The 71,031-nt window shown below is 47.0% G+C and overlaps 1 protein-coding gene across 2 annotated transcripts; it reads left to right on the forward strand.

Annotated features, from left to right (window-relative positions):
• The first annotated feature begins 41,888 nt into the window (after positions 1-41,888).
• MYL3 (myosin light chain 3) lies at positions 41,889-57,474 on the forward strand. Of its 2 annotated transcripts, none has more exons than XM_038129402.1 (7): positions 41,889-42,081; positions 48,273-48,300; positions 52,186-52,335; positions 53,321-53,494; positions 54,323-54,400; positions 54,588-54,622; positions 54,917-55,375. In XM_038129402.1, exons 1-6 carry the CDS (start codon positions 41,959-41,961, stop codon positions 54,614-54,616), a joined length of 582 nt encoding a protein of 193 aa, XP_037985330.1. In that variant the 5' UTR covers positions 41,889-41,958; the 3' UTR covers positions 54,617-54,622; positions 54,917-55,375. The 2 variants fall into 2 exon arrangements, with proteins under 2 accessions (XP_037985330.1, XP_037985329.1); XM_038129401.1 differs by lacking the exon at positions 54,917-55,375 and adding an exon at positions 56,786-57,474 and having other exon boundaries at positions 41,890-42,081.
• Positions 57,475-71,031: the final 13,557 nt, after the last annotated feature.

The following is a 71,031-nucleotide window of genomic DNA, read 5'->3' on the forward strand; positions in this document are numbered from 1 at the left end:
AAAAATGGGAATAGAAAAGCATCCCAAGCATTTAAATGCATTCTGGAACACTGGGTTTGCCCTTTGATTTGCAAAAAACTGGGAATAAAGGAGCATTCCGAGCACTTGGAAGCATTCAAGCTTTTACAGGAATGAGGAAAACTAATGGAAAGGAACACGAATGGAGGAATTTCCCTTTAAATGATCCTGGGTAGGACTGAAACTCAATTTTGGAAAGGATAAGCTCCAGGAAAACCTTCTTGGCTGAAGATTTCCACACAGGAGCGACAAATCTGGGAATTCACAGTTCAGCAAGGGCTGGGAAACAGAGGGAATATCAGGGAATACCGTCCCTGGAGCAGCTCAGACCTGGATATTTCCATTTCCAAACAAAATAAAACCCATGGAAAACCCCAGGTGTGGTTCTGCTGAAACAGAGATTACCATTTCTTTTAGTCAAAAATTCAGTTTCCCAGCACTCGGAAAAAATTGTTGGGACTGAGATGAGCGCAAAGTTCGCGGATAACGGGATGCGGAACATTCCGTTCCGACAGGGAGGTCCAGCAAATCCCACCTTTATCCCCTCTGGATAGGGAGATAAATCAGGATTTTCCAGGTCAACACCAGCAACTTTTACTGCTGCAGCTTTTCCCAAGACCAGGTGCGGCTGGGCCTGGCTTAAAGGGAATTTGCAATCCTATAGGTGTGTCCTCATCCTGGGATTCTGGGAAGTGCTTTAGCATCCCTGTACTAGAATCCCTGGAAATATTTGTTGGAATGGGAGTGTTTGCATCATCAGGAAAGGGCAGGGAGGCTGTGGAGGTGCTGGGCCTCATATCCAGGTGATTCTGGGTGTGATCCATGCCCTCAGTCCTTGGGACAGAATTCCGGTCCCTGCTGTTGGACATTCGGAAACCTCAGGAAAAAGTGCTTTTCCAAAATCAGGGAATTTCGGCATAAAGCAGAACAGAAATGGATCAAATCCCTCTAAGCCACCCAAAGAATTCCCATTAAAAGCCCCTCTCTGGGAATTACCTCACCTCAGCTCAAAGTCCAGCTTAAAAAAGGAATTTATTGCCTGAGTTTAATTTTAGGCCGGGCTTTTCACAGCTGAGCTGGGCTCAGTTCTCTTGCCCAGCTCAAGTTTAACTCTCCTTGCAGCTTTCAAAATAAAAATCTTGTTGGAAAGGATAAAGGAATTGGGGGAGTTGGAAGCCACTAAAAATTCAATTTTTTAAATTTAACTATAATTTTTTTTTAAGGGATATCCAGGAAAGGGAAATCCCAGTCAGGAATTCCTATGGAAGCAGCCACAGGATCCCAATCCTGCCCATTCCTGGCAGGAACATGAAACACACCCCAAATTCCTGTGGGTGAGGGCTCAAAAAGGTTCAAGTTCTGCCCTTCCTCCAATTCCTCATCCTCACACTTCAAAATTCCCTAATTTTGGAATGAATTACTGAGGAGAGAATTTTCCAAGCAGAACATTCCCAATTTCTCAGCTGTTTTCTAGGAATGCCACCATCCCCACACGAGCGCTGCAAAGGGTTTGAAGTGGTTTCTGTATCTTTTATCCCATAAATTAGATGAAAAATTGTGGAATTAGGGAATTATTAAGGAAATTATTACGGAAAAGACCTTTAGGACTGAGTCCAGCACTTCCAGGTCCACCACATTTTGATATTTTTGGGACAATTCCCACTGCTGACATTGAAATATGGGACAGAGAGCCCTGAGTATGGGACATGGATCTGGAGCTGATCCCAGCTGATCCTCCTGGAAGTCAGATGTGAGGAATTGCAGCTGGAAAAGTTGAGAGGGACTGGAAAAATCTGGTCCTGCTGGAACAGGGAGCTTGGATCAGAGTTTGGGTTCTACTGTGCTTCCTTCCAGCCGTTCCCACAGTGGATTCTGGAATTACTGGAATTCTGGGACATTGGGATTCTGGGATTCCAAGACTCTGGAGTTCTGTGATTCTGGGATTCTGGGATATTTGGATTCCAGGACTCTGGAATTCTGGAATTATGGGATTCCAGGACTCTGGAATTCTGTGATTCTGGATGTTGGGTTTCTGGGATATTGAGATTCTGGGATTCTGGAATTCTGGGATTCTGGGATATTGGGACACTGGAATTCTGTGATTCTGGGATATTGGGACACTAGAATTCTGGGATTCTGGGATATTGGGACACTAGAATTCTGGGATTCTGGGATATTGGGACACTAGAATTCTGGGATTCTGGGATATTGGGATTCTGGGATATTGGGACACTAGAATTCTGGGATTCTGGGATATTGGGATTCTGGGATATTGGGACACTAGAATTCTGGGATTCTGGGATATTGGGACACTAGAATTCTGGGATTCTGGGATATTGGGACACTAGAATTCTGGGATTCTGGGATATTGGGATTCTGGGATATTGGGACACTGGAATTCTGGGATTCTGGGATATTGGGACACTAGAATTCTGGGATTCTGGGATTCTGGGATTCTGGGATATTGGGATTCTGGGATTCTGGGATTCTGGGATACCAGGATTCCAGGAATCTGGGATTCCAGAATCACCAGGGAGCTGCAGGCAGGTGTTGCTCTCCAGATTCTCAGGGAGTACCTGTCCCTGCTCCAGGTGTTATCCAAGTGCTCCCAGGATCTTGGGATCACTTAGCATGGGATCAGACTCCAGTCCCGGATTCCCCTCCTGTTTTCCAGCCTCAGCTCGGGCCGGGTCAATCTTTAACTCCTCTTCTTGTGCCAACAACGACCTTCAGGATAAATGAGTAACTCCTTTCCCGCTGGGAATCCTTCCATGGATTTCTCTTCCTGCTCCACGCTCGTTTTGCTGGATCTGTTGGCACAACCTTTGTTTTGCCCTCACGTCCTTGGCTCCCGCTTGTGCCCATTTTTTGGGATTAACCATTTTTTTTTTTTGGCTGGGAGCTCAATCCCAAGGTTCAATCCGTGCCCCTCGGAATGGAAAGAACAGGACGTTAATTAATGCACTTGGAGATAATTTATTCATGGCGTTAATCACCCCTGAAAAACGAGGCCATCCCTGCCCACGGAGCTTTTCCATGGAGTTATTTTTATCTCTTTCCATGGAAATTGGGAAGGCGCAGAGGGCAGGAGGTTCAGCCCTGGGAGTGTCCGAGTTGTTCATCCACATCTAAACGGAGAAAAATTCCTTAAAAGTCCCTCTGGGGCCAAGGTGCCCCTGAAGGATATTTGCAGTTGCACTCCATGATCCTAAAAGTCTTTTCCAGCCTTAATCCCCATCCCTGGAATTGTCCTAGGCCAGCTTGGATGCTTGGAAGGAGCTTGGGGCACCCTGGGGTAGTGGAAGGTGTCCCTGCCGTGGAAAAGGGTTGAACGGTAAATCTTTAAAAGTTCCTCCCAAATCCAAACCATTCCATGATTCCATGATGAAGAGAATCCCAGATGTGATTCCCAGTGGGATCCTGGAGGCCCTGGAAAGCAGGATATGCATTGCACAGGGAACCGGGAAAAATCCCATGGGATGCTTCCTTATTTATTGCTTTCATTTTCTGATGGACATCAGGATTTTCTGCTGGGTATTGGGATAAAAGGAATAAAACATCCCAATTTCCAGCTGGATATTGGGATCAAGGGAATAAAGCATTCAGATTTTCAGCTGGATATTGGGATCAAGGGAATAAAACATCCCAGTTTCCAGTTGGATATTGGGATAAAGGGAATAAACCATCCCAATTTCCAGCTGGATATTGGGATAAAGGGAATAAACCATCCAAATTTCCAGATGGATATTGGGATCAAGGGAATAAAACAGCCCAATTTCCAGCTGGATATTGGTTTAAAGGGAAAAAAACCATCCCAGTTTCCAGCTGGATATTGGGATAAAGGGAATAAAACATTTGGATTTCCAGCTGGATATTGGGATAAAGGGAATAAAACATTCAGATTTCCAGCTGGATATTGGTTTAAAGGGAAAAAAAACCATCCCAGTTTCCAGCTGGATATTGGGATAAAGGGAATAAAACGTTTGGATTTCCAGCTGGATATTGGGATAAAGGGAATATTTGGATAAATATGGATATTTGGATAAAATACTTGATCCGGTTGAAGCAGGATCCTGGAATCCCTGAACCAAGCAACTGATCCCAGGGATTGATTTATTCCTTCACTTCTTTCACGTTGTCACCTGCAAACAGGAGAAGGAGAATTCCATAGGGATATTCTTGGGAAGCTGGAAATGAAGCCCAGCCTCAGATGAGACAGAGATGCCTCAGATCCACGTTTTTATCTCCAGAAGGAATTTCACACTTCCAATATAGCAGCTGGAAAGCCAAATTCCAATGGGATGCAGAACTGGGGGTTTTCCCCCTTTTTTCCCCCTCTTTTTCCCTCCATTCCCTGATTTCTTGTGTCTCCAAGATGCCGAAATCAGGGCAGGTTTCCTGTGGAAGGGGGGGGAAAAGAAACCCATTAAAAATTCTCCATAAAATCTATCTGAGAGCTTCAGGACCAATCCAAAGGCTGATATCCCAGGAATTTCAATCCATGGTCCTGCTGAATTCCAGGGATTTTGTCCCTGTGCCCCGTTTAAGAAGGGCAGCGCAACAGGGACCCTTCACAAAGCATCGCTCTCCCGGTGGCATTCCACAGGGAGTTGGGAAAACCTCAATCCTCATTTAAAACATTCCCAAATTTTTCCTCAATGGCTTGGATCTGTTTTGATAAGGCCCCCCCCGGGAGGAGATAAGAGCTGACCCCTTATCAGTCCCGTTATCCCCTCTAGAATGAATGGAAGCGTTTCCTTCCTGGATCTCTCACGGATTTTAACTTGGAAACAGAATTTTATCCTGAACCTGGCTTTGGGTTTCTTTCCCCAAGACCATCGATTTTGGGAATCCCTGGAGCTCCTGATCATCTGGAATTTCGGGAATCTCTGGAGCTCCTGATGATCTGGAATTTCGGGAATCTCTGGAGCTCCTGATCAGCTGAAATTTTTTGCAACCTCTGGAGCTCCTGTCATCCCAATTAGCAGAAATTTTGGAAGTCCCTGGAGTTCCTGATCATCAGGAATTTTGGGAATCTCTGGAGCTCCTGATCATCTGGAATTTCAGGAATCTCTGGAGTTCCTGATCAGCTGAAATTTTGGGAATCCCTGGAGCTCCTGATCAGCTGAAATTTTTGGAAATCTCTGGAGCTCCTGTCATCCCAATTAGCTGAAACTTTGGGAATCCCTGGAGCTCCTGACACCTGGAATTTCAGGAATCTCTGGAGCTCCCGATCAGCTGAAATTTTTTGGAATCTCTGGAGTCCCAGATCACCAGATCAGCTGAAAAACCTTTTTTTTTTTTTTTTTTTCCCCCAGCCTCCACAAGTTTTTAAAGCTCTTTTTTTTCCCCAGGAGCATTTTTAGGATGAGTTTTCCTCCTGGCAGCCGGAGCTGAGTTATCACTTCCAGCCAGGAATGCTGACAGTGCTCAGCTCCATCTCTTGCCAGAATTTTGGGAGAAAATAAAACTTTTGTGTAACTCCTGGAGCGGCCGATTCCAAGTGACTCATCCTGAGGGAAGGACTGCACAAGATGATCTAAAAATAAGGACCAGGAGAAGCTCCAGAAGATCTGTCATGGCCATCCTGGAGCCTGAAGTCCTGGCTGGAGCTGGAAAACTGATCCCAGCTCATCCCAAATCATTCCTAAGGCCAGAATTCCAATGGAAAAAGTCTGGCGTGCCACTGTCCCCTCTCGGATGGTTTTGAGGGTGGTTTGAGGGTTTGGACATTTTTTGATTCATCTTCTTCTGTCTCTCCACAGCTGGATGGGAGGGAAGGGATCCCCTCTGGAATTCCCGATTCCCTTGGCTGGGAATTTTGGCGCATGCTGGATTTTATTTGATGACCTGCTGGGAATCTGGGATTCCTTTCCCTCCATTTCTGGTCCATCTCCCTTACAATTTTTGGGAGAACTCCCTGCTGGGCCAAAATCTCCCTGGTGTATTCCTTAAATCCTTCAGGCTGGGTGGACTCCATTCCATGATCCTACGGGATCAGAATTCCCTGTTCTCCTGGCTTTTCCTGGATCCAACTGCCGTGGGAAGAGTGTGGAAGAGGGGAAAGGAGGCTCTGACATTTTGGGGTCTCATCCCTGGGGTTTTGGTGGACACCATTCCATGATCCTACAGGATCAGAATTCCCTGTGTTCCTGGCTTTTCCTGGATCCTGCTGCAGTGGGAAGAACACGGAAGAGGGGACAGGAGGCTCTGCCATTTGGGAGGTCTCATCCCTGTGGTTTTGTGAGATAAGGACTCAGCAGGTGACGGAATTGATGGAACAACTCCACACCCACTCACAGGGAGGGAAAATCCTTTGTGTCCACCCAAAGATGACTTTTAAACAACACCAGGAGTATCCCAAATTCCCCACCCTCCTCTTCCATCATTTCCTTCTGACAGGGGCTCGGAATTGTGTCCCAAAATCCGCCTCCAGTTCCTACGGCCATTGTTTTAATGGATTGCTGAATTTGGGATTTATTATCCCAGTCATCGGGCCAATGTAAATGTTTCCTTTCCTAAAAGCCAGCAAGGATTTGTAATATTCCTACGGATAATCCTCCCCTCCAACCACATCAAGGAGAGGGCAGTGAATTCCAGGGAGGAACAGACAATTCCCGCCCTGGGAGAAGCTGCTGTGAGTAATTCAGTGTTGCTCCTCTCAGTCCGATTCCAGCTTTTATCCCAGCCTCGAAGTGTCCGTGACATCCCAGAACTTTAGATGATGAATGTCAATCCTTATGAACCCTTATCCTGCAATCCCTACAACTCCCAGGAATGACCTCATTTGGGAGCAAAAAGGTTTTTTGTCACCGGGAACAGGAAGTCTCCTTTCTGGGAATCACGGATCTCCGAAAGGTTAACTCTTTGCTGCTCCCTTTTAAAGCTGGTTCATATCCTGGGAAATAATTTTTTTTTTAAATGGAATTTCTTGCTCCTTGATGGTCCTTCAGCGTTTTCTGGGATGGTGATCCCACAGAGTGCCGATCCTACCCCACAGAAATCCAGCTTAATTTTGGGGATAAAAAGGTCAAACTCAACAGTGATTTCAGTGAATTTTATTCCAAGGCAGCGAACTGAAAATTCCCAAAGATCGAACAGATGATTCCTGCTTTTCTGGGCCCTGGAATTAAGTGAGTCCATCTCCACTTTATCCTTCCCTTTCTGTTTGCTTGTATTAAAAACAGCCATTTTTAGCTAAAAATATCTTTCACCTTGAAGGATTTAAGGGAAACACCTGGCATTGGGTTGTGGTGGGCTTGGAAAAACACCTGGAAAACCCCAAAATTACCTAAAATTGCCCCACAAATGCCAAATAAATCCATTTTCAGGTCCGGTTCAAACCAGTTTCACGTCTGGGTGATTTGGGTCACCGGTGGGAGCCTCCACCTTCTCCAGGTTCCTCTGGTGCTGGGAATGGATTCTCCCACCCAAGGAGGACAATTTTGTTGGAGCCTCCATAAATCTTCCTCCATGAGATCTCAGTGATCCTTATAAAGTTGGAATTCTCCTCCCAGTTTTTCTTAGGAGCAAGGGTCGAGATCCACAACCTCCTGCAGCGTGCTGGGAATTATGGATTTTGTGTCCATAATATTGAAATTCTGTTACAATCCCAAATTCAGATTAAATTCTGAGTGGCTTAGTGACCTCCAAGTAAAATGATCCATCTTTTTTAGACCTGGATTTATAATCCAGGCTGGAATCTCATCAGAGAGCTCAGTCCTGCTCCTCTTCTTTTTTCCAGACGGGCCTTTGCTCTCCATGTCAGGATTCCCATTAAATCAGCACTCCTTAAAAATCAACATTCCCTTTAAATGAGCATTCCCTTGAAATCAGCATTCCCTTGAAATCAGCATTCCCTTTAAATCTGTATTCCTGGACTCTGAGAGCAGGCGTAATTAAAATTCCTGGAATATCTTCTCCCAGCCTCTGGAATCCACCTTGTGCTGTGGGAAGAAGTTTAAGGACAGGACTGCTGGTTGAGTTTCCCGGGATTTAACCCACCTTTGGGATGAACCGCAGCCCTCATTCCCTTTTTTCCCTTACTCTGCATTTGAACAGCCCATAATTTCCGTAATTTCCATAATTTCCATAATTAGAAGCCGGAGGGATCTGTGTGGGACATTGGGATGCGGGGTTTGGAGCTGGGAATTTGAGGAATCTCCTTCCCCGATGAGGGCTTTTCTGACATGGAATTAGTTTAAATGAGCAGTTCAGTTTAAATTAGCAGGTTAGTTTAAATTAGAGAGCAGTTTAGTTTAAACTAACAGTTCAGTTTAAATTAGGCAGCAGTTTAAATTAGCAGTTCAGTTTGAATTAGCAGTTCAGTTTGAACCAGACAGCAGTTTAGTGTTAAACCAACAGTTTAGTTTAAATTAGCAGTTTATTTTAAATTAGCAGTTTAGTTTAGTCTAAATTAGCAGTTTAGTTTAAATGAGCCAAAAAAAGCCACCTCTATTTTAGGTCCCTGTAAAGCCAGAGGCACAATCCCAGCCCAGTTTGGGTGGGAATGTGCTGGAAAATCCAATCTGGGGTCGCAGACTGGAATCTGAGGCTCTCCCAAGGGACATTCAGGAGTCTGGAAGTGAAATCCAATTCCTCTTTATCTCCTTTGAGATTCTCCTGTTGGTTAAACCTCCATCCTTCCCTTCCCTTCCCTTCCCTTCCCTTCCCTTCCCTTCCCTTCCCTTCCCTTCCCTTCCCTTCCCTTCCCTTCCCTTCCCTTCCCTTCCCTTCCCTTCCCTTCCCTTCCCTTCCCTTCCCTTCCCTTCCCTTCCCTTCCCTTCCCTTCCCTTCCCTTCCCTTCCCTTCCCTTCCCTTCCCTTCCCTTCCCTTCCCTTCCCTTCCCTTCCCTTCCCTTCCCTTCCCTTCCCTTCCCTTCCCTTCCCTTCCCTTCCCTTCCCTTCCCTTCCCTTCCCTTCCCTTCCCTTCCCTTCCCTTCCCTTCCCTTCCCTTCCCTTCCCTTGGGATTTCTTCCCAGGGTCGCAGAAGGGGCCTGGGCAAACATTTGTATGGTTTAGTCAGGGATTTTTCCAAAGAAAGTTTGGGATTTCAGGATCACCCTGCTCCGAAGAAGCCAGGACAGTGATCCCAGAGAAAATAAAAAACTATTGGGAAAGGAGACTCAGGGAATCCCGGAATTGTTTGGAAAGGACCTTAAGGATCATCCCATTCCACCCCTGCCATGGGCAGGGACCTCCCACTGTCCCAGGCTGCTCCAGCCTGGCCTTGGACACTGCCAGGGATCCAGGGGCAGCCACAGCTGCTCTGGGAATTCCATCCCACCCTAACAGCCAGGAATTCCTTGTCTGGATATGACAAAATTGGGAGAATCTTCCCAGAAAAGCCCCAGCAGCTCCCCAGGCTTTGGCTCACCTTTTGTCTTACAGATATTTCCGTGGAACTCTGGAATTTCAGACCTTCTCCTTCCTGGTTTGGGAATGTGGCCCAGTGAGGCACTTTGGAGGATAGAATTGCCAAGGAATCATGGAATGGTTTGGGCTGGAAAAGATCCTAAAGCCCATCCAGTGCCACCCCTGCCATGGCAGGGATATCTCCCACTGTCCCAAAATCCTCCAGCCTGTCCTTGGAAACTGTCAGGGATCCAGGGGCATCCACAGCTGCTCTGGGAATTCCATCCCAGCCAGGAATTCCCAATTCCCAATCTCCCATCCAGCCCTGCCCTCTGGCAGTGGGAGCCATTCCCTGTGTCCTGTCCCTGCAGGCCTTGTCCCCAGTCCCTCTCCAGCTCTCCTGGAGCCCCTCCAGGCCCTGCCAGGGGCTCTGAGCTCTCCCTGGAGCTTCTCCTCTCCAGGGGAACATTCCCAGCTCTCCCAGCCTGGCTCCAGAGCAGAGGGGCTCCAGCTCTCCCAGGCAAGATCCCAGGGTGAGTTCTATGGGTGCTGTGGGTGCCATCCCTGCATTTTTGGATGGATCTGGACAGAGAAGGAAAAGGGATCCAGACCTGGCTAAAGCCAGGATTTGCATGCAGTGCCAGCCCAGGCCAGGCCCAGGTGAGCTCTGCTGTGATCCTCCCCGAGCAGGGAATGATGGGTTTGGCCATTCCAAAGCCATTTCCAAACCATTCCAAAGCCATTCCCAAGCCATTCCCAGTTTCTCTGCAATCCCACAGGGCTCCCAAGCTGCATTTTTCGCCCAGAATTTCTCTCCTGGCTCTTGTCTCCCTGGAGTCTGGGAATGTCCCGTGCCAGCCTTCCCCAGCCATTCCTTCAGGAACAACACCAGGACAGGCTCCAAACACCAAGATTTCTTTGCAGCTGCACTTCCACAAAACCATCATCAGAGAAATAACCGGAATATTTCCCCCCAAATCTGGAATTCCCTCTTTTTTTCAGCATTCCTCCTGATCCCCTTCCCATTTTAGGTGTTCCCCTCTTCCCTTGGCACCTGACCTCGCTGCGGGCGCTGCCCACGCCGCGGATTTGGAACCCTGACATCGCCCAGACAATGAATTCTTCACTAAACTTGGCCCTGGTCCCCAGCAGCTCCCCAAATCCAAGGATAAAGTTGCTGCGGAACGTGGCCAGAAGAGGAGGGAAACCAGAAAAACAAAACGGAATCCGAGCCTGAGCCATTCCAGAGAAACTGCAGCCACCCAAAAATGCAGGAGCAGCACAAAAAGGAGCCACGCTGTGCCCTCACCAACTCCCACTCCGTAATTTAAGGAAAATGCTGAAGGTTTGGGATTTTTAAAACCCTTCTCTGGTTTCCTCAGGGCGAGGATAAAAAAAGAGGAGAGAAAAAAAATTCCTTGTGTTCTTTCCCTGAGTAAACAGCAGAATTCAGGGATTAATTTGGGGCTGGGGGATCCTTTTCCTTGGTTGGTTTTTCTCCCTGATTTCTAATTTTGTTCCTGGGTTCCTTGGGAGAGCAGGAGCTCCTTGTGGCACAGGAAAGGGATATTCGAGCTGATCCAGGGGAAAATTCCTGGTGTTTTGGATGAGAAATGGATGAAATCGAAGCGCTGGGGAGGGAAGGGTTGTCCTTTAATCATTCCTTTAATTATTCCAGGGAGACGATGCCTGTGCTGAGGAATTTTCCTATTCCCTGGGATAGGAGTGAGGGAAAAGCAAAAGGAAATTTCTGTGCTGAGTTGTTAGGCATGGACAACAACCAATGAGCTTTTCCTCAGTAAAATGGGCTTGGGAATAATGTTTGGATCCCACAGAGAATCCCAGTGCAGCTGTGGAGCCTGAGGGACTCCAAAGGTCAGATGTTCCCATTTTTTCTCCATAGAACTGTTGGAATTTCCCATCATTCCCCACAGCTGAATAGGTAAACAAACCCCACAGAATCCTGGGAAATGTAGTTAACTTTGGGAATTTTCCAGGGCTGGAAGTGATTCCATCAATTTTTCTCTATAAAGATATTTTGGTGCTCGTCCTGATCATTTCTAAAAATAAATTTTAAGTCTGAGGGGCAAAAATTCCATTTTTTTTGGTTAAAGGCTGGAAAACTCCTAAAACCGGTGTGGATAAATTACTTTTCTTTTCAAAAACATTGGGAAAGCCTGAGGAGCTGCCCGTGTCATTCCTAATTATTTTAAGGATGACTTTTTCCCCTTCTTTTGTAGCCACCTATTGTGATGATTCACTAAAAATTAAATTGAAAATTGGAATTTGATTGAAATGAAAAATAAAAATTCCTTTAAATGTGTAAAGGCCATCCTAGCTGCTCAAATTGGGAATGTGAAGGGAATTTTTGTTGCCTGTAGAAGATGGAAAAAAAGTTTTGGGAACGGTGAAGAGAATCTCCATCCCAAATCCATTGTGGGCTTCTGCGGGCACTGATGATTTCCTTGGAAAACCATAGGAAGGATTTAACTGAGGAGATGCAAAATATCCAGGAAAAATTAAAACACAGGGAAGCCATGGGCTGATCCCAAGCCTTTTTTCCATGTTGGGATTTGATATCCAGCAGTTCCTTCAGGATAAAAGCTGAGCTCCATTTCCAGCCTTGCTTTGGGGTAATTTTCCCTGGATTTCAGGCACTCCAATTCTACCATGAGCACCCTGAGGGGGCACCTGGAGATGCTCCAGGATTAATCTGGGACAAATTCCCAGCTGATGGAGCTGGGAAAGGGGCTCCAGAGGGATCTTCTGGCACTGCACAATTCCATGACAGGAGGGGACAGCCGAGGGGGTCGGAATGTTCTCCCAAGGAACAAGGGATGAGATGAGAGGGAATGGCCCAGGTTGTTCCAAGGAAGGGTTAAACTGGATATTTGGGATCATTTCTCCACGGAAAAGGTGGTCAGGCCTTGGAATTTCCCAGGAGGGTTTGGAGTGCCCACCCCTGGAGGTGTCCAAGGAATTCCTGGATGTGGCACTCGGGGCTGTGGTGGGGATACAAGCACAGCTTGGACTCGATGATCCCAGAGATCCTGGGATTCTCTCTGCTATGATTCCATAACCACAGATTTCCATACAAACACAAATATTTCCTTGCCCTAATCTCTGCTGGATTTTATCCATCCTTTATCCTTAAATCCCTGCTGTGCATGGAAATCTTTATGGCCGTGTTGGCACCAGGATTTTTAGGGATGTGGATATCCCTATCTTTGTGGACCTGCAGGACTGCAATTCCCAGTCCCTTTTCCATTTTTCCATGCAGGTGAAGCTCCCAAGTGCAGCTGGATGAAGCTCTGGGGTGGCACAGGGAGGCTGGAATTAAAGCTGGATTAGGAGACCCAAACACGGCATTGGAGAGGGTGGAAGGAGCATCCCATGGAAGGTGGGAATTCTCCCCTCTCCTGAACAATTCCAGCTCCAGCTGCGCCATCCCGGGATGGAGAAAAGGCTCCCAACACTCAGCTGAACTCTCCGGCCTTTTTAAGGAGAGGCCGCTGCTTTATTTACTGCTCTTGGGAGGGCGGGAGAGCTCCGGCTCCCGGCCAAAATCCAGGCGGGAATAACGGCTCCAAAGAGCAACTTGAACTTGGAGGAGCCTCTTCACTCCCATCTTTCTCCTTTCCTGGAGCTGAGCGCAGCCGGAATCCGTCAGAATCCCTGGCACGGATCCTTATCTTTGCCATCGGCATCCCGGACTTTTCTTGCTGACAGAAGAGGAATATTTACGCCAGGAGGCTGTGGGAACACGGCATTCCCCCCTGGCACAGATAAATCAAGGCACAAACGTTATCTGGATCCACAGGGAACGGACAAATCCATAAAATTCCCTGGATGGAGAGGGTCAGACCCCAGGCTGCCAGTCTTGGCTGCCACAGGGAACAGGAGGATCGATTCCAAGAAACTCCTGATGCTCCCAGCTCCCAGCCCTGCTCCTGAGTAAATATTGGGATTATGGGCGTTAATTGCTGTCATTATTGTGGATCAGCTGGGATTTCAGCATGGCTAACGCAGATTTTCTTCTCTTCCCAACCGGAATTTTTAACCCCTAAACATCACATTAAATTACCTAACTCATAATTATTAATTAGACCATTATTAGGCTTAGAGAAATATGATTAAAATATCATTTAAAGGTGTGGAATGCGATTTTCGGGGAGAAAGATCTGAAAATCTGGCTGTTGAAAATTCCGAGCCTTTCAAGTGTTGCCAATCCCAGAAGTCAAAAAAGAAGGAATAAAGGCTGGCTTTGGGAATGTGTGTGAAGCCATTGTTCTCTGGCTGTCAATCAGCAGCCTGTGGTTCCCGACAATGGAGTTGTTTTCCAAAGTTTCCCAAAGTTTACTCTGCAGAGTCATCGCAGCCTCGTGAAATCCGACTCCCGCTGTTGCTGTGGTTGGGAAATAAACCAGGGAGAATTCTCCTTGTTTTCCTTGTGGCTGCAGCTTCAGGATTTGCCCTTGGTGAGCGCTTGGGGATGCAGCTTTAATAATCCCAAATCCTGTTTTTTATAAAAAAAACCCCACCTGAATGCTCATTCCAATATCCTTTATCAATCCATGGAATCCATGGATGTTTGTTGGATATTGTTCCTTGGGAATCTAAAAAAAATAAATATTTAAGCTTCTTGTGCCCAACTTTTCCATCAGAGGGGGTTTAGTTCAGGAGCATCCCACTACAGAAACGTAAAGGAGAGCTTGGATTGGGAATGAAATGGAATTTGGGATCATCACAGTTCATCGCTCCTGAAACAGGATCCCAGAATGGTTTGGGTGGGAAGGGACCTTGAGGATTTTCCCAATCCCATCCCATTCCATGGGCAGGGACACCTCCCACTATCCCAGGGTGATCCAACCTGGCCTTGGATGCTTCCAGGGATCCAGGGGCAGCCACAGCTGCTCTGGGAATTCCATCCCAGCCAGGAATTCCTCATTCCCAATCTCCCATCCAGCCCTGCCCTCTGGCACTGGGAGCCATTCCCTGTGTCCTGTCCCTGCAGGCCTTGTCCCCAGTCCCTCTCCAGCTCTCCTGGAGCCCCTTCAGGCCCTGCCAGGGGCTCTGAGCTCTCCCTGGAGCTTCTCCTCTCCAAGGGAACATTCCCAGCTCTCCCAGCCTGCTCCAGCCTTGGAGAAGGTCTGGGGCCTCCTTTGGATTCACTTCCAGCAGTTCCAGGTCTCTCCTGTGCTGGGAGCCCCAGACGAGGTTGAGGTTTCCCCCATAATTTTTCTGTTTTTTTTTTTTTTTTTTTTTTTTTTTTTTTTTTTTTTTATTCTTTTTTTTTTTTTTCTTTTTTTGGCTGACCCTGACATATGGAAACCAAAGTTTTTTTGTGACTCCACAGCACTTTTTCCCATATTTTTCACGGGATGTAGCGGGAATATTCGCAGGTTAGGCTGGAATTCTCTGATGGAAGCACAGTCAGATAGGATGAACATCCGGAGCCAGCAGCTGATTCCTGAGGAGCCCACAGGGAGCTCGGAGCCACTGGATGAACTCTGCCCACCTTTTAAATCCTTAGGGATTGTCCAACCCAAACTCCAAACTCTCCCAAACCTCCCCTGCTGTGAAGCTTCGTCCTTGGACAAAATCCAGCATTTCAGAGGATCACAGAACCAATTCTGTTGGAAAAGACATCTGAGGTCCTGGACTCTGTTATACATAAGAAGCTTGACTAGGCCAATATTCAAGCAGTAACCAATTTATTAATTAATGTGGTAAAGTATGAGCAAAACAGCGCTGGGTACAGTGGGGGAAGTTTTCCCTCCAGCTGCACAACGATGGTTGGGGCGTACAGATATTTTTAGGGGTACACATAAGCTTTTTTTCAGCAGTTTCTATTCCCAATTTTTACGTCACAATTCTATACACTATTGTGAGTTAGTTTTTCTCAGGATGTACCCCAGAAAGGAGTATCCCCAGATGGTGGGGTCCGACTTCCGAAAGAAGAAAGAGGTCTTCCAGCTGGTGCGGTCCAGACTCCAGATGTGAGCCCACCTTTTAATTGCAAAGACTATAAATCTCATAACAGTGATGTCTAGCTTCCCTTGGTCAAAGCTATCAATCCTTGGGTTGATGTTCATCTTCTTTTCTCAAGCCGCTTTTTACTGTTTTGCTAAGGTGTTGAGATAAGCATATTTCCTTTACATATATTCCAAACTTATATTTTCAAAGCTTCTCACTACGAGCAATATTCTAAAATTATACTTCAAAAGATTATTATTGCAAAGCTGTTTAAAGCTTAGCTATATGCAGAAAGTTCCTGTCCAGCAGCAACATCCTTAAAGCTTTAATTCAGATGCTATAAAAGTTAATTGCAAACAAAGGATGAGTTCAAAGGCCTTCTTCCATGCTTTACTCCCTCAGTTATTATTTTTAGAATTCATCCTCTAATTGTCCCATGATCAGTTTTTACACATACCGCAATTACAAGCACATACGCTGCCTGTGTGTACCTGACACGAAACACAGCTTTGTATCTCACAACTCCAAGCTGTGACTCCGTTTGCTGCACGAGGGACTTGTGGAACTGCAGGGAATTTTCTGGGATCTCCCTGTGCTTGCTTGTGATTAACAGAGGAAAGGAAAATTTGCCTGAACTCTGCTTCCAGACCAAACATCTCGGGAATAATTCCATTTTCCAAAGGGAATTCAGGATGGGAATGTGCTGGAGGAGGTTTTGTTGTCCCAGCAGGGAGCAGTGACAGGAATTCCAGGGAAAGCTGGCACTGCTTTCCAACATTTAAATATTTATGGAGGGGTGACACGAGGTCTCTGCAAACACCTTTGGCTTTCCCTTCGCCTCATTAAGCCCTTGGCATTCCCTGGATTCAGCCCAAGGAGCTGCCAAAAGCCTGGAATGAGGGGACAGTTGGGTGGCTGGGTGGGATCACAGCGACCTCATTGCCCTGGGGCTTCATCCCCAATCCTAAGGAATGATTGGGAAATCTTCATGGATTCTGCTTGGCCAAAGCCGGGAAAGTGGAGCAGAAGGAGACAGGAAAGGTGTGGCCAGTGTCACTTCCTTGGTTTAGTGTCCCCTCTCAGGTGTCACCCTGGAATAAGGAATGCCAGGATCCCCTTTCCATCCCTTTCCAGCTGCATCAGAGAATCTGGGATTAAAGAAGCCCTCGAAGGGCGCTGAAAGGAGAAACCAGGAGGATTTTCCTCCGGTGTGATCTGGAATTGTCCAAGGCCAGCTTGGACAGGGCTTGGAGCGCCCCGGGATAGTGGGAGGTGTCTCTGCCCATCCAGGGGGTGGAACGGGATGATCCCTAAAGTCCCTTCCAACCCAAACCATCCTGGAATTCTGGGATCCTCATTGCCCTGCATCCATGGGTTTGAAGGAGCACCACAGTCCCGGCTTCCTTCCAGCACAGTCACCCCAAACCACAAAACTTAAAATGGTCAGGAGGGTTGGAATCAGGGGGTGTTGAAGCTCTCTTCCATCCCAAGACGTTCTAGGATGACGTGGATATCTTGGGAAGCACCCAGGACAAAGATTTGGTGTAGCAGGACTTTTCTTATCCATGAGACTTTCATTAATGATTCCTCAGGGACAGGAAAATGCTCCCTAAAAATTCCACCGTGAACTCCAGCCCGGACCTGGAGTTTAACATTGCCAGAGGTCGATGTTCTCCAACTCCACAGGATCACAGCTTGGAATAAATGGAAAACCAGGGGGATATTGGAGAGGAAGCCCAGTCCTGAATAAATGATGAGGTTTTTGCTGTTCCATCCATGCAATCCCCTTCGGGATGGTTAAACAATCCCTTTGTCCCACACTTTTCTGCTTGGGGCAGGAATTTTTAATCAGGCAGAGCTGGCACGGAGTTAATGAGTAAAGCAGGGAAAATGAACTTCCAGAGGCTGGGATTCAGCAGGGACACAGCAGGGACAGGGTTCCCAGCCTGGCTTACCTGATCTCAGTCCCAGGGTCAGGATTTGATAAAACATGAAGGAATATTGAAGGAGAAAAATCAGGGACAAACCATGCCGGAAACACCCCTTGGTTGTTCTGCACCTGGAATTGGAACTCGGAGTTTGGAGAAGGAATTTTTCCATCTCTTGGTCTCCTCTGCCTGATACAGGCAGGGAAAAAGTACAGATTTCTCAGGAGTCTGATGCAAAGGCAAAACTGAGGATGTGAATGGAGTTGGTGATCCAAGTGGATCCCAGAATCATGGAATGGTTTGGGTTGGATGGGACCTTAAGGATGATCCAGTGGCACCCCCTGGATAAGCAGGGACACCTCCCACTATCCCAGAGCTCTCCAGCCTGGCCTTGAGCACTTCCAGGGATCCAGGAACAGCCTCAGCTTCTCTGGGCACCCTTTTAAAAATTGCATTTAAATGCTTTATAAAACAGATATAACATTTTCATTTTTTAAAATTTCGTTTCTTCCCTCTTTTATTACAAGAGGGTGAAAAAGGACAATAAATTTTAAAATACCCCCAACCTCACACCAAAACAATTTATTTATTTTTTTTTTTACTTCCATATATTTAAAAATCTGAAAGAAATAAATTTCTTATTAGTTTAAGTGTTTTAATTTGTCCCAGCAAGACACTTTAAAGGATAGAATTGCAAAAGAATCCTGGAATGGTTTGGGGTGGAAAATATCTTAAAGCCCATCCAGTGCCACCCATGCCATGGGCAGGGACGCCTCCCGCTGCCCCAGGGTGCTCCAGCCTGGCCTTGGACACTTCCAGAGATTCAAGGGCAGCAAAAGCTGCTCTGGGAATTCCATCCCAGCCCCTCCCAGGGAGGAATTATTTTCCAAAAATCCCATCTAAACCTCCTCTCTGTCGGCCTGAGCCCATCCCTCTGTGCTGTCCCTCCAGCTCCTGAGGAAAATTCCCTCTCCTGCTTCCCTGGAGCCCGTTCAAACCCTGGAAGTCTCTCTGAGCTGTCCCCACATCCTTCTCTCCAGGATGAGCATTCCCTGCTCTCCCAGCTCCATAGGGAAGATGCTCCAGTCCCTTTATCAACTCCTGGCCTCCTCTGGATTAGCTCCAGCATTCCCGTGTCCTTCTTAAACCGGGATCCTTCACCGGGAGGCAGCTGCTCTCCAGCCCCTCCCAGCAGAGAGGGATTGAGGAACAGCTGGGAATGGCACTGGATCCACGTGTTCCCATTGGATCCAAGCACAGCTCTGCCCAAAATCCCACTGGGAAGCACTGTCCACTGGGATCACCTGAACTCAATTCTTACGGTGGGACTTCATTGTGTTCAACGTGAGCGCTGTGAGCCAGGTTTAGTTAGTCTGAGCTTAATTCCACCCTGCTTCGGAATCATTTCAATCCATAAACATCCTGGAATTCCCAGCTGGGCCTTGATCAGCTCCATGGAGCAGGATGGATACATTTGAAATCAGAGCTCACAGGGCTCCCGAGGGCAGATGTGCAAATTTGGGACACTGAGATGATTTTTGGGATCACTGCGGATGGCTTTGGGCTGCAACAAGGAATTTCGAGTCGGATTTAGTGCGGGAAAAGCAGGATAAAATGTGGATAGCAGGGGGACAAGAGGAAAAAGAAAGTCCAAGTGTCTCCTCTTCCTGTCAGGGATCCTCTCCAACCTGGATCCAGCTGCTGGATGTGGCAGGAGGTGTGGAAAGGGTCAGAACAATCTGGGAACAATTGGGATACCTGGCAACAAATTTCCAACCTCACCATTTGCTCCTCAGGACACTCAAAATTCCCTGTTTTTTCCTCCTTCCCCACTTAATCTTTGATGACAAAACTAGTCCCAAATGTCACTGAAGGAAAATCCTAATAAAAGCATGGATTTTTTTCCTTGGAGAAGGGAGGAGAAACCAGGACTAGGTTTGGGTTTTCCACACCCAGGAGGGTGAGACTCCTCTTACCTCCCTAAAGCAGCAGTGATTTGCGGGAAAATCCTACGGGATGGGATTTTTCTGGATGTTTCTGCATCCTATGGGATCTGATCCTGTTCTTTACACACCATTCATGGATGAGCTCCCTGACCTGGATTTGGGAACGGAACAGGGACAGCCACAGGTAAGTGGGAAATGGAAGCTCAGGGATGCATCCTAAATTCCCAATCTTTTTTTCTGCCAGGTCTGATCCTCCCCAGGCTCCTGAGCAAGAGTTCCTGAGCCAGGGGGAAGAGTGGGAAGAGAATGAGGAGCTGGAATACCAGTCCTGGAAAAATCCATGTTTGGGAATCTGAACCATCCACGTACTTCCAAGGGATTTTCCACCAGCAGGAGCAGGGATGAGATAAGAGCCTGACTGGAGGCTGAGACAAGTGGGAATAGCAGGAGGTTTTTAGGGAATAATGGAAACATTTTGGGATCAGGTGAAAATTCTGTGATTGGGAGGGAAGGAGGGAGGGGTATCCAGCAGAAATGGAGAGGGAAGATCCCGAAGGAAGCTGGAGTGAAATCCGGAATCACACAAGGTGGCAGTGCAGATTGTCAGCAGGGGCTTGGGGACATTGGGAAAAGGCTAAAAATATTCCACGGGATCAGACGCAACAGGAGAATCCAGGCACTGGCTGCTGGTGGAATTCCAGACAGGAATTCTGCTTGGGCAACTCCGCTGCGGGAGCCCACAGGACAACACCCAGGTTAATTCCTCATTGTTGCCATGGATTAATGAACACTGTTGCCTGATCCAATCAGGTTGTACCTGGAATTTATCCTACTTTTCCATCGTCACTCTTTGGACGCCATCACTCGGATGGGGCTGAGAGCAATTGGGACCTCAGGGAACACAGACAAATTCCAAAATCTAGGATCCACTGCTTGGATCTGATAGCCAGGGGCACACGGAATGAGCTCCATGCAGGAGAGGAGCATCCAGGCGATTCCTGGTAAATCTGGGTGCCATGGAATCCCACCATGGTTTGGGTTGGAAGGGATCATCTCATTCCAGCTCCTGGATATTCCGATTGCGTTAGGTTATGAGGAGTTTGGAGCTCAGCTGGGAACGTTCATCCTGGAGAAAAGGAGCTCCAGGGGGACCCTCTGGGACAGGAGGGGGCAGCCAGAGGGAATTGGGATCTGCTGCCAGGGAACAGGGACAGGAGGAGAGGGAACGGCCTGAGGTTGTTCCAGGGAAGGGTTAAATTGGATATTTGGGATCATTTCTCCATGGAAAGCGTGGTGAGGCATTGAAACTGCCCAGGAGGGTTTGGAGTGCCCACCCCTGGAGGTGTCCCAGGAATTCCTGGATGTGGCACTCAGGGCTCTGGTGGGATCAGGCACAGCTTGGACTCGATGATCCCAGAGATCTTCCCCAGCCTCAGTGATTTTAGGATTCTCCGGATGCAAAAGCCGCTTTTCCCAGCTCCATTCCTCCTCCAGCCCCTCCCTCAGCCCTGCCAAAACTCTCCAGGTGAATTTAGGAACTCCAGGAGAGGATTTTCCTGGGGTTTAATCCCAAACCCTCAGGATTTTTTGGGAAGCAATTCACTCCCAGTTCCAGCACATCTGAAGGTGGAGCCACTTTTGTGGGAAGAATGAGGAAGGAATTGTGGGCAGCAGGGAAAGGATTGGTGGGAATGAACTTGCAGGGACATGAGGAGATGCCCAGGCAGGAGATGTGCGAAAATCCACTGGAAAACACTTGGAAAGCCAGACCAGGACAAGTTTCCATGATCTTGGTAATTTTAATATTTATAATTTTAAGGCTCAGCTCCTACAGAGGGACCTAAAGGAAAGTTTCCTCCTGAATGTAGGATCTTCCCAGCTAATTCTCCAAAATTTTGGGATGCTGAACGCGGGACAGGATGATGGCAAAACAATGGGAATGATCCCTCTCAGGGATGTGTCACTGATGCCATCACGGTGTCGTCCCATGGGAATGGGATGCAGGAGAGCAGGGAAAAATTTCTCCTCTTGGAATTAACAGCAGAACCTTCAGTGCTTCGAACACAGCTCCAGAAATCCAGGAAAGACATCAAAGAGGGAATAAAAAACAGGAAAGAAAATCCAGGAAAACCACCTTTATTTCTTCCCAGCTTTTAATTTCTTCTCAGCTTTGTCCCAGCTTTGGAATCCAACCCCCAGGAATTATTTCAGGGCTGTTTTCCTCCCATTCCCATTCCTGGCTCAGGATAAATCCCTAATTTGTTGAAATCTGGATGGACAAATAGCAGCAGCAGCAGAAGTCGAGAGTTTTTGGGAGGAGCTTGGGAAAGCTCCAGCAGCCCCGAGAGATTCCAACATTTCTGCTCCGCTTCTGGAAGTGGAGCTTCACTTTTGGTTGCTCGCTCTGGATTTCGCTGCCAAAAAACCACAAGGAAAATAATAAAGAAGCAAAACAACTCCGTGGGCTCGGATTTCTGGGTGGTGACGAGGCCAATTTGCGTAAAACGTTTTGATCCCGCGTCGTTCCTTGGGTTTGGGCCACGGTTTGTGCTCGGAGAGAGCTCCAAGCGCTGCTCCAGAAGCGTCCCCTCAAGGGCCGAGGTGGAGACGGCCCGGCACACAAAGGAAAGGGAATTTATAGGGAGAGCTGGCTGCTGGAAAGGAGGGAAAGAGCGTTTCAGGGAGTTCTGAGGCGTTGCCAGCAAAAAGGGAGTCGCGAGCAGGAAAACCAGGCTGAGGCGCTTTTTTTCTGGCTGATGCTGGACAAGAACAGGGAAAAAAATGGGATTAATTGGAATGAAATCAGAATGAATGGGTTTTTATCAGGGAATCAGATCCAAGTGCTAAAATAGGATCGGGGTTTGTGAAGGAAGCTGCTCCTTCCAGCGGGATGCAGCACTGGGAAGCTGGAGGGTGGGATGGATGGACAGAGGGATGGATGGATGGAAAGATGGATCCATGGAGGGAGGGATGGACGGATGGATGGATGGACAGAGGGATGGATAGATGATGGATGGATGATGGATGATGGATGGATGATGGATGGATGGATGGATGGATGGATGGATAGATGATGGATGATGGATGGATGATGGATGGATGGATGGATGATGGATGGATGGATGATGGATGGATGGATGATGGATGGATGGATGGATGGATGGATGGATGAAGCAGGATGGGTTTCTTTAAACCGGGAGTGGGAGGTTTTCCCAGTGGTATCTGAGCTGTCACATCCCAGGGCTGGGGATTTGCCAGGATCCGCAGGACACCCTCTGGATGGAACCTCCTTGTGGTCAGGACACCTCCCACTATCCCAGGGTTATTCAGCCTGGCCTTGGGCACTTCCAGGGATCCAGGGGCAGCCACAGCTGCTCTGGGAATTCCATCCCAGCCCCTCCCCATCTCCCAGGGGAGGATTTTTCCTGATATAAAATTTCCTTGGTTAAGTTTTATTTTGCTAAATTTTCCCTGTTTATCCTTTTTTTTCCCCTTCTTTTTATTCCATGGCCATCCAAAAAGGAATCCCCTCACCTTGTGACTGGAGAGCCCCACAAATGGATTTATATCCAAAATGCCCAAACACCCGAGCTTTTCCAATTCCTTAAATGAAAAAAAATAGTTGCAAACAGCTCAAAGGGTGTTCTGGGAGTTTTATAGGATTATCCCATTCTCTCCAGGCAGGAGGAACATTCCCTTCTGCTGGCTCCCTGTCCATTTTCCAATTCCAAATTTAATTGCTGGGGAGCCCAGATAAGATCAGGTGGAACTGGGAGGGCTTAATTTTATGGGAATTTCCAAACCGGGACTGTTCCGCTTCCAGGTTTGGAAGATAACGGATATTTCTGGACATTTCATTCCAATCCCTGGCGTTCCGTGTGCCTGGACAGGAGCACGTGTACTGGGAGGTGCTCTGCACGCACTCAGAGGATTTATCTGAGCATGGGAAAATTGAGGAATATTTTCCTCCGGCATCACTTTTGGGGAGACATTCCCAGAGCTGGGTCCCAGCTCCCAAGTGCCCCATCCAGTCTCTTTTTCCCTGGTTTAGTCCTTTTCCCGTGGATCCCATCAGTGGGTGGGATTCTGGCAGCTTAGTTATGATTCGGGAACAAAATGTTTTGGGACAAAGTTACCAAAAAGAAAAATTCTCCGTGCTCTTCACCATTGCCTGCTGCCATCCCAGGCTGAATTGCCCCATTCCTGAGTTTCGACAGGGACGAAGAACTTTCCAGGGATTTGGAGTTTGGGAAATTCTGACCACTATCCTCGAAGTTATTTATGGAAAGTTTAATTATTTATTTATTATTTATTATTATATATCCATATATCTATATATCTATATATCTATATACTTATATAAAAATATATTATTTATGTATTATAATATGTATAATATAATTACAATTATATATTTGCACAATTATATAACTATATTATATTATGTTATTTTAATTTTATATTATGATATATTATATTAATATTATTTTATAATATCTATCTATCAATCTATCTATATATATAATTTATTTGAAAATTCATTTATTTATTTAAAGAAATATTTAATATTTCCAAGGAATAATCCCTTTGGTTTGTATGCATTTCCTACTTTTGACAAAAGAAAAACACTGGAATTAACTGGAATCACTGAGGGGAATGGGGATGAGAGCAAAGGATTCGGGATCCAATCCCTCAATTCCTAAAGCTGGCTAAAAAGTGCCTTTGCATTCCCGAGATGTGGCCCCAACTGAATATGAAGTTTTTCACTGATTATTAACAGCTCAAACACTTGAGGATGTGAACAATCATGGAAATCCATGGAAAACTCCCCATTTCCAGCTATCCATGGAAAACCACTCCAACTCCAGCTTTTTGTTGTCCCAAAAAGGGAATATTGCACTTTTCCACCTCATTCTGAGCAGGATTTTGGGAATGATCAGTGGAAACATGCAGACAGCTTCAAAAGTGATCCCAGAGCGACAATCAGCTCCTTCCAGTGGGATCTTCTGGAAGATAGGAAGGAAAAACCAGGAAAGGGTCAAACTCAGGGTTTTTTTCCTTTTTCCCCCTTTTTTTCCTTTTCTCCCTGTTTTTCTTCCTCCTCAGCATCGACAGTTGGTGCTGCTGAAGGGAAAACACTGAACTTAGGGGAATTTGATCCTGTTCTTCTCCAAGACCCAAAGCTCCATCCCTAATCCAAGGGTTCCCAAGGATTATTGGGAACAGATCACCCTTTGTGGACCAATCCCTGGAAATGTCCAAGGCCAGGCTGGACAGGGATGGAGGGAGGTGTCCCTGCCCATGGCACTGGAATGAGAGGGAATCTTTCAAGTCCCTTCCAACCCAAAATATTCTGGAATTCTCCGCTTTTCCATGTGTTTTCTTTCAAGGCTTCGTTGGAACATTTTCTGATATTCCTTGAGATGATGGATCTGTTGCTGCTTCCAAACCCAAGGCAGAGTCCAGGAACTCCCAAGTCCCAAGGAATTTTCCTTTTGCCAGGAGCTGCAGTGGGATGGAGCCAGTCAGGCTCCGACCCTCCCACTGCAATCCCCCCTGGATAACGCGGGAAAAAATCACTCTTTGGAAGTGTGAGATGGAGTTTGGACGGTCACCTCTGGATTTCTGCACTTACGGAGTCACAAGAAGAGACAAAACCTCTGTGTTAGACACCACAAATCCATGGAAAAGGGAATTATCTCCCTCAGGATCCTGCACATGCTGTGGATAATTTCCCAGGTGAATTTCCAGTGCTTTCCATTCTCTGTTCCCTATTGGAATTTGGGCAGTTTCTTGCCTGCAACATCTTTAAGTGGTTTTCCTCCATAGGAATGTCAAATTGTGCCGTTAAAAGAGATAATTCCAAACATCCCTGTATTTATTCCCTGGATTTCCACACGTTTTTTCTTTTCCCTCTCCGTAGCTCCACGGTGCCACTTGTCATCCGGGAGTCCCGCAGCCTCAGGATTTGTGGCTGGAAAAAACCAGGATCCAAACCAGGATTTAGGCAGGGAGGGAAAGAAAACAACTATTTAATGAAATCCGGATCTGAAATTTAATGAAATGGGAAATTTGGAATCTGGGATCTTGCAGAAGGAAAGGGAACTTCAGGATGTGTGGGCAGAGAGACAGGAGGAAGGAAAAGAGAAGGAAAACTTATTCCAAGCCCAGGTAAAATATTTTCCCCCCTGGAATTTCTTAGGAGGAACAATGCTGGGCCAGCTCCAGTTCCAGACCAGAAATAAAGGGATCAGTTAGGGATAAAAATAGAGGAATGTTGTCTGGAAAACTCCGATGTGGCATTTCCCTGCGGATGCTCCAGGCTGACCACGGCCAGGCCGGGTCCTGCAGGAGATGGCTGCAGGGTGACAGCCCCACGTCCCCGCCAGCCACTCACACAGGGACACTCTGTGAATTCCTGGCAGCCCTGGAATGCCCTTGGGAACTGGTCTGGCCACTCCACTCTATTTAAATCCAGGCAATGGCCTGGTTTTCCGTAGCCTCGTTGTTCCCGGTGTTTTCTTTCCGTGCCTGGGCTGTTTACCAGGCTTGAGGGCTCGACCAGCACAGGGGGTGCTGGGCCAAGCAGGAGTTATTTTGGAGATCCATCCCGCTGGCTTCAGGAATCCAGAGGGAAATTCCACGCTCTGGTTTTAACTCGTCCCCAAGGATGGCTCCATTTGCACAGGTGGGACATGGGGATTTTGGGGAGCTCGGAGGGAAAACAGGGATCACCCACCCTGGGAGCGCTGAGAGGCATCAGTAGGGTCTGGGAATGTGCCTGATTCCTGGTTTTTATAGGGATTGGGATATTCTTGGGCCCTGTGGATCATGGAGGGGCAGTTAATGGGAGTGATCTCCTCAGGATTAGTGGGATCTCCTCAGGGATTGGGAGAGCAGCAACATCTCCAAACTTTGGTGTGATCCAGGCAAGATGACTTTGGAAATATCCATCATTTTGTTCCTGGTTCCTCCACGACTTCCCACTTCTTCTGAGGAGGAACAAGCCCTGCTCTACTCAGGAAGAAATTCCTCAGGGTTCTGTAGGACCCAGGGACTGCTAAACCCATGAAGCCCCCGAACCCTGAGAGCTGGGAGATAAAAGATAAGAAATTGAAGATAGGAGCGATTTGTGTGGCTTTGGATGGGCACAGATTCATGGAGTGCAAGGAAAGATTCCTGAAACCCCCTCCCCGGTCTCCCCAGGCAGCAGGGATTTGGTTTGGGACATTTTTATCTGCATCTGCATGGGGACATTTCCATTTGGATTTGGATGAGGGCACTTGTAGCTGGATTTGGATGAGGATACCTCGGTCTGGATTTGGATCGAGACATTTCTGCCTGGATGTGGATGAGGACATTTTCATCTGGATTTGAATTGGGACATTTCCATTTGGATTTGGATGAGGACACCTCCACCTGGATTTGGATCGGGACATTTCCATTTGGATTTGGATGAGGACACCCCCACCTGGATTTGGATTGGGACATTTCCATTTGGATTTGGATGAGGACACCCTTACCTGGATTTGGATGTGGACATTTCAATTTGGATCTGGATGGGGATGTTTCCATTTGGATTTGGATGAGGACACTCCTACTTGGATTTGGATTGGGACATTTCTATCTGGATTTGGATGTGGACATTTCCATTTGGATTTGGATCAGGACATTTTTATCTGGATTTGGATGTGGACATTCCCATTTGGATTTGGATCAGGACATTTCTATCTGGATTTGTGTGTGGACATTTCCATTTGGATTTCTATGGGGACGTTTCTATTTTGAGCTCGGGCTCAGGTAAATTCCCTTTTATTCCCTTTTGAATTCCCTTTTATGTGATGGAATTTTTGAGACTCCTTGGCTGGGAATAACCCCGAAGTGAGGAGAGACTTTATCCAACCTGGAATGAGGAGGGAAGGCCCCAGGCTGGCTCTGAAGTCAGGATCTGTTCCTTCCCACTGCTTTTTCTGGAATGCCTTGGAAGAACCCCAGCTTGGGCCAAAATAATGTGTGAGCCTCAACTCCCCTGAGGCTGGGAGAGGGATTTGGGGGAACGTGATAAAAGGCAGGAAAATCCAACATAATCATCCTTGAAAAAAAGAATCTTGAGTAGATTTGTGCATGATAAAGAAATCTAAATGTAGCAAATAAAAACCATCAGAAATGTAGCAGGAGACGCGAATAAAAAAATAAATTAAAAAAATAAATCAATCTAATAATAAATTTTAAATTTATTTGTTTAAATTTAATAAATTTAAATAAATAAATTTAAAAATTAAATATCTAATTTTATTGCTACATAAGAATAAATATAAATTAAAATATAGATAATGTAAATATAAATAATATAAATGTAAATAAAAATATAAATATTAAAAATTTTAAAATCACAAAATACAAATACAAATAATTAAAAAAAATTATAAATCATGTCAAGGGGTCTTTCAGATGTCACTCCAAAGAATGTCCCTGTTTTATTTGTGGCTTTCCAGCTGCCAGGACACAGAGCAGAGGATTTATCTGCTCTAAATTTAGCCCCCACAAATGCTGGCCAGCCAGAATCCCAGCTATTCCAGGGATTAGCCTGGATGAATTGTGATTGATATATGCTTGAGATAAGCAAAATATTCCCAGAGATAACTCCTGATCGTAATGGAGGACCTGGAGGCTCAGACTTGACTTCAGAAGAGCAAAGGGAGGAAATAAATCCCTGTGGCAGAAAGTTCCTTAGCCCTGGATTGCCACCCGAGGTTTTGGGAAAGGAGTTTGTTCCATGCCTGAGATCATTTCCCACCAACATTCCCAGACAGGCAACCAAAAAATGTCCTGGTTTTTCACTCAAAGGGAGAAAACTTCCTGCTCCTTCCACACAGGAGCAGAACAGGAAAGCAATCCTTGGATCAAAATTCAAAGCCTGAGGAACTGAAGTTGTGCAAAAGCCTTTGGTTGATATCTGTTGGAAAGGGGCTGGAAAATCCAGCTCCAACTGGGAAGGGTGTCTGGTTAAACTGGGATGTGGCCACTGGTGATGGCAGGGAATTAACAGGGATCTCTTTTCTTTTCCAAGGGCCTCCACCCACACTGGGACAATCCCTGGGATCAGCATAACCAGGGGGATGAAGGGATTGGAAAAACCCCGGGAGAAGGGCTGGGAGTGCTGGTGGGGGAGGGATGAACACGCCCTGACCTTGGGCTCCAGCAGCGCCAAAATCTGGAGGTGTCCTGGGCTGATCCCATGGTTTGGGAAGCAGGAAAAGGGGAATTCTGCTCCTCTGCCCCCTCAGGTGAGGCCCCACCTGCAGAGCTGCTCCAACCCTGGATCCCTGTGGATCACAAGGACCTGGAGCTGCTGCAGAGATCCAGAGGAGGCCTCAGAGCTGCTGCAGGGCTGGAGCCAGGCTGGAGAGCTGGGAATGTTCCCCTGGAGAGGAGAAGCTCCAGGGAGAGCTCAGAGCCCCTGGCAGGGCCTTAAGGGGCTCCAGGAGAGCTGGAGAGGGACTGGGGACAAGGCCTGGAGGGACAGGACACAGGGAATGGCTCCCACTGCCAGAGGGCAGGGATGGATGGGATAATGGTAATTAGGAATTCCTGGCTGGGCTGGAATTCCCAGAGCAGCTGAGGCTGCCCCTGGATCCCTGGCAGTGTCCAAGGCCAGGCTGGAGAATTTTGGGACAGTGGGAGATATCCCTGCCATGGCAGGGGTGGCACTGGATGGGCTTTAGGATCTTTTCCAGCCCAAACCATTCCATGATTCCTTGGCAATTCTATCCTCCAAAGTGCCTCACTGGGACACATTCCCAAAGCAGGAAGGAGAAGCTCTGAAATTCCAGAGCTCCACGGAAATATCTGTAAGACAAAAGGTGAGCCAAAGCCTGGGGAGCTGCTGGGGCTTTTCTGGGAAGATTCTCCCAATTTTGTCATATCCAGACTTCATATCCAGTCCAGGAAAGTGCTCCAGCACCCCCAATGTTTGGGATTTAGGAGTTATATCCACCTCACCATTCCTGGTGCCTCAAGGAGTGGAAGGATCTCAAGGGCAGCACAGGGATCTCATCCCTGCTTTATGGACCACTCCTGGAATTTCACTTTTCCCATCTGGTTCCTGTTGTATCCATACCATGGAGGCCCCCCCTTTATGTTTTTCAATTTTCTTCCCTCTAGGAAAGCCCTAATTCCAAGAATTCTTTTTTTCTCCTATGGAAGAATGGTCGATAATCAAAACTTGCCCACTTTCTCCCCGTTTTTGGGGAACTTGGATTCTTATTCCAGTATTATCCGTGTTCTTTCATCCTGTTAATGCAAAAAGAATCCCAACTTTTAATTAAAATTGCTCAATTAAAGTCTCCTCCACAGATAAGAACATGGGGTGCTTTGGCCTTTATTAATGTGCTCTATTCCCAGGAAATGCAGAGGGAGGGAATCCTTCACCTTCCCACAAGGAATCCTGGATAGACGTGATGAAAACACCTCCCATCCCAGCATTCCCTGACGGACTGTGCAGGCAACTTGGAAACTACCGGGAATTCTCCGAGCTTTTCTGGAAATCCAAATGGATTTCCCTGCTTCCTCAGGAGTTTCCATCTTCATCCCTGTCTGATTCCTTTTAGGGTTTCCTGGTTTGTGTCCCAATAAACGATCCATCCCTGCTTTTCCCAAAGTTTCAGTGGGGTTTGAGGGATCCCAAGGAAAGGAAGACGGAGGGGCAGGGGGGATCTAGGGAGGGGAAGATGGGGGAAATTCAGGGATGGGAATGTGGGGGAAATTTAGGGATGGGAAGACAGGAGGAATTCAGGGATGGGAAGATGGGGGAAATTTAGGGATGGGAAGATGGATGAAATATAGGGATGGGAAGACGGGGAATTCAGGGAGGGAAGATGGGAGAAATTTAGGGATGGGAATGTGGTGGAAATTCAGGGAAGGGAAGAATGGGGGTATCCAGGGATGGGAAGATGGGGGAATTCAGGGATGGGAAGACACGAGGAATTCAGACAAGGGAAGATGGGGGGAAATTCAGAGAATGGAAGACAGGGGGAATTCAGGGGAGGGAAGATGGAGGGAAATATAGGGATGGGAAGATGGGGAATTCAGGGATGGGAAGATGGGGGAAATTCAGGGATGGGAATGTGGGGAAAATTCAGGGATGAGAAGATGGGGGAAATTTAGGAATGGGAAGATGGGGAACTCAGGGATGGGAAGATGGGGGAAATTCAGGGAAGAGAAGATAGGGGAGATTCAAGGACGGGAAGATGGGGGAATTCAGGCAAGGGAAGACCAGGGGGAGTCAGGGAAGGGGAAATGGGAAATTCAGGGAAGATGAGGGGCTGATCCCTCTATTTCACACTTCCATTTCCCATCCCCAGGGCTTTATCCCGAGTTGGTTGATTATCAGGAGCCAATCCCAGGGAACATCCGTTGGCTTCTCCCCTTGAGGCACGGCTGAGCTTTGTTCCTTGACAGCTCAGCCTGGATTAAGGAGCCGCTAATCCTGAGGGGGGGATTTGTGAGCGGAGCCCCAGGACGTGATCCCTTGTAAACAGCTCATTAAGGACTTTACATCTCCCAGGTTTTTTTCCCCTCTGGCTTTTCCCTCCCACACTCCCAGCCCGGGTAATTCCCTCCATCCCAAGCGTTGTAAGAAGATCCCGAGGCCATGCCCGGGATATTTTTAAGCCTCCACAGCTGCCAGCCCATTTCAAAGTCCCGTTTTAAGGCTGGTTCATCCTTGGTCTTCATAACTTTGCATAACCTGTGGCTGGAATTCTCTGCTGTTCCTTCTGGGATACGAGAGAGACATGGAGCTGATCCAAGGGCTGGAGCCCCTCTGCTCTGGAGCCAGGCTGGGAGAGCTGGGAATGCTCACAAGAAGCTCCAGGAGAGCTCAGAGCCCCTGCCAGGGCCTGAAGGGACTCCAGGAGAGCTGGAGAGGGACTGGGAACAAGGCCTGGAGGGACAGGACACAGGGAATGGCTCCCACTGCCAGAGGGCAGGCATGGATGGGAGATTGGGAATTGGGAATTCCTGTCTGGGAGGGTGGGGAGGTTCTGGGATGGAATTCCCAGAGCAGCTGAGGCTGCCCCTGGATCCCTGGGATGTCCAAGGATCACCCTGGGATGGTGGGAGGTGTCCCTGTTTTTCTTATCCGTGGTTGGAACCAGTTGACTTTTAACCTTCCAAGCCAAACCATTCCCTGGTTCCACAATAAAATTCCACAATAAATTGGATAATGCAGCAATCTTCACTCATTCCTGTATCGCTCTGGTGTCACATCAGGGCTGGGAATTTTGTCCTTGCCCTGCTGGAGCTGCCTGGACTTTTCCATCCCTGGATTTTCCTCTCTTGGAAGGAGCCGCTGAGCTTTTCTAGGCACAAGCAGGCTGCCTGCAGTGGGAATAACGTGTTTTATGGAAGTTAACTGCCTTAAATAAACACTCCCTGGGATCCAGGGGCTCCCAGCAGAGCCTCATTCCCAAAATCAGCTAAAACAACATCGAGGCAAAAAGAGAGCAGGAAACACTCCGGCAAAATGGGATAAACACTGTGAAAGTTGATTTTCCTCCTGTTTAATTGAGGGAATAGGTGGGGACATTGCCCAGCTCCAACTGCTTCCCATCCCTCCCCTCCATTTTTCTACGGCTGGGGTTTCCTTCCACTGGATTCTGGGGAATTCCTGCTATGCTAAGGGCTCTCCTGGCATGGAAAAGAGGAATCCCGGGGGGGATTTTTGTTTGCAAACATCCCCTGGCTGTTGGAATAATGTTACAGGGATGGATTTCTGCCAGGTGTGAAAAATGCCTGGCACAGCTGGAATTCCACATGGAACTCCACGTGTTTCTCTGTGCTTTGGACTATTCCAGCACAAGCTGAAAGGATGATTTTTTTTTTTCAGGAATATCCTATGGAATAACAACCCAGGCCTTTACCAGGAATTTTAATGGCTTTAGGAATAAGGAATGCCAACATTATCCCATCCGGGATGCAGGGATATGAACTTCAAACTGGGAACAGGAACAGCTGGCTGCACTTTTATCCAGAAGAACAAGGCTGGGAAGGAATTCCAGTTCCACCGACAGGCAGACTCTCCCAGGACATGGTGACTCCCCAGGGCTTCCTCTTGTTGGAGCCCTGGCTGCTGGGAATTTTAAACTTTCTATGCCAACAGACGCTGACCCACCCAGGAAAACACTTTACGTTTAACTTAAAGCGGTAAAAAACCCTTCCAAAATTAAATAATAGAACTAAATAAGAATTAATAATAGAACTAAATAATAGTTAAATAAGATTGCAAGTGTGTAGTTTAAATAAAAGTGTATAATATCACGCAGCAGAAAACTTGAAATTTAAACTTTTAGAATATAGTAATATATCTAAAGCAAGACAGAAGTTTTAAAACAGAAGCTAGCACTTCTTCACAAGTTTAAATAGTGTTATGTAATTAAATTTAAATGTCCACATTATGAACCACAAGCAGTTATTGCTAAGTTAAAAGAAAAAATAATTGAAGTATCCTTTCTGAATTAGATAATTTGTCCTTAAAAAACCTTACAAAGAAAAAGGTACAACTCCATTTTTTAATTGGTTCAAGTGCTATAAAACTCACCATTTGTAAAACCATGACATAAATAAAAACGAATAAACATCTGAGTCCAAACAAAAAATACCAAAACCGCAGCCAAAAGAGACACATACCTTAAAAGAGTGGACCCAAAGAGAGGCCATGCAAAATAGTTCCTAAAATATGCAAACTAATTTATAGAACAATACGGATGTACTTAGAAGTCTATGAATATGCAGCAAGATAATGCAATAAAATAAGTATTTAAAGAATATCTCCAAAGATAACGGCGTGCTCTTGACTGAATGCCCAGCGCCCAGCTGCTTTAACCCTTTGCTTTATTTCTTTGCTTTATTTCTTTGTTTCCTACTGTCTTTTCATTAAACTTTTTGAATTTCACCAAGAAAATAAACCTCGTTTTTCTGCACTTGCATCATGTGAAGGAAGCATCACGCAGGTCAATGCCACTCCAAGACAGATGCAAACGGGAAGCCCCGGTTGAGAAACTTCCAGAAAAGCGACACGAAGGCACGGGAGTGGCAGGGACTCAGCTGTGCTATTTGCTGGACGAGGGAGGACTTGAGAATCTGACTCCGTGTTCTCAGAAGGCGAATTTGTTATTTTATGATATTATGTTACATTAAAGAATACCATACTGAAGAGTGGAGAAAGGGTACATCAGAAGGGTTAACAAGAGTGATCATGAAAAACCCGTGACTGCTTCCAGAGTCCCGACACAGCTCGGCTGTGGTTGGTCATTGAGTTAAAACAATTCACACGAAACCAATCAAACCTGTTGGATAAAACAATCTCCAGACCACATTCCAAAGCAGCAAAACGCAGGAGAAACAAAATGAGGTAATTATTGTTTTCTTTTTTCTCTGCAGCTTCTCAGCTTCCCAGGAGAAGAAATCCTGGAGAAGGGATTTTTCAGAGAATGTGATGGTGACACTCAACCTCCCGAAATCTCTCCAAAGACAAAATACTCCAAGAACTTCAATCAGATCCCCACACCCGAGCCCAGCTCGGCTTCAGGATCGCCAGATCCTTAGGATCAGATGGCAGGAGCTGCTCCCACTGCATCCCAAACTCTGCCTCTCATCGGAGGAAAACGTCCGGAACGCTCCATCCTTGTGCTCCACAGGGATGGGATTCCACGGCAGGGATCCAATCAACCCAGACGCGTCACAGTCACATCTTCTGGAAAATCCCTTTGCCCAGGATCTTTCTCCTGGGAAGCTGAGAAGCCTCAGGGAAAAAATGAAAACAATAATTATCTGATTGCTTCTGCTGTGTTTGGCTGCTTTGGAATGTGTTTGGGGATTGTTTATCCAACAGGTGATTGTTCCATTGGTTTCGTGAGAATTGTTTTGACTCAATGGCCAAGCTGTGTCAGGCTCTGGAGAGAGCCACGAGTTTTGTTATTATCCTTTCAGCCTTCTGTAAGTATCCATTCTGCATTCTTTAGTGTAGTTTAATTTTGCATTCTTTAATATAATATAGTATCATAAAATAATAAATTAGCCTTCAGAGAACATGGACTCAGATCCATCATTCCCTCCTTCATCTGGGAACCCCCCAAATGCAACACGGATGGGGCCCCTGCCAGAAATCCCTGCTCTGACTGCTTTTGGGATGGCTGCCTTGGGACAATCCTAATTAAACCCAGCTGGCCCTGACTATATTTAGGGATATTTATTTGAGGTTTGACGCTTTTTGGTTTTTTTCCCTTCTGTTTCATCCGTACGGCTGTAAGGAATTCCAACCAAGCAGCTGCAGGTGTGTTTGGAGCAGGTAATGGGAACAAGGGCTGGATAAATGGATGGAAAATCAATGGAAGGGGCTCAAATCCCCCCAAAAAACTGACCAGGGCTGTGTGGGGGATTTATTTGTTGTAGGGCTGTGACTGGAAAGCCCCAAATTTTCACAGCTGTGGGAATGAGAGGTGGGGTTAGTTCTGATTCCTAGTGGGAATTTTAACATCCTGAGTGTCCATCCAATCCCGGGGCGGGAATACCAACATCCCTGCTCTTCCTGACAGAAGTTTATGTAAACCCAGCCTAAAGCTTTCCAGCAGGCCAAGTTTTCCATCAGACAGATGCCAGCAGCCGGGATTCATCCGGACACGGAGTTTTCCCAAACATTTCAGCAGGAAGATGAAGTGCAGGTTTAAGCTCTTCTCACAACCACTGGGAACGGAGTTTTGTGTGCTTTGAGCCATGGAGAGGGGAATTTTACAAGGATCGGCAGAGATGGGATAGGTGGGAATGGCTTTAAACGGAAGGAGAGTGGGTTTGGATGGATATTGGGAAGGAATTCCTTACTCCGAGGGTGGTGAGGGTCTGGCACAGTTTTCCAGAGAAGCTCTGATGCTCTTTCCCAGCCATCCACACTGCACCAAATGATGGCATTTCAGTTTCCTTGGAAAAGCCAGAGGGGCAGGATTGGTGGATCCATTGGAAAAGAGCGTCAGGGATCATTGATTCCAGGTAAATCAACAAACTCCATCCACCTGGGAATAACAGTGAGGATTGTGGGGATGAGGGAAGAGGACTGGAGATGTGTTCTCGGGGTGAGGGATATCCGTGGTTATTCCTGCTGTCCTCCGGCCAAAGGGAGAGGTTTAAATGATCCCTGGAGAGGGCAGTGATCCTCCCTGGCTTCCCTGGGGAAAAATGCTCATTAAGAACGGACTCAGAGAATTCCAGGATGGTTTGGGTTGGAAAAGAACTTAAGGATCATCCAATTACATCCCCTGCCATGGGCAGGGACACCTCCCACTATCCCAGGTGGCTCCAAGCCCCATCCAGCCCGGCCTTGGACACTGCCAGGGATCCAGGGGCAGCCACAGCTGCTCTGGGAATTCCATCCCAGCCAGGAATTCCATCCCAATCTCCCATCCATCCCTGCCCTCTGGCAGTGGGAGCCATTCCCTGTGTCCTGTCCCTGCAGGCCTTGTCCCCGGTCCCTCTCCAGCTCTCCTGGAGCCCCTTCAGGCCCTGGCAGGGGCTCTGAGCTCTCCCTGGAGCTTCTCTCCAGGGGAACATTCCAAATTTTCCCAGCCTTTCCTCACAGGAAAGCTGCTCCATCCCTGGGATCACCCCGGTCAGTCAGAACTGGCTCTTGACGAGCAGCTTTGCAGCTCCCGTGAATCTCTGCCCTTCTTTTCCCAAGTGAAATTCCATGGATGTTAAAGGTGGATCAGCTGAGCTGCCTCAGAGCTCATGCAATCCTCAGTCCTTGGATATGTATCCAAACCTTGTTCCAGCTCCTGGAGTCTGGATGTGGGAAATCTCTCCTGGAAGAAAGAGGAATAAGAGGGGAAAATCTGTTTAAAACGGGGAAAAGGATGGGTTTTGAAGGACAATAAAATTTTAATTGGATGTCAAGACTAAAATGCTCTGTTTGGTGAATGTCTTATCAAAAAAATTCCCAAAAATCTTTCAGAGATGAGGAAAAGAAAAGGAATAAGAGGATAAGGTGGGAACTGAGGAGGAGAAATTAAAAGTAACTTGAAGTCCAGCCTGGGGCAAATCCTGGGTGTGAATTCCCAACCACGGGATCCCATTCCCTGTTCACGGGCTGAGCTGTGCCTGTCCCAGACAGACCCAGGGGCACCTTTGGATGCTCCCTTTGACCCCCGATCCTGCTCTCAGCTCTTCTCACACCTCCCAGGCTGCTCCAGCCCAGCCGGGCAGAGCATTCCCGGGATTTCAGGAGCGCAGCCCTCAGCCCTTGATCCCGGGACATTCCTGGCGTTCCTACGTGTCCATTGTTCCCGAGCTGGTGGCTCGGATTGGGTTACAGCCCCACAGGGAAGGCGGGGGGAGCGTCACAACCAGAGCCCAAATTCCACCCTATGAAAAAGGCAGGAGAGTATTTTGGGAAGTGACATCGATGTTCCACCTGTGGCATCCCAAAAAAAGGCTCCGTGTTCCCTTTGGACCTCCCCTCTCCTTGCTGAAACACACAACAGCATCAACACCAAGGAAATTAGGGAAATTTACTTTTAAAACATTCCCGTGGAAGTTTCCCCCATCCCCTTTTCCTCCTTTTCCCGCTGATATTTAGGCTTCATTTTGATGTTTTTTTCCTTTTTTCCCCCATAATTTGAAAATTCCTTTCCCCCCCCCCCGTGTCTAATTGTGATGAAAGCTGGAATTGTGGTTCCTGCTGCAACCTGAAGGGAATCCCAGGATTCAGATCGCAACAAAAAATAATGGCAAGGTGCAAATCCCTTGGATCACCGTGTCCATAAACATGGATCCCCTTCACCACTGCGAAGGGATCCATGTTTATGGACACGGCTGGAATTTTAAATTTATCTTTGAGAAAAAACAGGAGGAGGACCAGGATAATTTTCCAAAGGGAACAAAAGTCTGTAATTAACGGAACTAGATTATAATGAAGTCTGCAGAAACAATTGTTAATTAATCCTTTAAATTGTTTAATTAATCCTTTTTTATTTCCCAAAACCCCTGAAGGATCATGCTGTTTTTTGGGTTTTTTTCCAGGCTTTTGGATTTTTTTTACTGGCCTTGCAGCAATGGAATACCAAAACCCAGATCCCTTCTGCTCCTTGTCCCGTGGTGCCTCTGCATCCAAGGATCCATCAGAAACTCATTTTCCATTAAATCCCACACGGCTTCGTGAGGAAGAGCACGTCTTTCCTTGGATTTTGCTGCTTGGTATCTTTAACGTTCCATTTTCTGTAGAAAAGATACTTTTGATTCTAATTTTTGATCCTTCTTTTCTTGTCCCAGGGAGGAGCCAACATGTGTTGTCCTGATCCCAGAAGTTGGGAAGAAGGAATGGATGGATCCTGCTCCATGTCCCCAGCTGGGACAAATCAGCATTTTCCCCTTGAAGTTCTGGAAGTGGCTGATTCAGAGCAGCTGAAGAGTTGGGCCAAAAGCAGGAGCTGGCTTTTTCTTGGGAGCTGGAATTCCTATAGGAAACAGGGATAACACTGGGCAAGCACCCCATGGAATTCGGGAGCGGGAATTATCATCCAGGTGGAAATTCCCATTTTTCCTTTTATTTCTGTGCCTCCCAGCAGCTTCTCAGCAGGCCAACCCCCTCTCATGGTCCCATCTCATCCATTTTTCCATGTGGATCCAACACCTTCCCTTCCTATTTTATCCACTCTGATGTTGATGAAAAAACTGGGAAGATCTGGCAAAAAACTGGGAGACAAATTGAGATTTCCTCTAAATTCCCCATCTGGTTTTTTTTTTCTTTCCTTTTTTTTCTTTTTAATATGAATAATTTTCCTTTTATTTTTAAACTGCTTTGTATTTTTCTTCCACAATTATCTTGGAAGTGCCAAAGCCTTTTGGAAAGCTTGGAATCTCTGTTTTTAACTGGGTTCACTAAAGGGTGAGGAGCAGATGCGGTTTGGAGCTGGTTTGCCTCATCCAACATCTGTCAGGAACATCTGGGCCTGAGAAGCCCCCAAAAAAATCCTCATTTTTGGGTAGCAAATCTTCTAAAAACACTTTTTTTTAATGCTCTCAGCCAAGCTGTGGCCATCTCCCGGTTCCAAGGGCAGAATTCCTCAGTGGGAAAAGTTGCACAACAATTTTTGGTTGGAATGGGAACATCTTTGACGTGTCAAGATCTCGTTTAAAGATGTCTGGAGGCTTTCCAGGGATGTTTTGGAAGTGAGAATTGGAGTTTAAAATCCCAAATTAATTTGATTTTTGTTTTGAACAGAAATCCCAAAATGTTCCAGAGGGGGTGCAAATCAAACATCTGGAAACCGATACTTTTTTTTTTTTCCCCAAATAATTGAATTTTAATAGCCCACAACAATATTCCATGGGAATTGTGGTCACTTCTCCCAGCTTTTTGTTCTCCTTGGAAAAAGGGAGTTCACATTCCCTCTCCAGTCTCCTTTACCTGAGAGGGAATGTGGCAAAATGCAGGAAAAGGAGGGAAACAGGGAGATCATCTCATCCAGGTCTCTTTTCCATGGAATGTGGCTCCAGATATTTTGAGGTCCCTTCCAACCTGATGCCAGCAGACATTCCAGCATTCCATTCCATAGGACAGCCAGACTTATCAAGGATCATGAGGCACCGTGGCAGCATTCCCAAATTTCAGTGATCCAGATTTTGGCTGGAATGTTTTGTTTTCGCTTCAATCCTAATTTTCTGGTCCTTAAATCCAGTTGGGTTTGGGTTTTGTGGGAAATGTCTTGCTGAGTCCTGGAGAAACTTATCCTACCCCAAGAATCCAGGGAATTTTAGACAATTCCCAGCTATCCCAGCTTCTCCTATGGGACTCTGGAATAACTTCTTGGCACAGAATGGTGGAGGAGGAATCTCCACCCTCTGCCCCAAATCCATTCATAGGAAAAGGGATTTTTGGGCATGTTTGGGGTTTTTTGGGAGCTGCTGGGATTCCAGGGGTCTTCCTGGAAGAGTTGGATGAGGGATTTAGGAAAAGATTGGGCTGTTGGCAGAAGGATTTGCAGGGCATTGGAATATCTTGAATCCATGGAATTGGTCCAAGCAGAGGTTTTGGTGCCAGCAGGGATTAAAAATCCATCAGGTGCTTCCCTGGTTTGGGTGGATTTTGGATATTTAAATAAAGATGAACTTAAGAAATCTTGGGATCCTGGAATGGTTTGACTTGGAAAGGATCACCACACCATCCTCTTCCAATCCATGGGCTCCAAGCCCTGTCCAATCTGGCTTTGGACATTCCAGGGATCCAGGGGCAGCCACAGCTGCTCTGGGAATTCCATCCCAGCCCCTCCCCACATTCCCAGCCAGGAATTCCTTCCCAATCTCCCATTCATCCCTGCCCTCCGACTGTTTCCTGTGAAATCCACCTGATCTGCTCAGGGATTTTGGCCATCCACAGATCCTCACCAATGAATTCCCCAAAAATCCATGGAATTGCCCAGGGTTTAGAGGCGGAACAGACAGGAGGAAACAGAATCAAATCCCAAAGGATTCAGCTGGGATTTTAATCCAGAATTTTCCAATCCGAGCAGAAGTGACTTCCCGTAAAATGTCAGGAAACGAGAACTTTTCGATGTTCGCAGAAGTGCAAAGGATCATTCCTGAATATTCTTTACAATAAATGTATAAAAATATTATGGAGAAAATCTTGGATAATCCCAAACTTTGCCTGAAAATCCAACTGAGGTCATCTCCAGCCCCTCTTCCTGACCATTTTTCCTATAATTTCTTTTCAGTAGGAAAAAAGCTGCGGAGAAAAAAAAATCACAAAAATCAGCCAACTTCCCAAGTGTGGCTGATCTGTGGGATTCGGGAGAGAAGGAAAACCTGATTTGTGGGATTTGGGAGAGAAGGCAAATCCATCTTTCCCCTTTTTTTCTGGGCTCTTCTTATCTGGCAGAGGTGGAGGTGATGATCCCAAGCTGCTGCTGAGATCCTGCTGGCATCTTAATGGCCTGATATTTTCCAGGGCTGTTTTCCACTCAGGAATGTGGCCTGGTGGCTTTGGAAATGTGCAAAACCTGTCCCTGTGGCTGCAGCTGATCCCAAACCCCAAACTGATTTTTCACTGGAATTTTGCTGCTCTAAATGGGCAGGATCCAAAATTTCCTGGATCTGTGCTGATCCCAGAAATGCGGATTGAGGAATTTATTGTGAACATGGTGAAATAAATCCTTGGGATTTCTTGGGATCTGTGAAAGCTCCCCCAATTCTCCAGCCACAACTCATTCCACTGCAGGAATTAAAGAGGGAAAAACTTTTCCAGGACATGAAAGCAAGGAATGATTCCTGTTATTTCTGTTATTTTTCCCAATCCCTGGGAGTTTTCCAGGCCAGGCTGGAATACCCTGGTCTAATGGAAGGTGTCCATTAGATAAATGGGATAAATTATTTTCCAGGTCCTTCCAGCCCGAACCATTCCAGAGATTCAGTGATCCCATGGTTCTGTTTCTTCCCCAGGATATCTGCAGAGTTTGCAGGGATCCCTTCTGATCCCAGAAACCTTCCTGTCCTAATTCCTGTTGGGACAGAAAACGGGGAAATGGGAAAGAGAAACCTGCAGGAAAACCTTTCTGGTGGGGCTTTGCCATCTGAAGGAAAACCGGGAAGAGGGGGGATCCAGGAAAAGCAGATGGAAGGGGTTTGGATTGTGGATATCCAGGATGACACCAAAAGGAACTCCAGGAGATTTGTGATTCAACTGATATTTATTGGAATTCCAGCCTGGATCCCCTCACGAGTGCACTGTGATTTGGTGGGTGGCTGCTTTGTTCCAGGTTTTTGGGAAAATACAAATAATCCAAGGAATGTGCAAGTGCCCCTGTGTCAAAGGGTCCTCCTGGTAAAGAAAAATGACCTGGAAATGGAAAACATCCTGGGAAAAACGACACGAATCTGGGAATTATTCCCTGCACTTTGCTTTGGGGGAAGCGTTATCCAACCCAAGTGGAGGAAAGCTCCAAATGGAGCTCTTATCTCAGTCCTTGGGACAGGAATGTGGCACTCGAGTCCCTAAAAAGGCCTGGAAAATCCCAGCCCTAAGGATGCACTTCCAGCGCTGCCTCTTCCCTGTGGGGCTGTGTTTTCCCTGCTCCTGGATGCATCTCCCTCAAAGCCATCCTGGTTTTTGGGCCCCTTCCCAGGAGAAGGGCAGCGTGTGATCCGAGACGGGAATTCTCCCTGCGCCAGCTGACACCGCCTGGATGCTTGAGCTTCCCTAAAGCCACATCCTCAGCTCTAAATATAAACCTGGGCTTATCTTTGCGTGACAAAGGCCAGGGGGGCCATCCAGCCTGGAAAAGCGAGCTGGGAATGTCACTCAGGAGCTGGGAATGTCACTCGGGATGGACCTGGCAAGGACCAAATCCATCGGAGCACCTGGATCATAACCCAGACTCCCCCTTGTCCCCTGCACAGCAAAAATGTTTGAGCCAGCGCCAGGCTCGGCCTAAACCCCCCAAAATCTCTTTTCCATGGAAGTGTTAATTGGGAACAATGCTGGATCCAAGGGCAGGATCCAAAATAGCCGGGGCCAGTCTTGTCCTTTTATAGCCGTGGCCCCATTGTGAGCGGTGGCATGTGACAGGTCTGGGAGGGACAATGTGGCACTTCCAGAGGGGATAAAGACCCGCTCCAGCCCGGGATTTTTCCTGCAGCAGCTCCTCTTGCCTGCCTTTCCGACCCTCTCCTTCTCTCCTTCCCACATCAGCCATGGCTCCCAAGAAGCCCGAGCCTAAGAAGGCCGAGCCTAAGAAGGAAGAGCCCAAACCGGCGCCTAAGCCGGCGGAACCAGAGCCCAAAAAAGAAGTGGAATTTAACCCAGCTTCGGTCAAAGTAGGTGGATTGATCCTGTGGTGGCGTTGGAGCTGGTGGAGGAGCTGGATACTGGGAATTGATATCCTCAAAAATTAGCTGGGAATTGGGTTTGGGCCGAAAAGTGAAAATGTGAATGTCCCGTGAGGGATAAACACTGCAAGGCACAGGAGGATTTCTTTGTGAGGCATTGTCCTTTGGGAATTGTCCTCTGGGGAAAATGATTGCCCTTTGGGAATGGTCCTTTGGGGAAAATGATTGCCCTTTGGGAAAGGGCATTGGCTTTGGGAATTGTCCTCTGGGGAAAAGGATTGTCCTTTGGGAATGGTCTTTTGGGGAAAAGGATTTCCCTTTGGGAAAGGGCATTGGCTTTGGGGATTGTCCTTTGGGGAAAAGGATTGTCTTTTGGAAATTGTCCTTTGGGAGAGGGCATTGCCTTTGGAGAAAGAAGAGGAGCTTTGCAGGATCTCTTTTTAGCGGGAATTCGGAGTAGGCAATCACAGAATCAGGGAATCCCAGAATCCTGGAGTGGTTTGGATTAGGACAGACCTTCAATCCCGTCCCATCCCATGGGCAGGGAGCTCCCACTGTCCCAGGCTGCTCCAAGCCCCAATGTCCAGCCTGGCCTTGGACACTTCCAGGGATCCAGGGGCAGCCACAGCTGCTCTGGGAATTCCATCCCAACCCCTCCCCACCCTCCCAGCCAGGAATTCCATCCCAAAATCCCATCTCTCTTCCACTTTGAAGCCATTCCCTGTGTCCTGTCCCTCCAGGCCTTGTCCCCAGTCCCTCTCCAGCTCTCCTGGAGCCCCTTCAGGCCCTGGCAGGGGCTCTGAGCTCTCCCTGGAACCTTCCCTTCTCCAGGGGAACATTCCCAACTGATAAATATCCCTGGATCCTCAAAGAGCAGTTTCCCCTCAGGAAAACATGGGAATTATGCGAGAAAGGGAATAAGTTGCTTTGTCTCCTCGTTGATTGAATCCTTCTTCTCTTCCACGTGGGACCAAGGTCCCGCAGCTCAGGAGTCGGGACAAATCCTGGAAGGGCGTTTTCCTGCCTTATCCCAAATTCCCTGTAAATCTTTATAGATTGGTGAAAAATGCAATGATTTGTAACACATCAAGAAATCAAGGAATACCAAGGAATTCGGTTTTGGGGAAGTTTTGAAGGGAATAACTCCAGAACAATTCCATGACCTTGAAAAAGAGATTTGTGATGGGATCCAGCTCTCTGCAGCACCTCCGTGCTCAACATTCCAGCTCTGGAAAAGGACAGGGACAAAGGGAATTAATTCCCTTGGGGGCACAGGGAGCTCCAGCCAGGACACTGTGACTTTGCGGGAATATCCACTGGGATTCTGGGACATTGTGGGATCCAGGGCAGCAGGGATGAGTTGTCTTTAAAAAAAAAACCCCAAACCCAAATTGGCATCACTCAAAAAAAAATCTTTCTTTTTTAATCAAAACAATTCACGCTCCACACATTCCTTTTTATCTTGGAAAAGAATGAATTCCTGCATTTTTAAAAATTACTCTGCACAATTTGGGAAAATTCTTATTTTTCGTGGAAATATTTATTTTTCCCTTCAGCACAATTTGGAATTTTGAAGGCTACATGTATTATAAATATTATATAAATTACAGAGTTCTTATCCCACTTTGAAGGTGCTAAAAGTTTGTCTGGAATTCCCAAACAATAAACAAATCCCAATCCAGTGCTGCTGTGAAAACATCCCTTCAACTCTGCAGGGAATATCCCATTCCCAAATACTTGATCATGGAAATTGGGAAGTACAGAGTTGGAGTCTGGGGCATTTTTTTTCCCAACCTCATAGAAAGGGGAGGAGATATTTCCTAGAGAATTTTCCTGGGAATTCTTTAATTTGATCAGGAATGCCATTGTGTGTTTGTGCAAATTCCTGTTCCGTAACTCCAGCTCTGCTGGAGCCCAGAATCCCTTCCCAATGTTTGGAAAAATGCTTCAATGAGGGTTGGAATTCTCCAATTATCCCAATTTCTGCACTGCAGGATGAAATCCATTCTCATTTCCATAAACTATGGATAAAAAAAAGTAGGAAAAACAACCTTGTATCCAAACAAAATGTTCAAAATTAATCATTTTATGGGAATGTCTCAAATGATTTCTGTTTATTCCCAGATTTTATTGGTTGTGTTTGGAATTTTGAGACTTTTTCATTTTTTAACCACTAAAAAGTCTCAAAATATTCCTGTGGTAGGGAAAGGTGTTCCTTGTTTGATTTTCCCACCTCTCCCTGTCCTGATAATGATCCCAGGATTTTATTTGGCACCTGGAATTACATCAGATTTTCCCCATGTTTTTTCCTCTCACCTTCGGATGATCCTGGTCTGTTTTTTGTGTCTGTTGGGATGTCAGTTCCAGGGCCCTAAATGTGGGATCCATCCCTTACCTAAAGCCATTATCCCAAATTTTTGGTGTTTCTCACACTCACATTCGCATTGGATTTGAGCCAATGATCTGAAATTTTCAACGTTCCAAAGATTTCCCAAATTTCCGAGAGTGGGTGCAATTGGATGTTGTTTGCAGCTCATCCAAAAGAGGTTCTGAGGGATTTATTTCTGCTTTTTCCAGAAGAGTTGGGCTCATTCCTTGAAAAGCATTTTTTTAAGGAAGTGTTTTCCTAGGATGATCCCTGTACTTTTTATTTTGAGGAATAAACTGTCCTACAAAAATTGAGCTAAAAATTTGTCTTTTCCTTACATTTAATTCATTCCCACCTGGAAGCTCCTCTAATAGGGAGGCGCACTTTCCTGGGAATATATTTTGCTTCCATGAAAAATTATCTGAAAAATGGGATTAATTTATGATTTTTCAGGACACAGAAAGCGGGAAAGGCTCCTCGAGCTTTAACCACGGGAAAATGGACCATTGGATTTAAATCCCCAATAATGAACAGGGAGAAAATCTCTGGAATTTCATCCGTCCCTTGGGATGGTGCCAGATTCCTAAATCTGGGTGGGCTGAGTCACCCTTGGGAGACGCTGAGCCGGGATAAAGGGAGATGAGAGGGGAATTTGGGAATTTGGGCGCAGGCATTTCAGTGGCTAAAGTTGGATGAGGTGACGTTGCTCCAGGTCTGGTGACTGGGATCAAAATCCACGTGGAGACAGCTGGGATACGTGAGGACCGGGAAGGGACACGGTTTTCCATAGAGAGTTTTCCACCTTTCCCACGTTTTCCTGGGGAAAAAGCAGCCAGGAATTGTTTTTGGGGGGCGCTGGAATCTCAAGGCCGTGTGGAATCTGTTGTCCCTGCAAAGTCCTGCTGGGATACCGGAATGGAAAAAGCTTCTTCCCTTTTTCTGCATGAAAAGATGGAAAAGCGTCCATGGTGGGAGCAGCCGGGGAAAACAGGGATGGTGCAGCACCAGGAATGGGGAATCCTGCTGGATCTGCCTGTTCAGCCGCAGAGTCTGGAGCGTTCCACAGGCAGAAGGGCCGCACGTGAGGCTGGGAAAAGGGAAGCTTCTCTTGGGATGGACGGGCTGATTTTGGGAGAGATGGATTGAACTGTTCAGTTTAACCCCACCCCAGGGATGGGGTAATTCCAACTGCCAGGCCCCAGCAAGTCCCCTCTATCCTCAGGCACTTCCAACTCCTGAAAAATCCAGCTCCTTAAAAATCCTGCCCCAGGAGCTGGAGCTCTTCAAAATGTCCCTGGAAGTGTCCTGAAAAATAAACAGGAATGAGCTGCCCAAGAGGCACCGGGATAACGGGATAGTGGGATAATGGGATAATGTGGTGACAGGAGAGCTCTGCTTTTGTTTCCCAACTCCAGCAGGCATGGCATTCCCAAAAATAATCCCTCTCTAACCCAGTCCCACTTCCAAAGGGGCCAAAAACTTCCCTGCAGAAAACGATAGAATCCCAGAAGTTTTGGGTTGGAAGGGACCTTAGGGATCATCCCAATCCACCCCTGCCATGGCAGGGACATTTCCCACTGTCCCAGGCTGCTCCAAGCCCTGTCCAGCCTGGCCTTGGGCACTGCCAGGGATCCAGGGGCAGCCACAGCTGCTCTGGGAATTCCTTTCCACTCCCTCCCCACCCTCCCAGCCAGGAATTCCTTCCCAATCTCCCATCCATCCCTGCCCTCTGGAATTCTAAGAGCTGACAGAAAATGAGGAATAATTTTGTGGGGTTTTTATGCAGCAGCAGCCTCTGCTTGACCTTGACAGAGACTCTGCTCCATATTCCTATTCCGGAAGTATTTTGCTTTGGAATCAAAGCTGGAATTAAGGGTTGGTTTCTGTTTTTACTTCCCTTTCCTTCGGAGGGCTGGAGCTGTTGGAGCCTGGATCAATGTTTGTCCCCGGGCACTGGAGGAGTTTATATCCATCATAATTACTGGGGAAAGTGATGGGAGAGGGGATGATGGGAACGTTGTGTATTAACAGGATTAAAAAGGTTTTAGTGGAAGAAAAAGCCCCACATGATGGTGAAATCCAAATGTAACCTCAACCCCAGGATCCTGGTCCTGATGGTTTTCCTGGCCTCTTTCCAGCTCCTGCATTTCTGTCTCCTGAAGCAGTGTCCCAAGGGAACAGTAAAAAAAAACCCCAAAACAACAACAACAACAACAACAAAAACCCCAAACAAACAACTGCCCTTCAAAAAACCCCACAAAAAACCCTAACCCCTTAAAACCCCCCCAAAAAAAACCCCAAAACCCCTAACCCCTTAAACCTCCCCCAAAAAAACCCGACAAAAACCCCTAACCCCTTAAAACCCCCCCAAAATAACCCACAAAAACCCCTAACCTCTTAAACCTCCCCCAAAAAACCCCACAAAAAACCCTAACCCCTTAAACGCCCCCCAAAAACCCCACTAAAACCCCTAACTCCTTAAAACCCCCACCAAAAAACCCACTAAAACCCTTAACTCCTTAAAACCCCCCAAAAAACCCCACAAAAACCCCTAACCCCTTAAAAACCCCCCCAAAAAAACCCCACAAAAACCCCTAACCCCTTAAACCCCCCCCAAAAAAACCCCCAAAAACCCCTAATCCCTTAACCGCCCCCCCAAAAAAAAAACCCCAAAACCCCTGAAATTCAACCTCCCTTTCCTCCCAAACGATCCCTGCCATGAAAATCCTGCTGTTCATCCCCGGATTCCTCGGTGTCCTATGAAAAACCAGGAATGTTGTTTCGCTCCTGGAAGGGCTCCATTGTCTAAATGCTTCTGACTGCTGGGTGACAACAGATTTATTCATAGGACTGATGTCAGGCTTAGCTATGCCTGGCTTAGCGCGGAGTGACGGGGTTTATTGGGATTGATAAAAATTCCAGGAGATTGGAAGCTGTGAATGACGTCAGCGGGGCCAAGGGTGGAGGTATCCTTCCTGGAGCCTCCAGGACAAAACCAGGGAAAGAATCCAGCAGCATCAGGATCCAGCTGATGCCATCAGGTGATGATTCCCTAAAGCCAGGATTGCTGGAGATGAGGAAAGCTGGAATCACGCTGGTGGAAAGGTTTGGATTTGGAGCTTTGATATCCTCACAGAATGTGTCGCCTTGTCTACACATCAGAGCAGGACAAAAATGGGAATTTCCCTGTCTCCCGTATGGATTTGGGTCAAACCTCAGCACTGGGAGCCTTGGGGAGAGGGAGGCTTGGATGGGAATGTCCCAGCTTTAAAACCTCCATTCCCAATGGAAAAAATGCCAGGGAAAACTCAGTCTGAAGAAGGAGGAGATCCCTTTTGCTGGGATATTTCCCACAAAAAAAAAGTCCCAAGGGAAGCCATCCTGGTGTCCCTCCAAGGGAAAGGAGAATGAGTCATGGACCCAAGGGTGGAAAAGTCCTCAAAGATCGTCAGATCCAACAATTAATCCAGCACTGCCGAGGCCACCATTGTCCCCAGGTGCCACATCCACATGGATCTTGAATCCCTCCAGGAATGGGGCCTCCAGCTCTGCCATGGGCAGCTGTGCCAGGCCTGGACAGCCTTTTCCGGGGAGATTTTTTCCCAATATCCAACCTGAACCTCTGCCGTGACCAAGTGTCCAAGGCCGGGTTGGGCAGAGCTTGGAGCAGCCTGGGGTAACGGGAGGTGAATCCTTCACGGACCTCCCAAAACCCCCAGGATAATAAAACTGAGACTAAACCAATTTCTTCTTATCCGAGTAGTTTTTCCATTTCTTATCAGTTTTCTTATCTTGTTTTTGTCTCCTGCAGGTGGAATTCAGCCCTGACCAGATCGAAGGTGAGGGAGATTTTTCTCTTCTGGGCTCAGTAAATCCATCCCTGGGAAGTGCTGGGATGAGCAGGGCTGGGGTATTGGAACAACTTTGGGAAGGCTGAGCTTTAATTCCTGGCTTTTCTTCCTCTCCTCCTCAAAATCCTTCCCTCCAAAAGAAAAGCGGGGAATTCTCGTCCCATTTCCAGGAGTTCCACTCCCCAAACCAGCCCAAACACAGGTTTTTCTTTAGGAAAAAAACACCAGTACCAATATTTTCAAAGGAAAACCCTCAGCTCTGCTTCAGATAATTTTTCCTGCCTTCCATCAGAGCCTAATGTGTTCCAGCTCTCCCGAATCCAGCAAATAACACCAGGCATGGAATTTCTCCATCCTTTCAAAGCCAAACATCAGCATCAGTTTCCAAACCCTTTGTCCCAGCTCAGGAAACTGATCCCAAAACCTCCTGCCTGAAGTCCTGGGAACGCCGGGACTGCAGCTGTCCCCTTTCTCCTCAAAAATCAGCCTGGGTTTTATGGGATAATTGATGGATGGAATCAAACATCTGGCAGGATTTGCCTTTGGTCTTTAAACCCTTGGGAGAGCCCCTAAAAGATGGGATCAGGGAAGGGGTTAATTAGAGCAGGGGAAAATCAATCAGAGGGATGTTTAATTATCACCTCCCTTCGTCATCCCCTGCTGACCCGAGGAGGATCCAGGGCTCTCACAGGAAGACTGGATGTTTCCCAATTTGTCAGCTGATCCCAAAGCTGACAAATTCTTTTGGAATTCCCAAAGGAATTCCATCCTCTGGGTTGGGTATCCCTGGTCTATCACCACCGATTGGGGTTCTGGCAGCTGATTCCAAACGGAGGTGGTGGAGGAGAAACAGAAGCTGCAGCACCTCGAGGGCTTTGAAAACTCCCCAAATCCCTTCTTTTTTGCTAAGGAAAAGGTTGTGGGGAACAAAGGATTCCCTGAAAGGATTCGTGGGTGTTTTGGTGCCCAGAATGCGGCTCCACGAGAAGAATTGATGGTCTGGGGTGAAGCTTTGCGGAACACCCCCATTTTTACGTGTCCTGCCCCTCAGCCACGAGTGAAACCCATCCCTGGTGGCAGTGTCTGCTTTGAATCCTGGGTTTGGGCCTCTTCAGCTCCCAGAATTGCTGGAAAGCGGGGAAAAGGAGCTGTTCCAGACGGGCAGAGAGGCAGGGATTAGGAATCTGAAAATATCCAGAGAGTTCCTGGCCGGAGAGAGGGCAAAGGACACCGAGGGGGTTTAGGTGCATGGATGGGAATTTCATGGAGTCAGCAAATGCAAATGAAAAGATTAAAATAGCAGGGAAAAAGAAAAACAAACCAAAACAAATCAGCCCAAACCCTTGTAAATGGGATCTGTCAGGAATTTTGCTGGCTTGGGAATCCTCAGAAGATGGTGCTCAGCACTTGGTCCCAGGGAGTCGGAGAGCGGTGATGGATGAGGAGCTGAGGGAGGTGGGAATAGTCCCCGTTTTTTCCTCACCCACCTCGGCTGTGAGACCCCCCCGGAAAGGAGCTGGGAAGGGGTCTCTGCACCCATTCCACTGTCAGCAAGGAGCCCAGGAAAATCCACGATTGCCCTCTGCTGGAATGAGGGGCTGGAATGGGATCGGGGATCTGCCCAGGGACAGGAGGGAAAATCAGGAGAGAGAGGCAGGGAGGGGAAGAAAGAGAGGAGACTGGAAAGAGGAAAACGAGGGAATGTTAATTAGCCCCAAATGAGAAGGTGCAGTGTTGTTTGGAAGTGTTGGATGAAGAAGGAAATGAGGAAAATTGGAATGGAATGATCAAAGTGGAAAGGGAGGGAGAGAGGAGGAGAGGCAAATCCAGCGAAAGTCAAGGAAGGACAGAGGGAAAGAAGCAAAGGAAAAGAAAGAAAACAGGGGGAGATGGAATGAAGAGAAGGAATTGGGGAAGATGGAGAAAATCTGGGGTGCAGAGCGTGTGGCTGAAGGTTTGAATGGATCAGGATTTAGGGAAAAGATGATAATTTCCTGGAGTTTGGAAATGTGGGAGAGAAATAAAGGTGGAAAAGTATCAGCAGCACAAGGGCCAGATCCAGGGGTTTAAAGCCAAAGGGATTTTTGGGATCAGTTGTGGATGGTGCACTGGGAAGTCAAGGATAACAGTGAAGTTAAAGGATTAAGGATAAAGGCTAAAGGATGAAGTTAAAGGATAAAGGATAAAATAAAAGGATAAAGGATGGAGTTAAAGGATAAAGGATGAAATTAAAGGATAACAGTAAAGGATAACAGCCTGCTCTTGCTGCTCCCTGGGATCCTCCTCTGACCCTGCAATTCCAGCAGGGAAAGGAGAGCCTGAGGAACTGGAGTGTCTGGGGAAGTGTCTGCTGGATCCTGCATGAGAATCGTGGAATCATTCCATTTTGAAAGGATCCTTAAGACCGCTGATCCCAACCTTTACATCAACATTCCCAATGCCTTCAAGCACCACATCCATCCGAAATCAGTGGTGGAAAGGAGAACCTCTCCCATGGGAATGCTCTTACCAGGATCCTGCTCCTCACAGTTGTGAGGGATTCCCTTTAGGGAGATGAAAAACCTCTGAACCTGGCAGGAGATCCAGTCTGTTCCCGGTTCCTGAGGGAATAGCAAACCCTATTCCCTAGATCCTTCCCTGGGAGCACCTCTGGATGCTGTGTCCAGCTCTGGATCCTCAGCACAGCAGGGACAGGAGCTCCTGGAGCTGAGCAAGGGCCTGGAGCATCTCGGTGCCCAGGAAAGCCTGAGGGAGCTGGGGCTGCTCAGCCTGGAGAGGAGCCCCAGCTGAGAGGGGCCTCAGCCCTGGGTGTCCCTGTGTGCTCCTGAGTGTCCTTGGGTGTCCCCATGTGTTCCTGTGTGTCCCTGGTGTCCCTCGGTATCCCTGTGTATTCCTGGGTGTCCCTGTCTGTCCCTGGGTGTCCCTGTGTGTCTCTGTCTGTCCCTGTGTGCTCCTGAGTGTCCCTGGGTGCCCCTGTGTGCTCCTGAGTGTCCCTGGGTTTCCCTGTGTGCTCCTGAGTGTCCCTGGGTGTCCCCATGTGTGTCCCTGAGTGCAGGGAGGGGCAGAGCAGGGCCAGGCTCTGCTCCAGGGCCCAGCGATGGCACCAGAGCCACGGGCAGAATTCCTGATCCCAGGAATTCTCCTGGCACAGGAGGCAGAGCTTCTGCCCTGGGCAGTGCCCAGCCCTGAGCAGAGAGCAGAGAGGCTGTGGGATCTCCCTCACCGGGGATATTCCAGAACTGTCAGGATGTAATCCTGAGCCCTGTGCTCTGGGATGGCCCTGCTGGAGCAGGGAGGTGCCACCTGTGACCCACCCTGCTCCCTTCCAACCCAACCCATCCTGGAATTCTGGGATAAGGTTTTCCCTACACCTGCACCCTCCCCCACCAATACACAGCTTGTTGGGTGACAATCCCAGTATTTTTTCCTGGCCTGGCTCATTTCCAGCTCCTAGAGGTGCTCCTGGAGCTCCGGGCACTGGGTCAGTGCTCTCAAAGTATCCAACGTTTAATCCAAGGTGCGGTTCTCCCATCAGCAGAGCTGCTGACGGATCCTGGGCCTTCCTGAGTGCTCCTGAGCAGCTGGAAAACTCCCAAGGCCAATGATTTCTCCTGGTTTCCACACTTTCTGATGTTCACTGAGACGGAAATACCACGGGAGAAGCATTTGACCTCTCCGATTCCATTCCTTGGTGGAACCGGAAAATGCAGGGAAGGAGGAACGCAAACATCGGAGATAACGAAGCTCATCCAAATTTTTCCCAAACCACAAAATGAAACGGTCAGGCAGCTAGCGAGGGAAAGGTTTCGATTGGATTTATCTTTTGTCCGGGGGAGCACGGAATGAATTTCTCCTGACCTTTTTCCCTTCCAGAATTTAAGGAAGCGTTTTCCCTCTTCGACCGGACCCCCAAGTCGGAGATGAAAATCACCTACGCCCAATGTGGGGACGTCCTGAGGGCTTTGGGGCAGAACCCGACCCAGGCTGAGGTCATGAAATTGCTTGGCAGACCCAAACCCGAAGGTTGGTGGCCTCCTCCGTTTGTTTTGGGAAAGGGCACTCCCAGAATTATTCCTGGAGAAGGTGAGGTCGCTGTTTTCTGGGTGCGGAGTAACTCAGGATTTGGAGCAGCCTCTGAAATTGCCAGCAGAAAGGGAGGAAAAATTGGTCTGGAAGTCAAGATAATTGTCCCAAATTGAGAAGAATTAATTAATTTAACAGCCCTGGGCATCAATGTGTTTTAAAATGACTTTTTTTTTGCCTTTTAAAATTGCATTTATGGAGGAATTCATGTGTTTTTCCTAAAAACACTGATTATTTCCAACACATCCAGAGAAACAAAGGGATAACCTGGATGTAAGGACATGGATTGTTCCACAAAGATGGGTGGGAATGATTGCAATGATATCCTTCTGTATTCCATATTTCCACGTTCTTCTCTCTTTTTATCCAGTGTTTATCCCCACATTTCTGTGCTCATGCTGGGTATCCCATCATTATTCCCAGCTCTCCCAGAATCCAACAAACCTTCAATTTCCACGCTCTTCTCTCCTTTTATCCAACATTTATCACCACAGATCTTCCCCCTCCCCCCCCCCCCCCCCCCCCATGGTGGGTATCCCATTGTTATTCCCACCTCTCCCAGAATCCCCCCAAACTTCCATTTCCAGTATCTTTTCTCCCTTTATCCAACATTTATCACCACAGTTCTGCCCTTACAGTTGATATTCCATGGTTATTCCCAACTCTCCCAGAATCCAACAAACCTTCAATTTCCACGCTCTTCTCTCCCTTTATCCAACATTTATCACCACAGATCTTCCCCCCCCCCCATGGTGGGTATCCCATTGTTATTCCCAAATCTCCCAGAATCCCCCAAAACTTCCATTTCCAGGCTCATTTCTCCTTTTATCCGACATTTATCACCACAGATCTTCTACCCCACGGTGGGTATCCCATCGTCATTCCCAGAATCCCCCCAAACGTCCATTTCCCCTGGGTTTTCCAGAGATGAATTCCAAGATGATCGACTTCGAGACCTTCCTGCCTATGCTCCAGCACATTGCCAAGACCAAGGACACGGGAACCTACGAGGACTTCGTGGAAGGGCTCCGGGTGTTCGACAAGGAGGGGAACGGGACTGTCATGGGAGCCGAGCTCCGCCACGTCCTGGCCACGCTGGGTGAGGAAAACCTTCCCTTGGGAATTTCCATCCTTCCCTTTCTCCCTCCCTCTTTTCCCTTCACGTTTTAGCTCTCCTATAAATATCTCATTCCCATCACCATAAAATTATCCCAGAATTTCCAACCCCGCCTATTCCCTTGGTTTGTTCCCATTTTTCTGCGCTTCCAAGGGGCGCTTCCATCCCTCCCTTCTCCTGTCCCTCCCTCCTTCCTGTTCTGTTGGATTTCTCCAATAAATATTAAATTCCCATAAATCATCCCAACATTGCCAATCCAAATTATTCCCTTGGTTTGTCTTTGTCCTGCTTCACCAAAATGAAGACTTGCAAACCAATAGGCACCAAATGTTTAAATCATAAAATTAAATTCAATTAAATCCACCCACCACTGATCCATACCAAAGACCCCAAATTTGACCTTGGAATCTTCCGGAACCTCAGACTCAGAGAGGAATTGTGTTTTCACCGAGAGTTTTTTCATCAGGACTTGGTTAAAACTGACCTGAACCTTCAAGATTCGGCGCTTAGGCCAAGCTTATTCTTAGGAAAATGAGTTATGCACATAATATCCTACGGGTTTCCATGTTTTTCCCGTCTTTCTGGATTTTGGATCAAATTTACTCTCAAATTTGGATCCAGATTTGGGTCAAGTTTGGAATTTGGATCAAGTTTGCAACTCCACAAGAAGCTTTTCCCATGGTCAGCACCCCAAATTTCCCCCAAGGAGAAATGTCCCCCTCTTCTCTCTCACTCCCATTTGTCTTCTTCAGGAGCTTCCTAAATTCCTGAACTGGGGATTTTGATCCAGGGATTTTGTTTTCCATGCAGGGGAGAGGCTGACTGAGGAGGAAGTGGATAAATTGATGGCTGGGCAGGAAGATGCCAACGGCTGCATCAACTACGAAGGTGGGTGGGACCCCTGAAAACTTTCTTAAAATATTCCCAAGAAAGTTTAGATCCATGGAAAATCGGGGGCAAAATTTCCAAATTTTAGACAATTCTGGGTCCATAACTCTTCTGATAAATCCCATCCATGAAAGGTTTATTATGTTTCCCACAGGATAACTGATCCTTCTTTCCCTCTTTTTTCCAGCTTTTGTGAAACACATCATGGCAAACTGAGCCCAGGTGAGTGTCCTCTGCCCTGGATTTCCAAGTCCTTGTTCCTTTAGGATTGACTGGAAACTTCCAAGAAAAAATATTTTCCATGTGCATTTAAAAATCCCTGCTCCCAATCTCCTAAAAAAAACAAGGAAATAGAATTGAGCTAATGAGAGGGGGGGCGGGGAAATAGAAGCAAAAGAGAAGATAAGAAGGATGAGATAAGAAGGAATCAGGAATGTTTACACCACTGGCAGTATAATTAGTGGTTTTTCATAAATCTTGCTCCCACCATCTCCTGACAATGGATTGATTTTCCAGGAAAAGGCCGGAGCTTTGTCCAACACATCCAAACCACAGCACCACCGAGGGCATCTCTGTCTCACCCTCACAAAGGAGCTGGGCTTTGTTTCCAGGATTTCCTGAGCAAGGTTTATCTCATTTTACTGGAAAAGGTGCCCGCTGCCTTTGTCTGGCATTCCCTGGGTTTTCTCCCCACTCAGCTCTTGGGGAAGGAGTTGACCAATCCATCTGATCTGATATCCCAGGAAAAGCTGCACTCAGATTAGGTCTGGATGTTTTGGGTTTGCTTTGTTTGTTTTTAGTCTTTTCCAGCGGCTCGGGTTTATTTTTAGGCCTGGTTTTGGTTTGGTTTTGAAGCTGACCTGGCTGTGCTGCGGTGACTTTTGTTTCTGGGTTAAGTAGGGGTCACATCCAGGTTTTTCGGGAATTCTGTTCCAAGATATAACTTAACAAAATATAAACAAGCTAAAAAAATAACCAGATTTGGTACTTTTTTTTTCCCTTTATTTCTATTTTTACCCTATTAGAATCCATTTTTTTACCCTTAAGGCATTTACCTTTGACCTTGGACTTTTCCAACTGGTTCCCAGTTTTTGATACCAATGATCAGGAGCCTTGGTGAAATCCCAATCCGTGGTCTCTGCCTGTTGTTCAGGGATATTTTCAATCCTTAATCCAAACCCACTGCCCTGGGAAATTCCCATTCCAATGGGAACCAATGTCAGCCACCAGAGAAGAAAAGGGAGCACAGAAAGCTTTGTTTGTCACAGGAAAAAAGTTCCAGTTCCACAGGGAAGCTGGAAAACTGGAACAGGATTGGAAAGCAATTCCAAGGGTCTTTGATGGGTTTGGAAAGGGAGCTGGGAGCTTGTGATTCCCAGGAAACCAACATTCCTGGGATTTGCTGATGAGCCTCGGTGGGGTCATCCAGTGGTGGCCCTCCCACCCCTGCTGTGGGACTCTTGGAATATTTAGGGAAAGCCAAATGGAATTGATGCCTTGTGCAGGCTGCCCTGGAACAGAGGCTGGGCAGAGCTAAAGAATAAAGCAGGGATTTATTCCAAGGATCTCCTCCATGGATGCACCTTGGGCAGCACAAGAGCCCAGCCAGGGCTGCACCCAAGATCAACCCAAATGGTCCCAAAATGCACGAGCGCTCCCGGGGTCTCTCCCTTGGCTCAGCTCTGCTCCATTTGCACCTTGCAGTTCATTGTCCCGTTCCAGCTTTAGCCCAGGCACTCCCACCCTGCTTGTTTTTCTCTCTGCAGCCCACGCTGTTTGTGCTCCTGGGCTGAGCTTTGGATCATTTGTCCTTGGTGCCCAGCTGGAGCAGGAATTGTTTTGTCTCCCTGCTCTGTGCAGAGAGCTCAGCATCCCCTGATGTGAACCCAGCCCCACACACTAAAGCAGCACAGAACCTGAAAATAGAAAAGCTGAACCTGAGGCATCAGAATGTCCACCCTGCAAGGAGTGAAGCCCCTTTGCCACAGGATCTGAACTCGGTGGGAATGTGCAGCTGAGCCCCGAAATTCAGCCCCTTCCCTGTGGAAATGGAACTGGAACAGCTCCATCTCTTGGCCATTCCTGTGGGATGGAGGGAAGAGAAAGCTGCATCTCTGTATCAGGATGAAACCGGGCCTTTCCTTTTCTCCTGATTTCCCGAGGGAATTGGAACTATCTTATGTGGAATTTTCTTACCTGGATTGGCTCCAGGTGTTGGGGACTGATTCCCATGTTTTCTCCATCACTGAGCATGGGATTGTGGGACTGGGATGATTCCCAGTGTTTTGGCAGCTCTAGTTGTTGATAAGCTGAGGATGATTCCTGGTGGAATTGTTTGTTCCTTCTTTTTTCCGCTAATTCTTAAAAAATGTCTTTATCTTTCAGGACAAGATAAGCACCGAGAATTCCAGATACAGGCCTTGGATTTCCATCTGCTGGAATTTCTCTTTGCTTTCCAGCCTAGATTCCCATTCCAGAGCTCCAAAACATGCCTCAATCCCTCAAGATATTTGGATATTTTTTGTTTAGTTTGCCTTGTTCCTCCATGGGAAGAGGGTGGATCCTGTGGAGATCCAACGGAAGAAACTGGAACGTGAGCTATGAATCCCTGGGAAATTCTTTAGGATGAAGGATAGGAACAGAAATACAAAATTGAGGAAAAGGGAAGAATTATTTTCTTGAATAAATCCATCAAAAAAAAGATTGATCCCTTTTCCATCCCTAACTCCCCCTTTTCTCTGTGTTTGTGGGACATCAGTATAAATCCCAGGAATATCATTCAGCCTTAGGGAACAGCTGTGGAATTCCCAGAAATTAGCCACAAACAGAACCTTGCTGATGCTTTTTCCTCTGCTTTGGATGATGGAAAATTCAGGATATAAAAGTAAAAAAAAAAAATCCCAAATTAAAGCAAAATTTGCTAAAATACATCTTTTCTCCATGAGGATTCCTTCCCACTCCAATAATTTCCCTGGGAAACAAGGAAAAGTCTTCCCCAAAGGAAAATTGGAAGTTCTTCTAATAAACACACCTTGGTCCTGGAGTTTTTGCAGTAAAAAATGGGATTTTCCGTGTCTTTGTTTCCTCACTGTTTCTGTGTCTGTGTGAGGGAAGGGGAAAAGGGAAAGAAATCCTGAGAAAAATCTCAGCAGAGGCCAAGGGAAGTTGAGAAGCATGGAAAATCACATGGATTAGGAGAGCTCCTTTTCTGGGGAATAATAATTGAAAAAGTAAGGGGGAAAAAAATCTCCTGAGGCTGGAAAAAGGAGAGGCCAGGAGCTGGTAGAGTTTTTTAGGGAATGCCAGAGAACCTGGATATACGCAGAAGTCCAGGAGCAGAGGAGGTTGTTAAAACAGGGAAATTCCAAATTTAATGTAGGAAAGATCAGTGGAGCATCGGAATTCTGGGATACAAATGGATGGGAATGACTGAGCAGGTCAGGTCATTCCCACAGAGGATGGAAAAGAGAGCACCGACTGTCCCAGGGAAAAAACAGAAAGGAAAATCATCAGGGAGAGCAAATCAGAATAAATAAGGAATATCCCTTCCCTTCCCTTCCCTTCCCTTCCCTTCCCTTCCCTTCCCTTCCCTTCCCTTCCCTTCCCTTCCCTTCCCTTCCCTTCCCTTCCCTTCCCTTCCCTTCCCTTCCCTTCCCTTCCCTTCCCTTCCCTTCCCTTCCCTTCCCTTCCCTTCCCTTCCCTTCCCTTCCCTTCCCTTCCCTTCCCTTCCCTTCCCTTCCCTTCCCTTCCCTTCCCTTCCCTTCCCTTCCCTTCCCTTCCCTTCCCTTTTCCTCCATTTTTCCCCCTTTTCCCTTTCCTTCCTGCACATTCCAGCAGGAATTTCCATTGCCACACCACTCCTGCACGGAGATGGAGCCAGGAATATTGGCTGGAATTTCACTGCCCACTCCTCAATCCCATCCCAGCCTGGATTCCAGCAGGGACTGAAGTTTGGGAATTTTTTTATCCAAAGGAAGGCGAGTATTTGAATATTTTTCCGGTGATATTCACAAGGAGATAAATAAATCAATTTAAAAATCCATAATTTAATTAATTCTCAATTTAAAATCCCTTGTCCCCAAGGTCAACGTTTGTATTTATTCATCCCTTGGGAAGTTGTTTTTAATTAATTAATTAATTAATTAATCAACCTCCATCTCCTTGAAATTTAATATTTTAACTTTTCCAACAGTTTCCTCTGACAGCAACATTTTTATTAATTTTTAAATAATTTTGTTGCCAAAATTGCCCCTGATTTTTAACCCGAATTTCCTCCTAATGAATCTGCAGATTTTTTTCCCCAGCACGGATACCAGGATTAATTCTGCTCCGCTGACCTATTCCATTTTCCATGGTTTTTTTTTTTTTCACTCAGGGATTAATCACCCCTTGGAATTCCTCTTTTTCCCTCCACTGCAGATAAAACGACCCCAAACAACTTCTTCAGGAATTGTCAATTTGAGCTCAATTCCCAGTTTTATTTACGACAGAAATTCCTGGAATTTCCCAAAGTTCCTTACACAGCTCTGTCCACCTCTTCCTCTTTAAAGCAAAGTGGCAAAAACAACTTGCCTGTATCCCATAAAATCCCATAAAATCCCATAAAATCCCATCTATCCCAGGAACTGCTGTGGGATAACGGGATGCTGGAATTTTCCAAGGAGCTGCCTTGTGGAGCAGGCTGGTTTTTCCTCCATTCCCTCCCCTTCTGCTGACTCCAGCAAGCCCCAATTCCCTGGAGGAGCTTCAATTCCGACACAGATAATCCATAAATTACCCCAAAACCTCAGGAAGATGGGAAGAGTCTGGAGCCAGGGCAGCACAGCCAAGGGAAACAGCTCCTGATGATCCCAGAAATGCTTCTCCAGCCTGTCCCCAGTGCCACCAGCAGGGCCAGGTTGGCTCTGGTTGGGCTGGGAATTGTTGCCAGAGGGGAACGCGCTCAACGCATCCCAACCTTCCCCGGATAAACACAGGACAGATCCTTTTCCCTGTGACTTCCCACAAATCCCTCCAGGAGCAAAAGGAACAGCAAACAACAGGGATAAAAAAAAGGAAAAGCCCACAGGGATGTGGCCAGATGGATGAGCATGGAGTGTCCCCAAGGCTGGATAAATATTCCAGATTTGGAGGGAATTTTTGCAATCCCATTTTGCCTCTGGGCTTCTTTATAACCAAGAAATCCCAAAAAAACCCCTCTGGAAGCCCCTGCTGGGCAGGGGTCCAGTGGGATAAACACAAACAGGAATTTCTGGTTTCGTTTGTAGCTCCTACAGACAATCCCTTGTTCCAGGCTTCCCAAAAACAAAAAGGCCAGGTGTGACAGTCCCAGCCACAACATCCCAAAAAACCCTGGCAGGTTCAGCTCCTGCTTTTCCCACCTTTAGAACCTCATGGTCCTGTCTCTCCATATCCATGGATCCCAAGGATCAGGTGCAGCTCCTGGGCTGGAGGAGCTCCGAGGCTTCCAAGGAACCATTTCCATGGTTGGTGGCTCCATCTCCCAGCCGTCCTTGATGAGCCAGAGATTCCCAGAATTGTTTGGGTTGGAAGGGAGCTTAAAGATTCTGGAATTCAGTCACCAGTGGTGTCCCTCAGGGCTCTGTGCTGGGGCCAGCTCTGTTCAATATCTTTATTGGTGACATGGATGAGGGGATTGAGTCTGTCATCAGTAAACCTGCAGTGACACCCGGCTGGGAGCTGTGTCCATCTGTGGGAAGGTGGGAGGGCTCTGCAGGGAGACCCGGAATGGTTGGCGGGATGGACAGAGTCCAACGGTGAGGGAAATTAATTGATAAATGATTGGTAAAGCTTGAGAGAAGGCTCACACAGTACACACCTGTACGTAAACTTTGGGATTAGGAACGCTGCGGGATAGGACAGACTTTGTTGAGAGAGAAATGGAATCAGAAGTGAGTTTTAAAGGATGGATTTGTAAATAAAACGAGACATTTTTGAGAACTAGAACTGTGAGAGATGGACTGCAGTAGGATTTCTGAGGGGTAACTCCAGATGATTGGCTTCAAGGCATTTATAGTATGGTGTCACAACAGCTGACAGGCTAAGAACACTTATAAGGTATTGCATTTAGGAAACAGTTTGTTTTTTATTGTAATGGTACGAATTCTAACATCTGTATTGTCTCACCCTTCACATGAGACTGAAAATGGAATCAAAGTCTTTTAAAACACCTCTCAGCTGCCCAGCTCTGGGTCAGAAAAGAGCTTAACCTGACACAGCAGGATGGAGTTCAACGAGTCCAAGTGCCCAGCCCTGCATTTTGGCCGCAGTAACCCCTGCAGTGCTCTGGGCTGGGGATGCTGTGGCTGGACAGCGCCCAGGCACAAAGGGGCCTGACGGGCAGCAGCTGGACACGAGCCAGCAGTGGTGGCCAAGAAGGCCGATGGCTCCTGGCCTGTGTCAGCAACGGCGTGGCCGCAGCAGCAGGGAGGGCACTCTGTCCCTGCCCTGGGCACTGTGGGGTCACTCCTCGAGTGCTGTGCCCAGCTCTGGCCCCTCAGCTTGGGAAGGACGTTGAGACGCTCGAGCGCGGCCAGAGGAGGCAGCGAGGCTGGAGAGGGGCTGGGAACACAAACCCTGAGAGCAACCACTGAGGGAGCTGGGGGTGCTCAGCCTGGAGAAAAGGAGACTCAGGGCTGCCCTCATCGCTCTCTGCAGCTCCTGAAAGGTGCCTGTGCTCAGCTGGGGCTGGGCTCTTTCTCCAGGCAGCGCTGACACAACCAGAGCACACAGCCTCGAGCTGCACCAAGGCAAATACAGGCTGGAGAGCAGGAAAAAGCTTTTCCCAGGAAGAGTGATAAAGTTCTGGAATGGCTGCCCGGGGAGGTGGTGGAGTCCCCATCCCTGAGTGTGTTTAACACAGCCTGGATGTGGCACTGGGTGCCAGGGCTGAGTTGAGCTGTTGGGGCTGGGTTGGACTCGATGATCTTGAAGGCCTCTTCCAACCTGGTCATTCTGGGAATTCTGGAAATTCTGGGAATTCCAGCATTTGATGGACACCTGCCACAATCCCAGGTTGCTCCCAGCCCTGTCCAGCCTGGACACTTCCAGGGATAAAGGTTGAGCTCCAGTCTGGGAATGACCCCAGGACAAAGATGTTTGTGTACATTCCCATAAAACCCAAGCTGGAATCTGTGAACGGAGTCCTGCAGAATTCAGCCAATCCTTCCTGGATTAACAATTCCCAGAAATCCTGCAGCATCCCACAGGAGATACTTCCCCACTCTACCTCCCTGAATCTGGGACAATTCCCAAGCACCGAATTCCATGGCACTGACAGAGCCCGCAGTGCAGAGGCTCAGGTGACATTTTTATGGGATCCCGCATTTCCTTCCCATGGATCAGCTGCAGGACCAAACTGGATTCCAAACTTGGATATTTGCAACCCCATGGATGTGCTGAGGACTCTTTTCCTGCATCATTTGGATCCCCCTCAGAGTAAATCTAGAGCCTGAGCTGCATCCCTGAAATCCAGCTCCTGTTTTTAGGGATTCAATGGAACCTCCCCGATTCCCCCTTCACAGCTGAGGGAGTTTTATGTCCTCTCCCAGCGTTTTTTCCACATTTCCCTAATTTTTTTTTTTCTTTTTCCTAGTGGAAAATCGCTCTCAAAGTGCCCTGAGAGTAAAAACCATCAATTAAAACCCCCTCGTTACCAAGGGCGGAACTCCACAGCCTCGAGTTTGCAGCTGGAGAGGGGGAAAAAAAAAAGGGATTTTTGAATTCCTTGTTTTTGAGATTCCAGGGTGATCCAACTCCCAGGTTGCTCCATCCTTAACGGGCCATTAAAAGCAATGTTCAAAAAACAAAGGACATCATCCCGGTCAGGAAAGTTAATGGAGCAGAACGTTCAGCTCCGAGTTTTCCTCGTGTCTGCCCCAGGAATGTTTGTTTGGAGAGGCATTTAATGGAGAACAGGTGCTGGAGGCAGAAATTTGGGAATAAATGGAGTGGAAAAAAGGGCCAAAATAGAGCAGGCAGAGAGCAGGTTGCAAATTCCAGGGAATATTAATGCCGTTGCTTGGATTTGAGGGAGAAATGGTGTTTTTGTGATTTCCTGAGGTTTTGAAGCTCCTGGGATTGGGCATGAGCATCATTCCCTGGAATCCATGTGGGTTTTTTCCTTACAAACAGCTCAAAAAATGAAAATGTTCTTTCCAAAGGGAGTATTTCAGTGTTTTGTGTTCATATCCTTATTTCTCTTTTTGGTCTCGAGAACAAATGGAATTTTCTTTCCCACATTTTTCTCCTTCCCCCACGTTTTTCTCCTCCAGTGCCAGCAAAAGAAATCGGTGGCAGAAAAGCTGGAAAAAGGCAAAAGGAGAAAAGTTTTCAAAAATCTGTTATTAGATTAATCAGAACTGATAGGGCAACATCAGGAATTGTTAAGGAATTATGAAAAATCTTCTTTATTCTGGGAAAATCCTCCGTAGGATGAAATTCTGGGTAGAGCTGGAGGAAAACCAAGGACAGCAAAGCAAAAAAGCTGCAGATTTTGGCCCAAAAGTCCCCTCTTGTTACAAAAGCATCACCAAGGGATGGATCCTGCCCGGATCCAGAGGATCCAGACCAGTTTATTCCAAGAATTTGAGGAGCAAAGATCACAGCACTTCTTGGAATATCTTATTTTTCCAACTCATTAACAGCTTGCAGACAAATTTGGGATGGTGAGAGGGCGGGGAAGAGAGACTTTGGCAAAGCAAAGCCTTGTGGATTATCTGGGATCTCTTTGGAGCTTGGCTCTTTCCTGGAATATTATTAAGCATCAAATTATTTGGAATTTTAACAAAACAAAAAAAAAAAGACAAGAATTAGAAATAATTTTCATTTTCCAGAATTTTTGCCTTTTCTACTCCCAGGGAAGAATTGCCATTAGTTTGGGATGCACATTCTGCCTTCTCCCAGAAAACGTTTATTTTTTTGGGAATAAAAATCACCTCAGCTGTGGCGTTAATTCCCTACTCCAACCCTAAACCTTGGGAACAACACCAATTTTCCAAGAGTCTGGAAGGAGGAGTTTGGAGCAGAGGTTCTGGCACGGCCTCATAAATCCCAGCCTGGGAAAGAACCACAGCTCATTCCCTGAGCTCATCCCAGCCCTCCCCAATTCCAAGTGTCCGTGGGTGACGTCAGCTCCGAGTGCTCAGGTCCAGTTTGGCTCCTGGAGCTGCCCTGGCCCAGCAGCACCTTGGCTCCTTCGGGAATTTTCACACTTCCATGCACTTGACCTTTGCATTGCAACACTTGGCCCCAAACTCTTTTATTTTTTAATATTTTTTTTTTTAGGATTTTGCTCATTGAAGGGAAAGGAAAAAATCCCAATGTCAGAAAGCTGCCAGGGAAAGGATTGGGAAAAAATAAAACCATATAAAAAACATCCTTGTGATGAGCTGTTGACATTCCTGGGAACTCCAGAGGTTCCTCCTGTGTTGGGAAGCAGAAGTTTCCCAGCAGAAGACACGAGGATGTCCAAATCCCAGGAAAAGAGGGGAAGATTGCAGGAACAACGGGAGAGGAGTAGGAAAAGCAATTCCTGACTGGAAAGTTTCCAGCTTGGCTCTGGAATTGTGCTGAAGGTGCTGAAGGTGGGTTCCCCACCCCTGGAAGTGTCCACGGCCAGGCTGGATGGGGTTTGGAGCAACCTGGGATAGTGGGAGGTGTCCCTGCCCATGGGGTTGGAATGGACATATCCTGATTATTTGGGGGATTGAGAACTGATGGAAATGGGAGCTGTTAATTGGAATAAAAATGGGATACTCATCATGAGGATTCACAAAGAGAGGTGGAATTAGGGAAGGGCAAATTCCAAATAATTCTAGCCTGGGGTAGTGGAAGTTATCCCCGCCATGGCAGGGGTGGAATGGATGATCCTTAAGATCCTTCAATGCAGCCCATTCCAGAATTCCCTGCCCCAGGCTCAGGGCAGGTCATTTATCACAAGGAGCCATCCCATTTTCCAGCCACATCCCTCCCTTGTGTGCTGACACCGCAATTCCAGGTGCAATTCCCTGTTCTCCTCACAAATCCAGGTACAATTCCCTGCTCTCCCTGCTCTCCCTGCAATTCCAGGTACAATTCCCTGTTCTCCCCGCAATTCCAGGCACAATTCCCTCCTCTTCCTGCAATTCCTGGTACAATTCCCTGGTCTCCCTGCTCTCCCTGCAATTCCAGATGGAATCCCCTGCTCTCCCCACAAATCCAGGTACAATTCCCTGCTCTCCCTGCTCTCCCCGCAATTCCAGGTACAATTCCCTGCTCTGCCTGCTCTCCCTGCAATTCCAGGTACAATTCCCTGTTCTCCCCGCAATTCCAGGCACAATTCCCTCCTCTTCCTGCAATTCCAGGTACAATTCCCTGGTCTCCCTGCTCTCCCCGCAATTCCAGATGGAATCCCCTGCTCTCCCCGTAATTCCAGGTGCAATTCCCTGCTCTCCCCGCAATTCCAGCTACAATTCCCTCCTCTTCCTGCAATTCCAGGAGCAATTCCCTGTTCTCCCAGCCAGCTGTTCCTTCCCTCAGACAGCTGACTCAGCTAAAAATTCCTGCAGGGATCAGCCATGGGAAAATGGCCTCAAACCATGCCAGGATGCCAAAGGAGCAGTTTTAGTTTCTTCCTTTTTTTTTTCTATTTTTCCACCCTACGAATTGACAGCAAAGGATTTTCCAACCATTCCCACTCCTTTCCATTTCCTGGATGATCCTAACAAGTTATTCCTGCTTCCAAAAAAAAAAAAAAAACCAGAGTGGGAATAATTGTCTCTCTTCCTTCATTCCCAAAAAAACACACACACAAAACTAGGGGTTTGCTTTGGGCCTGCTGCTTTTTCCCAATAAAAAAGTTTGGAATGTACTCTTCTGATATTCCTGGTGGCATCGACATCAGGGAATGAGAGCAGAAATGGAGACTGCATAGGGAGAAGCTTGGAATATGCACAGGAAAACATTCCCAGCACATGCTTTGTGCAGCTGCACCAAGGGTGGAGGTGGTGACATCAAACCCCTTTGGAAGTGGGGCCTGGGGTCTGAGCTTCCTGCAGGTAAAATTCCATCTAATCCTGGAATGGTTTTGGTGGAAAGGACAGTGGAAAAAAATCCAAGGGGGCAGGGACACCCCCCACTATCCCAGGTGGATCCAAGCCCAGTGTCCAACCTGGCCTTGGGCACTGCCAGGGATCCAGGGGCAGCCACAGCCTCTCTGGGAATTCCATCCCAGCCCCTTCTCACTCTCCCAAGGAAGAATTTCTTCCCAATATCCCATGGAAATTCCCCCTCTTTCAGTTTAAATCCGTTCCCCTTGTCCTCTCCTTCTCTTCCCATATAAAAAACCACCCTCTCTCCTTAAACCCCGGAATTTGGAATGTTCTCCACCTCCCAAACCCTCCCTTTCCGCAGCGACTGTTTGGAACCTGTGGCAAACAGGAATTCCAAAGTGCCCCTAAATTGGGATTCTGGGACCAGCAGCTGCTGTTACGAACGGAGAACATCAGTGGCTCCTTAAAAAATCCCTTTGGGAACGCTGAGGAGGAACAGGGATCAGCCTGAACCCTTCCTTGCCGAGCTGGCCGGAACAGCCAAGGACTGGCTGCCCTCGATCCCTTTAATCTGTCCTATCTCGTGTTCTTGGCTGCAGCACAGGCCTAAAATAATCCCAAAATTGACTTCCTGAGCGCCATAAAAACGCCGTTCCCAAAAGCACCATGGAAAAGGACCAAAGTTATTTATTCCTCACAAATATTCCTGCAGTTCTTCCGTTTCTGGGCTGAGGGAGAAGTTTCGCGCAGGAGAAAAAATGATGGGGAATTCAAAATTTGACGCCTGGAGGTTTAAAACTGGGTGGGATATTCCAAACATTCCCTGGGGTGCTAAAAACACTTTGGGGTGTGGGATTTATTTTAAAAAAAGGGTCTTGGAATATTCCAACCCCGGGACTCTCCCACTTCAAACCACTTTTCCTAACTCCAGGAGAAGTCTGATCCAAAATGTGTTGCCAAAAAAAAAATTCTTCATTGATCCTAAATGGTCCCTGGGGTCACATTTGGGTTTCTACAAAAAAAGTGATTTAAATCAATTTATTTAAATCAGACAGGAATGGGATCCCACAATTTCCAGGGAATAAAGCTCCCCCCCACAGGAGGAAAAATCTCATTTCTGTCCTCCCTAGGAAATATTTTAAGGAATATAATTAAAGAAATGAAATGGAATTAAACAAATAGTAAATATTTGAATGGGTAGAAATAATTGATTAAATAGTAAATGTGTGAATAGAAAGAAATAATAAATTAAATCTAAATAAAGAAACATTAAATATTTTAATGAGTACAAATTATAAATTAAATCTAATGAAAGAAATACTAATTATTTTAATGGATATCATCTAAGCAGACAAATTTCCAGCTTGGAGCAGTTCTAAGGAGCCTTGATCCAGAGGGAGGGAAGAATTCCTTACCCTGGTGAGAAATGAAGGAAAAGGAGAAGAAACTTTCCAGGGGTTGAGACATTTCCAATGACTCCAAACACGGGCTCTGCGTTTGGGAGCTCCCTGGGAATTCTTGTTTTCCCTCTAATATTCAGGAGAGTTGGGTTTTCCAGGAAAGCCAGGCTGGTGCCACAGCTCCTGACTGGTGGCTGGGATTCATCCCAAGTTTTGGAATGGGGAAGTCTCCACAGGAAGGGAGTTCTGGGAGCATCTTCTGGGGTAATTTGTTGGAGCCCCGGCTGCTGGGAATTTCAGGCTGTCTGTGCTGCCAGGCACTGATCCCCAGGAGAACACTGCATTGACCTGAGGCCGTGGAGAAGCTTCCAAAATGGAATGACAGAACTGGGATTGTGGGGGTGGAGTTTGCATAGAAGTGTGTGACATCACAGGGTGGGAAACTCAGAGTTTAAGGGTTTAGAATACAGTAATAGAGATAAAGCAAGATGGAGGCTTTAGGGTGGAGGCTTCTTCTTCTTCTTCTTCTTCTTCTTCTTCTTCTTCTTCTTCTTCTTCTTCTTCTTCTTCTCCTTCTTCTCCATGGGTTTGGGTGGTTTTGTGTAATTGGATAAAAAGTCCCCATTGTGGTCACGGGTGTTTGGTTATTGGGTTAAAAGTGAAAATAATTTCGGTGTCATTTCTGAATTGGGCAGTTGATCCTTCAAAGGCCTTGCAGAGAGAGATGGGGCTCCATTTTGAGTTTGTCAGAGTGCAGTGCTGCAGGACTCAGGGTTTGTGAGAGTGTGACATGGATAAGAACTGACAAACATCTGAGTCCAACAAGAAACACCATCTCACACATTTAATCCTGACCCTGGTAAAAAGAAGCAAAGAATCTGCAGTAATTTAGTCAGGAAGAGGAGCAGGGCTGTATTCCCACTTCCCAATTTTCAGCTGGAGCAACAGCCAAGGGCCTGGTGGGCTGAGGATCCATGGACTGGGAAAAGCTTGACTTCGGGCTGTCCAGACAGCCTCGAATCCCAGTATGGATTGGGTTGGAAGGGATCTCTAGGATTATCCCATTCCCACCCCTGCCATTACCACCATCCCAGGCTGCTCCGAGCCCCATCCAACATTTGGACACTTCCAGGGATTGAGGGCCATTGGCACATTTTGGGGGAATAACCTCTGATTGGTTCCAAACTTCCCATTATTTCTGCAGGTCCTGTGGGTGAGGGAGGTGAACAAAATGGGAATCTCCATCCCAAACATGCCTGGGCTCCTCCTGCTCTGACAGACACTCAGCTGAGGGGACGTGGCACCGAATTCCCAAAGATTTGTGTGGATCCTGGTGTCCAGAAATGATCTCCTGTGGGATTGTGCCACGGCAGAGAGCCTGGGGCTCCAGGACATCATTCCAGGTGCTGCTTCCAGCGGCCTCATGGAAACAAAACTGCTCTTGAGAGGAGCAGGTTTTCCTTGGCTCTGTCCGGCCTAAGGCATCCCAGGAGCCAGGCCTGGCTTAGCCATCCTTATGGGAATGCTGGGGCTGATCCAGAGCCTCCCAACTCAAAGGGAATCTCTCCGTTGACTCCGGCAAGGCTTGGATCTGACCCACCTGTGCAAAAGCACCCTTGTCCACACGGGAAAACTGTTTTCCTTGAATTCCCCGGTGTAGAACAATTCCAAAATTCCTGCTTTTAGATTCTCCCTCCCCTCCACTTTTAAAATTTTTCTCCTTGTTTTTTCTCTCTCCTTTGGCAGCAGCTGCTCTGGAAAAGTCACAGGAGAAACATGATCAGGATGTTTTCCTCACTCGTGGCTGCCCTTGGCATTATCCCGAGGAACTGGGCTGCTCCCTATTATCCATCATTCCCTATTTCATGTGGAATTGTTATCAGGAGCTCCAGGTTCATCAGGAAAAGGCTTTTGATTGGATTGTTGGGATTTATTTCCCTTTTTTAAAGCCAGCTGGGATTGAAATCCTGGCCCAAATCACTGCAGTATTCCACAGAATTCCATAGTTGGAGGCATCCAGGAGTTGTCACGGATAAACATGGGGTGGAATCCATCAGCATCCAGCAGGTGCTCAACGAATCCTCCTTGGTTCCACATTCCTCACCATTCCAACAAGGAATATGAAGGCAAGGAGGTGTTTCCTCCCCACATCCCACTGGGAATTAAGAGGGATTGGGAAGGGAGATCCAACCCCCTTTGGGTGCTGGGCTTGGCCCCATTATTTGTGAAAAGGTGTTAAAGCAATTCCAGTGGGGAGTGGCCTCCTCTCCACAGGGTTCTGGGAATTCTGTGGTATTCCAGGCGGGGTTTAGGATCTGGGATAAATAAATAAATAAAGCTTCCAAGCTGCCTTGCACCTATTCAACCAAAAAAATCCACTTATCCATCAGATTTCTTGGAAATCCTTGGTTTACAGCTCCTGATAATTAATGGAGGAAGGGAATTAATTTATGGCAGTTAAACAACACCCACAACCTCCTTTCTCTGGAACGATTTATTGAAAATAAATTATTCTCTCAGTAATTTATTGAAAATCAGAGATGGTTCCTTATCAGATTCTTATCCCACCGGATGAACATCCCTGGATAAGGGAAATAAACAACAAATGGGTTGTTCTTATCTCAGGGAGGATCCCAAATTCTCAGCTCTGCAAAGAGGAATCCTGGCAACTTTTAGGATTCAATTCTTCTTTGATATAATTTTCTCCCTGAAGAAAATAGTAATAATAATAATAATAATAATAATAATAATAATAATAATAATAATAATAGTAACAATAACAACAACAACAACAACAACAAAAACTGTGTTTTATAGAATTCCAGGAGGGTTTTGGTGGGAAGGGATCTTAAAGATGATCCCGTTTAACTCCTGGAGGGGCAGGGACACCTTCCACTATCCCAGCTTGCTCCAAGCCTCATCCAACCTGGCCTTGGACACTTCCAGGGATCCAGGGACACCCGAAACTTCCCATGGAAGAATTCCTTCCCTATTTCCCATCTAAACCCACCCTCCTTCAGCTTAAAGCCATTCCCACTTTAAGTCCATGTCTACATTACAACTATTTATGGGGGCAAAGAGTCCAGCCCAATTCCCATCTTTACCAATCGTTTCCTGGGATATTTGGTGGCATCAGACAGCTCCTTTCTGTTGGAAAAGGCAACAAAATGGTCCTTCCATTGTTCAGCGGGAATGGTGTGAATCCCCAGGGATACATCCATTCCAGCCCATGGATCATTTCGCATTATTGTCATCTAGTGACTTCTGCAGCAGAGATTTGGAAATTTCCATCCTCTCTTTGCTCGGAGCCACGACCATCCCAAAACATCAAGCCCTTGCCATGTTTTTTTTGTAGGCTAGAAACCATGAGGAATTCCATTGAAAAATCTCCCACTGTTTTGTCTCCATAATTCACTGGAGGAGGGAACATTTTAACCTCCCTGAAATTAAAATGTTCTACTTTGACTTGTTGAAATAGGGCTTTGTTTGGGGTTTTTTCCTCATCAAACTCTGGTTCTCTGATGTGGTGTGGGAGAGCTGGAGCCTCCAAAGGCGTTGGAATCTTGTTTCTTTTGTAGGATGAAAGTTTTATGGCCAAATTACACCTCTTGTCATGCCCCAAATCAATCCCTGTGAAAGGATCCGTGCCTTAGAATGAGCACATGGGGAGCAAAGGCTTCCAGGCCACTCAACCCACAACATTTCCACTACAATTCCCATACGGCTGTGAATTCACGGCACAGCGCTATGGAACGGACTGGGAATGAAATCCCTCACACCAGAGGAGCAAAGTGAAACCTTTAGGATGTGATTTATCAATTAGACACTGATAATTTCCCTTGTTCCCCGGCGTAATTAAATTATACAGAAATTTTCAGCACAGAAATAATTTAGGTAGAAAAATCTTCAGCACTCCAATCCATTGATCCTTTGGAGTGTTGAGCTCCCAGGAAAACTGTCAGTGCAGGAATTACATCCAGAAGTTTGTAGAACCTGTGGCTCTCTATATTGTACATATTAGATGTTGGATTATCATGGAATCCTGGAATGGTTTGGGATGGATGGGACCCTAAAGCCCATCCAGTGCCACCCCTGCCATGGACAGGGACACCTCCCACTGTCCCAGGTTTCTCCAAGCCCTGTCCAGCCTGGCCTTGGACACTTCCAGGCATCCACCATT

This window comes from Motacilla alba, chromosome 2 (assembly GCF_015832195.1).
Source record: "Motacilla alba alba isolate MOTALB_02 chromosome 2, Motacilla_alba_V1.0_pri, whole genome shotgun sequence".
NCBI classification, from domain to species: Eukaryota; Metazoa; Chordata; class Aves; order Passeriformes; family Motacillidae; genus Motacilla; species Motacilla alba.

Excerpts from the sequence above, each read along its gene's own strand:
- MYL3 (XM_038129402.1), top strand. The coding sequence starts at position 41,959 with ATGGCTCCCAAGAAGCCCGAGCCTAAGAAGGCCGAGCCTAAGAAGGAA. Across the intron at positions 48,301-52,185 it reads CAGCCCTGACCAGATCGAAG|AATTTAAGGAAGCGTTTTCC; the intron begins GTGAGGGAGATT and ends TTTCCCTTCCAG. Across the intron at positions 53,495-54,322 it reads CCACGTCCTGGCCACGCTGG|GGGAGAGGCTGACTGAGGAG; the intron begins GTGAGGAAAACC and ends TTTTCCATGCAG.